We start from the raw sequence: 69,956 nt of genomic DNA on the forward strand, positions 1-69,956 counted from the left end.
CGCAGGTCTTACACCCTTATTGTTGTTTTGAGATAGGATCTCATTATGTAGCCCAAGCTGACCTCAAACGTACGATCCTTCCGCCTCTGCCTGCTAAGTGCTGGGATTACAGACATGCACCCCTTGGCTGGCTGGTCTCGCACTTTTGTAGGTCAGGAGAACCTCATTTCACAGCTCACTGGTCAATAATCTTCCAGACCTGTGAGGACGTGAGTCCTGCACTTGCCCACTTCTGTTCTATGCAGGCTCTAGGGATCTGGAGACATTCTAGAATCTTCTTCACACAGGAGCCTAAAAGAACTCAGTTTGTGAGTTTGCAGGTGACTCACCCGGGGTTTGCAAGTGACTCACAGCCTGTGGCCCCACTCTGCTGTACCAGGCCCCGCTGCCTTTGCATACTGGGGTCCATCACTGCCCAACGGGCAATCGCAGACCAGTGGGCCTGTGCTAGCCTGCGCCCAGCGCCTCCCACCACCCAGGATGCCAGCATGACTCCTGGCTGGGTTCCTGCAAGTGGCAGCCATGTGAAGCCCTAGCAGCAAAGGCAGAGGGGGGAGATTGGGCAATAAAAGTCAGGAGAAAACCCAATAAATCAGAAGTATTAAACATTATGAAAATGGATTTCAGGCAGCCACAAACAAATGGATGTCTGATGTGAATGTTTTTCCGTTCTGCTGAAAAAATGAAGCACATTATGTTTTCCAGTTGAAAGTGGCCGCAGGCCTTGGGAGTCTGCACTGGTGAATTCTGGGTCCAGCTTGGGCCTCACCCGCTCCCACGTGCCAGAGGAGACCCAGCAGGTGACATCTTGGGCACCCTATTGCTGAATATCTGTACTGGGAAAGCAAAATTCGAAATCCAAAAGCCAGGGGTGTGGTGCTCTTAAGACACTGGACTCCTCTGTTTGGCTAGAGATGAGATGGAGGATGGGGACATGAGTGTCTTCTGGGGACCCTGGAGAGGGGGCCTTCTCTTTCTCAGGGTGCATGAGGGCTCCCTGGTTCTCCTCCCCGGCTCCCTGGCTTCCCTCTCAGTCACCTCAGGGCCAGATGCCATGCTGGGAAATGTTGTCATCGCTGAGCCCTGACTGGCAGTCTGGCTCCTGTGCCTCCAGCAAATGTCCCCACATGTCCCTTGCGCCTGCTGGCCACAGCCACGGCCACAGTGTGGTCTTCCTTCTCCCCCTGAGTCTCTCCCCCACTTGTAGCTGACTCTTTTTTTTCTTTTCTCTTCTTTTCTTTTTCTGGGTTGGTCCTAGAGCTTGAACTCAATGTGTGGGCTCTGTCCTTGAGCTTTATTGCTCAAGGCTGGTGCTCTACCACTTAAGCCATAGCTCTACCTCTGGCTTTTTGGTATTTAACTAGAGATAAGGGTCTCATAGACATTCCTACCCAGGCTGGCTTCAAACCGAGATCCTCAGATCTCAGCCTCCTGAACAGGTAGGATTACAGGTATGAGCCACAGGAAAACAAAACAAAACCCCACACATTAGTTTGTGTGTCTGCCTCGTCTCCTCTAGGATGTTTCTGAGAATGGCCAATGGGTCCAGGGCACACCTGAGGACTCTCGGCAGGGGGTGCTTCTGAGCCCCTCCCCACTCTGTGTGAGTGACTGCCTCTATGGTTCAGGTCCATTACCACCACCCTGACCAGCTGGGCCAAGTTCCATCCAGCTTTTGCCCATTGCCATCCACCTCTGCCTTCCCCGTCTAACTGCCTGGGTTCAGCAGTCCAGCTGGTGGGTCCCACTAGAAGGAGGCAGCTTGGGAAGGGAGGATTGGGGTCTACTGCTACCCTCCTTCAAGCCTCGAGTGTCCCAGGCTTTGGGGCCTGTGATCCTCCCTGGAGCACCTCGTTGTCGCTGGGTGGGGATGCGACTGGCCTGGGTGTCACCCACATCTGAAGGCCTGATGCTGTCTGGAGGAGTCCTTGGGCCTGCATCCTCGCCTCCCACCCCGAGGAGTGAGGTGTGTGATCTACACAGCCCCACTAGCTCCTCCTCAGACGCCTTGAGACTTGGTGGTGTGTCACAGCAAGCTGATCCCAGCACTGTGATCTTGGATATGATAATTGAGCACAAAGTGAAACTTGGAAATGCATCAGAGAGGAGGCAGCCAGGCTGCCCGTGATCTCTGCCCTTGTTCCCTGGAACGCCAATACAAAGGACCCTTGTCTGCTACCCCTACCCATACCTAGCCTCCTGGGCAACTTGGATGGCATCCAGGGAGGGAGAGGTCTCCTGGGAAAACAACCTTTCAGGGGAGGAGGGACAGCTCTAAGGGAGGGTCTAGAACTTAGAGTCTAGTCCTTGGGTCCTCAGGACCCACAGCAGCCCTGTATCTTGGTCACCATGACGGCAGGCTGGGCTCTGAGTAGGCCAATTCAGGCACCTCCTACTTGTCTTCCTTCCAGCATGGCGGTAGCTTCTGCTGTATGTGCCAAACAATGATTAAACACTGTGTGTGTGCACATTATTTAACTTAATCCTCATACAGCCCTGAGACAGGGATTTAAAAAAAGTAAACAAGAAACCTAGCTTACCAAGTAGCAGGAGGAGGATTCGAAGCAGGTTCATTCATCTCCAGGAGTTAGGAGGCCAGGCTGTGTCCCAGGAGGGACTGCATCGAAGGCAGCCTTTCTCCCCTCCCCTCCTGCCAGGAGGGGTGGGGTGGGGGCGGAGCAGGTGCAAGGTGTGCATTAGCAGGGTTCTGGCAGTAAAGAGAAGGTGCACAGCCAGGGTTAAAGGAAACCAGTGAGGGTGGACAGAACCCCTACAGGGGGGTATAGAGCAGAGCCAGGCTTTTTAAGGCCCAGGAAGGGACTCTGGCCAGGATGCAGGCTCTGGCCTTCTGGCCTTGGAGAAGGAAGCCCACTGAGCAAGTCCAGGCCCAGAATGTAGAGGGGAGAAGCCTCCATAGCTCTGGCCCCAGTCAGATATCCATCACTAACTGCCCCACTCTCCTCCTCACACCCCAGAGGTTGGGGGAACCTGGCCCAGCCCTCCATGCAAGCCCAGGAGTTGGTGGTCCAGGTATGGGGCACAGAGCAGGAAGGGATGAGGTGGCGGGACAGAGACTGGAAGGACAAGCAGGTGGGCATTTTTTCTGGAGCCCTCCGGGGGACAGATGTGGCCAGGATGCTTAGCCAAATGCTCTGGGGTCCCTGAGAAAGGGGGAGGGTATCTGGGAAAGGGGACAGGGCTATTCTGCCTGTATCTAGGGTGGCTGTTATCCTCTGGCCTCTCTGACCACTACCAGATGTCCAGAGTCTCACTAGGGATCCCTGCTCTTCCCTCTAGGGACTTGGATGACTTCTTGGACTTGAATAGAATCTCTCCCCCCGCCCTGCCCCAAATCTGGGGTCCTGAGGGAAGCTAGTTGGAGGTGGGAGGGGTCAGGGTTAAGCAACAGCCCATGAAAGGGAGAAGAGAAGAGCAAAGGCCAGGTGCCTGGGGGAGCAATCCTTCTGCTTCTTCTCACCGGCAGAAACACTTCCTGACAACCTCTGATGCTTTCTATACATTCCTGTTCCGCTGTGACCTTGTACTAGGCCTCTCTGCCGTGCAGGCACCTGCACAAGCAACGGTCTGTGTGGGCTGGCCCTCCACAGGGCACTTGGCCCTGGAGAGCTGGCTCCCTAAGTGGGTAAGGGAGGACCTGGGCTAGGACCTCTTCTGCCTATTCCATTGGGCCTTCCAGCCCACGCTGTCCCTGGCAGCCTCTCCACACCATGTTAAATAATGTTATTGCTATTACCCCAGCTCTAAGCGTGTTTGATTCATCAATATGACTTCCATGCCTAGAAGTTAGGAGACCACTGGGATTGGAGTTCTCCATCTCTGAGATGCTCTGTAATCTTAACTATTCCATGTTCATGACCAGAAAGAGACCCCTTCAAACCCAACCAATGGATGCAGTCAGTTCTGTCTGTCAGGCAGAGATGCCAGTAATGCCAGCTGCCCCCAACCCCAGTGTCCCCCTCCCAGGGCCTCCTGTGTCTGTGCTTTCCCATCCCCAGCAGCTATGGGGAGAGAGTGGGAACACAATATTCACCCACCAGCTTTCTTGCTGTGCTCAGGGAAGGTGGAGACGCAGGGACTGCACTGGGGAAGAGTAGGAAGAGACCTTTCCCCCTTCACACCTACAGAATGCCAGGCCTGCCAGGAAGCCTGAATTGCAGGCTTTGGTTCTTGGTCCTTGGGATGGTGTCCTGATTGGACTGAATCCCAGGAAATGGCCTTGTGCCTCCGCTAGCTGCTGGCCCAGCCTCAGTGTCCTATGCCTGAGAGCTGGGTTGGATGGGAGCCTGTGTCTGCTTCAAGAGAGCTCAGGGCTGGGCTTGTTTCTGGGGCACTGGGGCACTGGGACAGGGAACAGTACTGACCAAGGGTGAGTCGCTCCTCAGTGTACCCCACGAGCTTTCCAAAACCAGGGTGCTGAAGAGAGGGAAGATGACCCCTAAGCCTTGATCTTTCCCCTTCCCTCAGCCTTGCTGTGTTATTCCTGTCATAACTGAGTGCCTGGATGGAAAGAGAGGCAGGGGAATGAATGGAGTCTCTCGTTTCTGAATTGTTTTGTTGCTGTATTTCTCTCCCTGCTTGGCCTACTGGCTTCAGCTGGCCCAGCAACTCTTGTCTGCCCATCCATCATGGTGGCCACGGGGCACTGGAGTTCATCTCATGGGAAATCCTTCCGCCCTGGGCCTCCATGGAGAAGGGCTCAGCTGTCAGAGAAGAGACTGATTTCCAGAGGGTCAGAGCATCTGGCCCGCCAAGACTGATGGGCTGTGAATCACAGATGTTGTATCCTGATCAGTCTTAGAGCCACTGTGGTGCCCCTGCCTGTCCTTTCCAGTACCTCTATCTCCAGCCTTTCTACCACAACCTCACTGCAGCCTGGAAGCATTCCTGAGTTGGTGTTATTTCTTGGCTTCTGTTTTAATGGGTGGGAATTTGTGTGCGTGCATGAGTGCGTGTGTTTGTGTGTGAAAGCGCGTGTGCACACACTGGTACTGGAACTTAAATGCAGGACTTTCATGCTGTCCCTTAGCTTTTTTGCTCCAGGCTACATTCTACCACTTGTGCCACAGCTTCATTTCTGGCTTTTTGGTGATTAATTGGAGATAAGAGTCCAGCCTGGGCTGGCTTTGAACCTCAAGCCTCAGATCTCAGCCTCCTGAGTGGTGAGGATTACAGGTGAGCCATTGGCAATGCGTGGGGACTTTGAGCACACCTTTCAGCTTGGATTGGGAGTCCCCTGAGGATGGGGGCTATGTGTGTTCCGTGGGCAAGAGCCGGCTGGAGGATGGATGGCCAGCCACGCCTAGCAGGCACGCATTATAGCATGGTCACCAGGCTTGTGATGGATGGCAGAAGAAAGAGCCAGGAGGTGAGGGAGGGAGAGATGGAGAGAGGGAGGGAAGAAGGGAGGGAGAGAGTGAAGCTGTTCTCAGTCTACAAAGGCAGCAGCAAGCTCAGGTTGTACACGAAGTTGTCACCAGGAGCCAGGTCCTTCCCACATCAACGGCAGTGGCAAGGCTATGTTCTGAACTGGGGTTGCCCCCACTCCCCTCCCTCCCCCTCCACCCACTTCCTTCCGTGTGGGTGGCCTCTCTCCTGCTGGCCTCTGGCCTCTGGTTTCTCTTCTGCTTGCGTGCACCCCAGGCCAGGTGCTCTTCCTGAGCAGAATCTGCTCCCGCCCAGCCTTCGCAGCCCTATCCACTTGGAGTCAGTTGGCTCCTTTGTGGATGAGACCCCCATCTTTGAAACTTACCTCCATGGTTCTTGGGGTACGTCCTACTCCATCTCCTAACCATGGTCCTCACTCAAGATCAGTGTCCTAATTCATCCATCCTCTTACAACCTTCCAAATGCCCCCCCCACCTTTCTGACCCTAACCCCCACCCCAGGAAAGCCAGCAGGGGCTCTGTCCCTGTTTCTGCCTGTCCCTGCTCACCCCTCCCCCCAGCCACCCCTGTCCCTGCTCCTTGGTGCTGAGTCACTTGATTCCTCAGCCCTGAGCTGCAAGTGCCCTCCTCCCTCGGAACTCCACTAGGCTCTGGGTTTCCCACTCAGCACTCCCCACCCCCCCAAGATGCCGTCCAATCCATCCTCTGCACCCACATGCAGGGCTGTCCTCTCTTGGAGCCGCCATAGCTCTGCGTGAGCACCTCTGTGGCCTGGCTGACTGCTTTGTATTTGAATGCTTATGCCTGTATCTGAGCCCCTCCCCTCTCCAAGTGTCTCCCAGCCCAGCACCTGGAGTTCCTGCATATGACAGGAATGACGAAATCCCTGAATGAGCCAAAGTAAGGGAATGAAGACAGGACGAGGGGTGGACAGGGGTGGACAGGTCCACTGAGCCAAGGCTCATGGGTAAGAGTTAGGAGGGGACAGGTGGGTGACAGAGAGACAGGCCAGAAGAGCAGCTTGGAGGTCACCTAGAAGACAGTGCCAGCTTCAGCCACAGGAAGAAAAGGCTTTGATTACACATAACACCCTTTCTGCTACTCCTGTCAGCCCCTTCTCAAAGGGAGGAGAAGAACGGGTTCTCCTTATGACAAAGCCTGATGTTGATGTCAACTGCTCCCAGCTTCCCAGGGGGTGGCAGTGACTAGGATGGAGGGAGGGGGAGGGGAGGAATGGTGGCAGGGAGGGTGGGAACAGAGAGGAGATGAGGGAGGAGAGGAAGAGGAAGAGAAAGCTCCCCCTGCGCCCCCCTGCTGCCTGCTTGTTCTGTGTGCTGATTACCGATGTGGGGAAAGAGCTCAGCAGGTTCTGTGGGAAGCATTTATTGCATGAGAAAGCAGGCTCCAGGCTCACAGCCAAGCTGGAGGGAAGGAGGGGGCCTGGCAGGGTTTGGGGACTATTCTGTCCAGGAGCCACTGGGGTGGGGATGGATGAGGGTGGTGGTGGACGGGACCCTCTCCTCTTTCAAGGGCCACAGTGACCAGATATGGGAAGGGGCTCATTCATGATTTAGAAGGGCTATTTGACCCATAAACGCTTTCCTTGGAAAGGTGCTTTCATGGTCACTAGGCCCTTTCTCTGCCTTCCTGGGGGGTACATCAGCCCTGTCCTGACATAGCCATGCAGCTGACAGAGGTGGCAGGAGTCCCGGAGGGTGTGTGTGTGGTGGGGGAGGGGCTGGGGAGCGACTCCTTTGAGATGGCTGGGCCTGAGCAGCAGATGAGAGGAGCAGTGAGCACTTCCTATGGCTTTACTCCCTTACTGCTGGGACACAGAGGTGTCTGCCCCTGTAATGGCCACACAGCCCTGTGCCCGTGGAGGTGGCCATGATGATTGGTGGTTTCCTTCTAAATATTATTCCCTCCCTCCCTCCCTCCCTTCCTCCTTCCCTCCCTCTTCCTCCCCTGCTCTGTCTTCCTTTCCCTCTCCCTTTCTTCAGTGATAGGGATCAATTTCAGGGTCTTGCACCTGCTAAGTAAGTGCTCTACCACCGAGTGATATCCCTGGGCCCTGCAGCTAATCTTGATTGCCAACTTTTGGGTTGAGAGACACCTAGGAGATTGGTAAAGCAAACTTCTGCGTATGTCTGCCTGTAAAGATGATTCCAGAGTCAGATCAGGAAGGCTCCCACCTAATCAGGTTAATCCACTGCCAGATTCAGACTTTTGAACAGATGATTGGGAGATGGTAGAACTTTGGAAAGTGGGTCCTTGTTGGGGAAGATGGGTCGCTGGGTGTGTGTGTGGGGAGGTACCTTTGAAAGGCATCCCATGTCCCTGCCCCCATCTTGGTACTTTCTCTCTGCTTCCTGGCTGCCATGAACTGAGCAGCTTCTTCTTCCCCATACTCCCAACGGCCATAGTTTACTGCCTCTACTCAGGACCTCAGTGATGGGTACAGTTGATCTTGAACTGAAGCCTCTGAAACAGTGAGACAAACACATCCTAAATTGTTTACGTCAGGTATTTTGTCGCAGCACTGCCTGGCTCACAGCTGCCTCTTGGCCTGCTCTGGGGGTCAGTAGCTGGCCAGCAGCCCATCCTCTCATATCTTTGAATGTCTTCCTGTTCAGGGAGAGAAGCACATACACGCTTGTGGAGTTGCACGTGGTCTGATCTGCACCTTCAGATGCTGGACTCCAATGTCATCTTCTCCTGACCAGAGGCCAAAAAGAGGAAAAGGGACTTACCTGAGGCCGCAGAGCAGGTCAGTGTGGAGGGGAAGCAATGATATCTTCCACTAAATTCTAGACTTAGAGGGCACTTCCAGGGCCCTCTCCTTCTCCCATGGCCCTTGTCAGACAAAGCCTTATTTCCTACCCACACCTGTCCAACAGGAGCCACACTGGGCTCTAGCGGAGCTCCTGACTGCACCCCTTGAGCAAGTCAAATCTTAAACTCCTTTTTTTTTTTTGTCTGTCATGGGGGCTGAATTGTGGACCTGGGCTTGGTCCCTCAGCTCTTCAGCTCTTCAGCTCAAGGCTAGCGCCCTACCACTTGAGCCACAGCACCACTTCTGGCTTTTTTCTGCTTATGTGGCACTGAGGAATCAAACCCAGGGCCTCATGCATGCGTGGCAAGCGCTCTATCACTGAGCCACCTTCCCAGCCCTTAAACTCCCTTAAGTGTACTTGGCTATCCCCTCTTCAAAGTTCACACCTGGAAGCTGCTAGCTGCCCACTCTCCCTCCCTTCTTCCCTCCTTCCCTTCTTCTCTCCCTCTTCAAGCTCTGTCAGAGGACTTCCTGTCCCAGCCACCCCCCACCTCCAGCCTCTTGGATCTCCCCCCTTCCACATCAGTTCCTCATTTCCACCCATTATCCTACTCAGGCCTGGTAGCCAAGCAACAGATCTTTCTTCCTTAAAAGGTTATGTTTGCTCTGGTCACCATCAACCTCTGCTTTGTGATTCACGATCTCTTCCCTCCTGCCTTGTGTTTTTAATGTGACTAAGAAGGAGGGAAGGGGCCCTGGGCATGAGTTTCCCAGAGAAAGATCCATTGCACTTATACCACAGTGTTACCAGAGCTCCCCATTCAGGACCCCGCGGCCTCTCAGACTCCCTGGCCAGCCCAGCTGGAGCTGCCCACCTGGACCTTGTCTATCCTCAACCCTGCCATGCTTGCATCCAATTCAAGGCCCCTGCACCCTTTTCCCCTGTCCCTGGAGGACGATCCCTTCATGTTTTGCTGCCTTCTGCTTTCTTATGAAGAGCTCAGTTCATAGTCACCCTGGGTCAAGGAGAGGTCTTCCTTGACTTCCTTTACTAATGTACCAGCCTCTACCCATTTCTGTCACATCCCCTCTGGCATGTCATCCTGCCCGAACTATAGTCATCACTAGTGAAATAGAGCTGCTCTGTCTTTGAATGTGTGTGCTGATATGGAGGCATCAATTCATGGCCCTGTGTTTTTGCTCAGCTTTTTTCCTCAAGCCTGGTGCTCTATTATTTGAGCCACACCTCCATTTCCAGCGTTTTGCTGAGAAATTGGAGGTAAGAATCTCTTGTATTTATCTGCCCAGGCTGACTTTAAACTTGGATCCTCTGTCATATTTTGATGATGCGTCTAGTGCTAGATCCTTCAGGGAGAGCTGCTTCAGGCATTAAGGAGACTCTTAAGGCCAGGGTCCAGCCTGGATCTATGGAAATCTCTTTGTTAATGAGGCCTGGGGTAGACTCAGAATTTTCTTCTCTGTCTACCCTGCTCAAAATAAAACTAGGGACTCGGGATCCTGGGGAGCAGGCAGGTCCCTGGCCAAGAATTAGCAGAGGGAGGCTCCTGCTCTGTGGGGATGTGTGCTCTTGTTCCTGGGGTGTTGGAACCATCCCCTTTTGCATGTCCGTGTCTTCAAAGGCTGTCATACCCACCCACCAGACCCCACCCAGGAGCAGGATGGAGGACCTTCCTTGGTGATGGCGACAAATGCCTTTCCCTTTCCCGTCCTCTATCAGTATTCTACTCAGGAGATGAGTGGGCAGCATCCTGATGCCATGGAAGGAAAGAGCAAATGTGCAGGTGTATCCATCTATGCCTCTTGTGGTGGTGCAGGAGGGCAGGTGGCAGGGCTGGCCAGCTCTCGAGGGAGATCAGGTCCCTGCTAGCAGATTGCAGGGAGAAAGCCTTCACTGGGAGCCCAAACCTGCCTGGGAATGGCCCTTCTGGGCCTCCTTGTCATCTGTTTACCAACAAGCAGGAAAAGAGCCTATTGTGCTAAGCATTAAAGAATTGGAAAGAAATTGTGGGATAGGAGACCAGGAGCCAAGAAGTTGGGCTGGGAGACAATAGATAGGAAGGGAGGGGTTTGGGAGAGGCTTAGAGGAGAAATCCAGGTGGGGGGTCCATCAGTTGAGGATCTTAGGGAGAGAGGGGTGGAGAAGGGACCATTTATGGTCAGATTTCACCCCACCCCACCCCCATGCCCTGGAGTTGGCCCGGCTCCATGTTTGTTATGTGTCTTCTGAGCAAGGTTCCCATGGGAGATGTGAGGTAAGACACCCAGCTTCAGTCTAGGGGGCTGTAAGGATTTTATAGACACAGGTCAAGTTGCAATTTCCATCCTGTTTCTTATTCACTGTGTGATTTGGGGCCAGGAACTTAACATCTCTGAGTTCTTCTAGAACTGAGGCAGTGGCCGCCCTACTGAGCTTCTTTGGCAATTGAAGGTGAAGGGCAGGGCATCTTACAGATGGAGTGACTGGGTAGCTCTGGGCAGCTAGGGTTGGTACGCATCACAGGTCCTTTGGAATGTTGAATTTCTGCCAGCTTCCTGTCTTTTTCTGGCTCCTGTAATCTCAGCAGGGCCTGGGTCTCACTCTGTTGACTGAGAAGGATCCTTTTGTCACACTGACCTGCAGCATTGGTGTTGGCAAGGTGATTTCATCTCAAAAACTCAGCTATCTGGAAGACTGGAGTCCAGGAAGGCCTTTATGCTGCTGCTGTTGTTTTATTCTTCCTCTGCAGGTGCCTTTAGCTTTTTGGCTTGAAGCATCTGGATAGTCAGTTACCACTTTCCTATTTTGTAAGACACCCCTGGCATAGTGCTGTCTCTACCTTTCTGGGCTGGCCTTCTGCAGGCTATCCAGAGCTAAAGGACCTCATGTTGGCCCTTCTTCATTCCTCATGGCTCCCCAACTCCCCTGTTCCCCTAAGGCCAGAGGCTCATTTTCAACATGTGTTACCAGCCCTGTGTCAATCATCATCACCTCTGTGTTGGGAGGGGTCAGGATGGCAAGGAAAGCTGGTGAATGGTCTCTCTTCTGTATGGACCAGAGAAGGAGCCAGAAAGCCTGTGGCTGAGCCGCTGGAGCTCAGCCTTGCAGTTTTCTTACCATCAGAACCTGGACTTGGGGACTGGACTCATCTGTGCAGCCGCTGGTTTCTACATTTCCTTCCTTTTGTTCTTCTCATCCATCAGACACCTCTGGGATGGGGCTACAGGGGACATAGAGAGGGGCTGGCTTTTCTTCTCAGATTCTGGCAGGGCAGGGAGAGGCGTGGCCCCTGGGGCTGGGCCATAAGCAGCAGACTGGGTCTGTGGAATTCCCCCTACTCCAGGTGGAGGATGGGAGAAGTTGCCATCTATGACATGTCCCAGGAGAAGGTATAGGTGTAAACTCAGGCCTGGGGACTGTATCTCAGCACTCAGTGCCTTGTTTACTAGGGCCTTTGCGGGAAGCCACAGCCTGAAGCTCTTCTCCTCCCTCCCGGATCACAACTGTGACTCTAGCAGGAGGGTAAGAGTCTGCAAATGAGGCTGGACTGGTGGTGCCAGGAGGAGGCTAAAAGCTGTATGTTCCCATGCCCGAGCAGCAGAGAGAGCAGAGGCAGGTGTGTGTGTGTGTGTGTGTGCCCGCACCATGCAGGGTCATGGATGTGGCCACATGTGGAAGGGCTGCAGTGTGGAGGAGGCCTGAGTGTGAGGCAGAAAGGAGGCTTCTTTGTTGCTCAGGGGATGGTGGAGAAGAGGAATAGGCAGGCATCCTCTCTGTGTGGAGATCGTCGCAGGAGACAGGCCTGGGGGAGACAGGCAAGGTAGCTGGCCAGGCTGGGAGATGACCTTGACAGAGGAGAAGCGGTGTAGAGCTGGTGTCTGGGGTGGGAGCAGGCAGGAGGAAGGAGACTGCGGAGAGCATGCAGACAGGAGGGGGCGGGGCCGAGCCGGGCACCTCGTCTGGCTGCTTCTGGCTAGGAGGATGCAGACACAGGCTTGTCCTGGTGGGATGGCATAGGGCCGCTTGTCTTTGGACCTCAGGGTCCTCTGGAGCCCAGATTCCTCATTATCATGCATGCTCCCTGAGGACACTCCTGAAGACTGAGAAGTAACAGCTGCTGGCTGCAAAGTTGATCTCCAGCCCCTTCCTTGCAGAGGGAGGATGCTTCCCCCACAATTCCCACTGTTCTTTTTGTTTCACTTTGGGGTTTTGGAGACCGTTCTTGCTAGGTAGTCCAAGTGGCCTTAGAACTCGCAATCCTCCTGCTTCAGTCTCCCAGTTGCTGAGATTAAAGGCATGTACCATCATGTCAAGCTTCCTATTTGTTGTTATATGCCGTTTGTCATCTTTCTCTGGGACAACGAATTTAACCTCCCATTTTTTTAATCTATAAAATGGGGATAATTCCTCTACTCTGGGATAATTATGCACTCACAGTTATTGGATTACATAAAAAAGATCGTTGTAAAGTGTACATTTGCAAGATAATGAAAAAAGATTCCTGTGTTGGGGGGTAACTAGAGGAAAGCAGGAAGGAAGTTCAGGCCAGGTCAGGGGGAGGGAATCTCCTGGCTCCTCTCATGGATTTGTCTCCAGCCCCTCACAGCCATTCCCTTCTCTCCTCTGCCCTGGGACTGGCTTCCAGGAAATCGAAGACTATGTGCTGAGGACCAGGGACGCAGGTGCAGGCCCCCGAGCTCTACCTCTGAGAAGTGGGGCCGGGTCTCTTCTCTCTCCCTCAGATATTCCGAGACAGAGGGGAGGTGGCTTTCATGGTGGTGAGGGGGTCTCCAAAAGGAGGTCTCCTGAGGAGGGAGCTGCTGCCCTCCTTCCAGGCCTAGGCCATAACTACCTTCCCAGGTGCCAAGGCCCGTAAGGAGCTGCAGGGGTGAGGTGAGGGGCATTCAGCCCCTAGAAGAGGTGGGTCTTAATCGAAGAGTAGTGGCTCCCTGATTTGAGCTCAGAGATGGCCTGAAGGGACGCCCTCATCCCCTCCTCAGACTCAGGGATGGCTGGCATACTCCCTCTGGACCATTCGCAATAGCTTTCCATTCTTCAGCTGGGGTGGGGGGGCTCACTCTGCTGCTCCCCTCCCCCTCCCCACCGCAGCCCAACCTAACTCCTGCCCATCCACCAGCATCGCCAGCCTTCCTCCTTTAGAGAAGACTGAGAAGTAACAGCTGCTGGGTACACAAGTTGATCTCCAACCCTTTCCTTGCAGCCGAGGGACAGATGCTCCGTTTAGAATTTCTTTAGGGAGCCAGCCAACAAGGGCATTCTTTCTGTGTGCCTGGGCTTCCCTAGCCAAAAATGGGGTTTTCCTCAGGAGACAGCTGCAGAGGCGGGACCCTGGGGAAATCCCGCCGGTGGGTGCAGGTTGGCCTGCCGCGCAGGCGCGGAGCCTGCCTCCTGATTGCCCTTGACTGCTATGGCCCCACGCACGTGTGCTGGAAAAGCAGGACCTTGGATCCTGGGTCTGTTTGAGTCTCAGCTCTGCCGCCTTGAATATGGGCCATTTCCTTCCAAAACTTACTTCCTCTTCTCTATAGCAGGGAGCTGGACAAGAATGTCCCTTACTGTCCAGGGTTGTCCTTGGGCCTGAATGAGGCAAAGCACACCATGACAGCATGTCAAAAACTCCAAGAGCCCAGGAATGACCCAGCCCCTCCGCCCACAACAGAACAGGGCCCTGGGGACATTTTGGAGGAATGCAGTCACCATGGGCATGTGTGGTGTTCTGTACCCAGAAACCCCAGTTGTGGAAAAAATCTCATATGTAGAGATCCTTCAATGTAGGGTCTCTGCAGTGAGAGATCTTAAAACTTCCAGCTGTTGCATACATTGTCTTCCCACCATGTAATAAAACGGGATTATGGTAGGGGATATGGAGTATGGACAGGAATGAGATGTCTCTCCTCCACTGATGAGAGACAGAGAGATGCACATGCTTGTGTATGCTTGTAGGCGTGCACGTGTTCACGCACACACGTGCATGTGCGCACACGCGCGTGCGCACACACACACACACACACACACACACACACACAGACCTGCAGATTCTGCTGTCACAAACTCTTTGGGAACCAGAGTGCTACTGGTCCCTTGCCTTCTCTGGTCTTCCCTGGGTGAGGTGCACTGGAATTCTTGGGTCTCAGGAGAGAAGCAGGCACCCAGCCAGGTACCTCACAGCACCTCTAAGACCTCCTAAGCCTTGGTCCACGCTTCAGTCAGCCTTGTGAGCTGGGTGAGTGGCTTTTCTACAGGACTTTTTTTTATAGGACTGTGTGAGAATCTAAAGTGCTTGGTGAGGTGCTAGATTGGGGTGGAGGGAGGCAGGGAAATGGGGCCACAAGAAACACCTGTCCCTTCCAACTCTAGGATCACCTGGGATCCTGAGTGGTTGCCTAGGCAACCCATGGCGTGGCTTAGTTGTACTCCATCTTTGGTTTTGGCTTCAATGTCAGTTCTACAGGGAGGTCTTCCAGACCCCGATGCTTGGTTACCCCCCTGCACACTCCTGTGGCTGTCTGTGTATTCATTCCCTTTATACACAGAATGTTATGGTTATTTCTGTGGTGATTTGTCAACACTTGTCTTCTACACTGGGTTCTGAACTCCTCAAGGACAAAGTATGTATTCATTGCATACCATATTATTACAGCAACACAGTGCCTGGCATATGGCAGGGCAAGTGCTCCACAAAATCCCTGCTGGATGAGCAGAGGCATCGTCTGCCTTGTGTCTCATCCATGCGTTGCTATTTCCTAACCATTCACAGATCAAGTCAGCCGAACAATAGTAGTTCTTCTTACCATCCTCCCAACACAGCAGGCCCCGCCCAGTATCCAAAGACTGCAGGTGGGTAAAGGCAATATTTATTTATTTATCTTTGCACAAGGCTGCCCTCTGCTGGCTGAACATGTAAGAAAGAATGGGAAGAAAACCTAGGGAACCAGAATCAGGGACTATGATAGACCCATGCAAGAACCAGGAAAGAGTTCAGCCCTACTCAGAAGGAGACTAGGTAAGGATTCAGAACTATTCTTCCTCCTTCTGCATGGCTCCCTGAAAATGAATGGGAGGTCCAGGCCAAGGAAAAGCAAAGAATTTGTTAACACCCTATGGAAACCCTACTTTCCTTCAGGAGGTATCCAAGGCGTGAAGGAGGGCTAGTTTATATAGCTAGCTTTTCTCCTCATTGGTATGCTGGCAAGATTTTAACGACCAACTCTCCAGAAAAACCAATTTATAGAATTTGTGGATTCCCATGGTATAAATCTCCCACCAGGGCCGATTTCAAACTACCAGTGGGATGCCACAGAAGGAGGGGCTGAGAAGAGGTAACTAGTAGCACATGCCACTTGGATATAATACCTTCAAAAACCCCGTCACCAGTGTTGGCCTGTAATACCAGTTTCTCAGGAGGCTGAGATACGAGGATTGTATTTTTAAGCCAGCCTAGGCAGGAAAATCCTTGAGACTCTTATTTCCAGTTAATCACCAAAAGCCAGAAGTGGAGCTATGGCTCAAGTGGTATCATACCAGCCTTGAGCAGAAACACTAAGGGACAGCTCCCAGACCCTGAGTTCAAGCCCCCGTACTGGTACCAAACAAAATGGAAGAACCTGATTAATAACAAAATACAGTAAAATGATTGAGAACTGATACATTTGGAGTGTTTATTACATTTGTTTTCAACACAATACATTTAATTGCGAGGATATATCCTTTGATTTTTTTTTCATAATGGCTATATTTAACAATAGACAATTCCAGAAAATGTGATGATCAGCTCTTGCTAGTGCCAGGGCTGATTCCCTCCTTTCCCCTGCCCCTCCAGCCCTGCTTCTTCCCCAGCCTCCTTGTCCTTCCTCTCTCCCTTCCCCCTCCTCATGCTCAGCTTTCCTGGCATTCTGTGCCCTTAGGAGAGATGGGAATGTGGGAAAGAGCTCTGCTGCTACTTCTGTTCTCAGAGCCAGGAGCCAGAGGTGTTAAGGGAAGAGGAGGAGGAAATGCATCTTGAGTGTGTGTGTGTATGTGTGTGTGTGTATGTGAGTGTGTGTGATGACTAGATCACAAGCCTATCTACTAGTGCTTGAGCTGAAGACTGCTATTGAGACGCTGGTTCCCTGGGCTCTGCCTGGACAAGAGGGCGGTGGCAGCTAGGTAACGTTAGCCACTCTAGGTGAAGCGGCCGACGGGGAGCCGTGGCAGGCAGAAGTAGGCGTCTGGGAAGAGGCTCAGGTTGATGGGGTTGCGGTCCAGGCGGATGTCCTCCAGAAGCCTGCGGGTGTGTCTGTGCTCCGCAGGATCACAGAAGGCGTCTCTCTGCATGGTCTCTATCTTGTTATTCTGGAAGGAACGTGAGCAGGTGAGGCCCAATGCAAGGCTGTGCCCTGGGGCAGCACCCACGGCACATAGTCATTGCCACCAGCCCTGCCTTTCCTGGGAAGCTGGAGGAAACAGGGAAGTGCACAGAGCCCCAGACACCCAGGGACCAGAAGACAATGCCACGGAGGATGGGGAACAGAAAGGGAAGAGATTAGGAGGGATGGAGGGAAGAAGGGGAGAGAGGAAGAGATGGAGGCCCTGCTGGGGAGAGAGACACAAAGGAGGAAAGAGGGGAGCACAAGAGAGAACGGGTGTGGGGAGAGGAAGCTGGTGAGTGTGCAGAAATACAATGCAGAGGGAGAAGAAGGGTTTGAAAAACAGAACTGGAGAAAATGGAACTGGAGCCACGGAGAGCCATCTGGACAGGTCTCAACTCCTATACACCCCAGCTACCAGGAAGGGCTGCCCCTCCCCACCTGCTTTCCTCCCCTGCTCTAGCCTGGGCACCTCACCTGCAGGTGCAGAGAGCGCAGGCTCAGAGGCAGAGGCCCCGGGATGGCATCCAGGAGGTTGTCTGCCAGGTAGAGGAACTGCAGCCGCTCCAGCGCCTTTGGAGACAGGGAGAGGATAGGGGGGTGAGTAGATCCTGGAGGACTCTTGCACTGAGGAGGTGCCCATGAGGACAATGCTAAAGGTGGCACCATTCGTTCATTCAGGGTGCTCTACCCTGTGCTGGTGCTGTGGAGGATACTGATGTATTTATTTATTGAGACAGGGTCTTGCCATACACAGCTGGCCTGAAATTGTCTATGTAACCCAGGCTGGCCTTGAACTTGTGATCCTCATACCTCCACCACTTGAGTGCTGAAATTATGGACATGCACCTCAGTGCCTGGCTCAGGATGCTATTATTTAAGGAGCTTACATACACTGACTCCAATTAGATGCCAAAGGAAAGTCGCTGCCACTGAGTGCAAACATGTGGGGTAGGTTGGCTGGGAGGGGCAGAGGAGAGCATGATAATGGCTGGGGTAGACGGGAGGAACAGGGGACGTTGCAGCTCAGCCTCAACTTCTCTGCCGTTAGAAATCTTCCAGTGCTAAGCTTGAGCATTCACAGAGCTCACCTAGGAAATATTAGACCAACAGAATGAGGTCCAAATCACTCAGAGACAGACTGAGCAGGCCAGTGTGATAGCACTACTCGAATCTGGTAAAGGTTAAAAAAAAATCAAGCCAGGTGCTGGTGGCTCACACCTGTAATCCTAGCTACTTAGGAGGCTGAGATCTGAGGATCGTAGCTCAAAACCAGCCAGGGCAGGAAAGAGATTCTTATCTCCAACTACCTCTGGAAGTGGCACTGTGGCTCAAAGTGGTAGAGCACTAGCCTTGAGTGAAAAAGCTCAGGGACGGTGCCTAGGCCCTGACCAACAAAGAAAATAGAGAATGACCATTCATAGAGTGTCTGCTTCTAGGGCATGTCCCAGCACTGTTTAATCTTGCAGCAACTGTGTCAAGTAGGCATTACCTCTCTTGCTTTACAGAAGAGGAAACAAGATCAGATCTGTGACTCTGCCTCCAGCCCAGCAGCCTCTGTCTCCAAAGCCCCTGCCTTATCTGGGCTGAGGAAAAACACCCTGAGTCCAGACATAGACACACATCCTAATATGGAAAGGGCCAGGGTGTCTCTGGGGCTGAGCCGCTGGGAGATCAGCTATCTGGTAATCCTAGCTCTTCACCTCAAGGTGGGAAGGCTGAGGCCAGAGAGCCCACAGCCAGGCTTGGGCGTCCACCTCCACAGTGCTACGGACACTACACTGGGTTCCCCAACTCAGGACCACTGCACACACACCTGAGAGAGTGGTGGGCACTGGTGGCTCACGCCTGTAATCCTAAGGCTAATATCTGAGGATTGAGGTCCAAAGTTAGCCTGGGCAGAAAAGTCTGTGAGACTCTCATTTCCACACCCACCTCTTCTGGCTTTTTGCTGGTTAAATTGAAAATAAGAGTCTATTGAGCGTGGTGCCGGACATTGTAGTTCAAAGCCAGTCTGGGCAGGAAAGTTCTGTGAGACTTTTATCTCCCATTAACCACCCAGAAAACTGGAAGTGACACTATGGCTCAAGTGGTAGAGCACTTGCCTTGGGCTGAAGAGCTGAGGGATGGCGCCCAGGCCCAGAGTTCAAGCCCCATAACCAAAAAAACCCTCCCCCCCCAAAAAAAAACAAAAAAGAAAGAAAGAAAATAAAAGTCTATTGAATTTGTCTGTCTATTGAATTTGGGCTGTCTTCACACCATGATCCTCAGATCTCAGCCTCCTGAGTAGCTAGGATTATAGGCGTGAGATGACACCCAGCTTGCGACACTGTACTGTGACTGAACCTGGCAGTGACACTAACTGGAGATGCTGAGGCTAGAGGGCAAGCTGGCTTGGGAAGGCCGATCTTAACACTTGGGCGCGCATGCTGGGGTCAGGAGGACTACCCTGTGCGTCTTAGCTTGGTTGAACGGGCAGCCCCATGGGACCATACTTGTGTCATTCAACCTTGCCATCAAAACTGGCCCGTCAACAACCCGTCAGACTGAGAGAACTTAATCATAGACAGACAAGGATGAGTCACTCCGGCATGGATTTCGGAAGGAAAAGAATATGTTGAGGGTAGTCAAAGCTCTGGGTAAGCCAATGTTTTTGGGGAGAATGGGCAGGCGTGCTGAGGACAAGCCCCAGGTATCTACAGAGGGAGAGAGAGAGAGAGAGGTGGGAGGGAGAGGAGGAGGAGGAGGGGAAGGAAATGGAAGAAGAAGAGGGAGGGAAGGGGGAGGGAAGGGGGAGAAGAATTGCTCCCTCACCCCTGATTCCCAGAAACGGGCCTGACTGCTTTTCCCCTTTAAGAAGGGTGTGGAGACCACATGCTGTAAAACACCAGCATCGTCTAGAAAAGAATGAAAAAATGGGCATTGATCTTTGAGCCCCAGAACACAGGTAGAGCAGGGATACCCAGAGGACCCGGTGTGGGGGAGCAGGTAGTCCATGGTGGATGGAAGACCCAGCTCACCCCAAATGCCTCAGGCTGTATCCCCGAGCTCCGGAGCCTGTTCCTACGCGCATCCAGGAGCTCGATGCCCCTGGGTAGCCGAGGCAGGGCTGCCAGCTGGTTCTCGGACAGAATCAGGTCCTGCAGCGTGGGCATCAGGTGGAGGGCGTCGGCGTCGATGGAGGAGATGAGGTTGCTGGAGAGATCAATCCTTTTCAGTTTCGCTGAGAAACGTGGGGGAAGAGCAGAGAGCTGGCATGGACTGGCATGCACTGCTTGCTTGCCCCTGTTGGACCTGCCTGTGTGCCCTGCTCCACTGTCCCAAGATGGGGGGTGGGGTTCTGAGCAGCCCCACCTTAGGTCCAACAAGAAGAAATAGCAGCCTGAACCCAGATTCCTTGAAACAACCCTTGGACTCCTTAGCACCTTCCCTAGGCATTCTGGCTGGGCCGTGACTTTCCAATTAGAAGAAGCTTCTCCAGGGCAAGAACCAGCAAACCCAGGTGTCTCTGGATCCCCCGGCTTCCCCACCCCATACAGCCCCGGGCATTGAGGCCCAGAAAGGCTGTGGGCAACTAGTGCTGGATGATGGAGGAGAACCAGGTCTTGCACTTCAGCAGAGCATGAGGCATGAAGCAGCAATCAAACAGCTCTGTATGGCGGAGGGCAGATTAAGGATGCTCTCACTTTTGCCCAGTAGCCCAAGAGCTATAGTTTCTGGGACAACCCCAGATGTTGGCTGGATTGTATCCGACTTCCTTAGAATAAACAAGAACCAGCTATGATAGTGGTCAACTCTTCAAGGAGAGAGTTTGGAAAGATCTAGACTTATGCTCCTCTGACAGGTAGAGAGCCTCCACGCTAATAGCTGAATCCCCATGCAGGTAGCCGGTCTGACCACTGTTTGTGTGGTCAGGGGCAAAGGAGAGGAGCCAGCGCACCCTCCCCCCCACCTCTGCCCCTTTGCTCAGGGCAATACGCACTCAGCCCTTTGAAGTCTCCAGCCCTGACGCGTGTGATGTGGTTGAAGCGGGCGTACAGGTAGACAGTGGTCCGGGGAAGAGGAGGGAGGTCCTCCAGATCGGCATCGTCACAGTACACGGAGGACCCGAGGCACACACAGACCAGGCAGGTGGGCAGGCCTGGCCCAGGTGGAAGACAGAATAGAGGGAGACCCCCCTGGTCAGAGTCCCATCAGCCTCTGTGGCCTGTGGACTTCTCCTCAGGGAAGGTCTGAACCAGGGCTGTCTATGCCTCTGTGTATGTGTGTGTGTGCACATGCGCGTGCACGCGCCTACACTGTGGCCTGAACTCAGGGCTTGAAATGCTGTCCTTTAGCTTTTTTGATCAAGGCTGATGCCCTTCCATTTAAGCCACACCTGCATTTCCAGCTTTTTGGTGATTAACTAGAGGTAAGAGTCTCACAGATTTTGCTGCTGCCAGGATGGCTTTGAACCATGATCCTTAGATCTCAGCCTCCTGAGTAGCTAGGATTACCAGTGTGAGCCATTAGCACCCGATTGTCTGGGCCTCTGAATGGCTTATGGGTTGCTGCCCAGAATGGGCTGGCATGACACACCCAGCAGGGCCACTGCACATACATCGGCCTTGGAGAATCGGGTTCCCAAGTCATCGCTCAGTACAAGCCCCTCTGTGCTTCCATCAGACTCCTAGCCTTTGTAGGTTTTCCCGGGTCTGCGTGGCTGTTTCTAGGGCCTCTTTTCAGTCTTTTCTCCAGGGCTCCTGTCTGGTTCCCAGCCAGGGGGATGCAGATGAAATAAAAGCCAGAATTTAGTGGAATAGCCAGTTCACCCCTTGGCCAGCTGCTGTCGGAGAGAGGAGTTGGACATGTTTTGTGCTGCTCCAAGGGACATTACAGAGCTGGCGGGGGGGGGGGGGGGGGGGGCGGGAAGGGGGCGGTGCCTGCCCAGCACTCACTTACCTCCACTGGCATCCATATCGAGATTTCCCCCCTGGGAAAGAGCCCTCTCCTATTCCCAGTCCATCCTGTGGTCATGAAACCAAGGCCAGACCATCCAGCTCAGGCCAGCTACAAGAAGTCAAGAGGAAGGACTGGAAGGGAAGCTCTGTGACAGAGCCCTTGCTTAGCCAGACTTGGTGGTGCATGCCTGTAATCACAGCACTTGAGGAGGCTGCGGCAGGAGGAGTGGGAGTTCAAGGCCAGCCTGGACTACAGATTGAAATGCTGTCTAAAAACAAAAACCCAGAAAACAAAAACCTAAGAAGTGGAGAGGACTTCACCAGCTCATGCAACCGAAAGGGGCACGGAGTTTCTATCCCGGCCGTCCCAAAGCACAGGGATTACTGGAGACCAGTATCAGCACCACTCAGGAGGTACTCGGTCAGCGGGGACGGCAGGAGTAGGTCTTGGGGGCCCTCAAGCCTTTCTTACTCCGAGGTCTTGGAAGACAAGTCCAGAGGAGCCCTTCATAATCGCTTTAGGCCTGATGGCTCTGAAAGGCCCTTGGTCCCCTGACGATGAGCTGGCCCATGTTCCTGTGCCCCAGGCCCACTCTGGTGAACATCCCAGAGGAGCACAGGAGTGCTGAGTGCCAGCAAGCCCGGGGTAATCTGCGTCTCTCCTCTGCCCCAGTTTCTGATGCCAGTGTCCCAGGGCCCCAGCAGGCACGAGAGAAGGAAAGACCGCCGGGAAGGAGTCGATTTGAAGCTGAAGGTGGTGAGATCGCTCCATGTTCCCTCATGCCAAGTGACAGCCACAAAGTTATTTATTCTTCTCTACAGGCTTTTAATTGTCTCTAATCTAATTACCACTCCACCTGCTCCTGGGGTGATGTTCTTAATTAAGGCAGGGTGGCTTTGCTAGGGCCCAGGGAGTTCTGGCATTGCTTTGATTCCTATACAATTTGTGCAATCAATCACACAAAAGTATTGGGGACAGCCAGCCTTGAACTTTGCTTCCCCCCCCCCCGCCCCACTCATGTTTACTGTGGCATTCTCCTTTCCTGGCACAGCTGGGAAGGGCCGGCATGGATTCAAGGCTCCATAGCTCTTACCATGCTCCACTGTATCACTGCCTCCAGTGCTGGTCATGGCTGCTTGGCCTGAGGCCTATGGCTATGGGGTTCCGTTGACTTTACACTTACCAACGCTGGTCAGGGAGTGCCGCAGGCCTGGCTCGGTGGGCCTGGTCACCGGGAGGCTTGGCGAGGGTATCCTTGCAGACATAGAGCTCTGTGGGGGGCTGGTCCTGGCTGGAGGAGCCATACTGCTCCGCTCAACCTGCAAGCACATAGCAGAGTCAGGGGCCTGGTCCCCAGAAGGACGTGACTTCAGCCACTGGGAATCTAAGAGACTAGTTTGAACATGCAGAGAATGAGAAGGAGCAGGGTGGCAGGAAAAGTTTAAGAGCAGCCAGTGGAGCATCTTTACTGCACATATGAGGAAACTGAGGCCCAGAGAAGAGAGAGAGGAGGATCAGGCAGTCAGCTGGGGTCAAGCAGAGGTGGAACCTGGGCCTCCAGCTTTCCCAGGCCCACAGGTAGCTGGAGACTTCTAGGCTAGTGGACCCTACCAGGCCCACTATGAAGCCAGAAGTGCTGGGAAAACTTCAGACTGTGCAAAAGGCTGAGAAAAGTCAGAGATGTGTCCTTTTAGAGAATCCAAGGGCCCTGCTCACCCCACCCCAGTGAGACCCAGGGCACGTGGGAGGGGATGTGGGACTCCTAAGGAAGGGGTCCCACCAAACTTCCCCCTCCTACCCTCCCTCCCTTCCTCCCCCTTCCCCCTTCCCCTCTCCCTCCCTCTTTCCCTTCCTCCCTCTCTTTCTCTGCCTGCCTGCCTTCCCTTCCTTCCTTCCTTCCTTCCTTCCTTCCTTCCTTCCTTCCTTCTTGCTGGCACTGGGGTTTGAACTCAAGGCCTTCCTGTTGCTCTGTAGGCACTCTGCCACTTGAGCTGCACTCAGCCTGTTCCTTCTTCAGTTATTTTTCAGATGAGGTCTTGCATTCAACCCTGCATAGCTGGAATTATTGAGTAGGACCACCATGCCTGCCATTTTTGTTGAGAAAGGATCTTGATAACTTCTTGTCTGAGCTGCAGTCTTTCTGATCTCCACCTCCTGAGTCCTTGGAATTAGAGGCATGTGCTACCATGGCCGGCCCTCCTAAAACCCTGTTTCTTGCAGGGAATGCAATGGGTTTGCAGTATTCCTCACCTCAGGGAGCTGCCCGCCGTAGTCTGTGAGCTCCTCGTAGCTGCTCAGGTCAATGATCTCATGGTAGTCATCCAGGCTCAGGACATTGGTCCCCACATGAGGAAGTGTGTACGTCTCGCTTTCTCTAGGGCTCTGCTCTTCCCTCCTCTTCCTCTCCTTCTTCAAGAGAGAAGCTGGCCCTGCTTCCTGGAGCAGCAGGGCCAGCAGAATCGGCAAAGCCCAGAACTTCATGGGATCCTGGCGGTGAGAACCGGGGTGTGGGGGCGGGGCAGAAGGAGAGCAGCTGAAGCTTCCTGAGAACGACCCACAGGCACGTCCCCCTCCCCGCTCCCACGCTTGCGCACACTCTGAGTTCATCACATGTGTCCACTTGGCATCGTTACCCTGTGCTGAAGCTCCAGGCTGGCTGCGGCCAGGGCCATCTCCAGCCGTGTCCCTGTGTTGTTGGTACTACCTCACACAGGCACCTGAAACACACCTAGCATAGGCTAGATCACTGGTCACAGACAAGCTCGGCAAATGCACATAGATCAATGTGCATTTAAGCAAACTTCCTGTCATCAACAGCCACGCACCCAGAACACGGCTGTTCCTCAGTAAACTAGACTTAGAGAAAACCCACCATCAAGGAGGCTCGTGGGGGTTTTCCTAAAGACCTCTTCCTTACCCATTTGCTCACAGACACTGTAGGGAGGTCTATTACGTTCCAGGCATAGGATTTGCCTCAAAAGGTACAAGAAAGAATAAAAAGTTACAACCCTTCTCAGCAACACCCAGCCTGCTGGAGAGACAGCTCACAATCTGACATGCAATGGTTTAAAAGAAAAAAAGGGGAAAAAACTACTTCCTGAGCTAGACTGGGAGATCAGCTTCTTAGACACAGACGAGGAGAGACTGGAGTTCTTTGCGCTTGGTTGTGAGTGTGAAGGAATGCTGGGGGAGGAGTGCTGAGGTGCCCCTGGGTATGTGTGTACCCCACCACAGCCCTCCCCAAAGCCAGATCACTCCCTTTGTGGCTTCATCTGGGCCAAGGTGCCAGCTCCCAGGAGTCACCAGAGGCGTTTCTTCACCAATCACCCATATCACTCCAAACTCAACTACATAGCCTTCAAAACAGTTCCCAAGGCAGGAGTCACTGCCCATCCCCCAAGCCTCCTGCAACATCCCTGGACAGGGTCTGAGGCTCTCCCTGTCCTCCCTCCTGCCCCTCCCTGGCCCCTCATGTGCATACCCACGAGCCTGAGGCCTCCAACCTTGAGCCTTACCCTTCTGGATGCTTTGGGCTCCTGAATGGAGTTCGCTTCCAGAGAGACTTGGACTCTGAGGGAAAGACTGGCAGCTCTGGGGGCAGAGGAGGGCGTGCCCACCAGCTGTGGGGTGGGGCCTGTGCAGAGCTGTCCACTTAGACTTTTCCTCCTGATGTCCTCAGGGGGTCCCCAACCCTAATCCTTTGTGCCCTGAACAGGAATTCTTTCTCTCCCTCTACCTGCTCTGCCACCAGTATATTCTCTCTCTCTCTCTCTCTCTCTCTCTCTCTCTCTCTCTCTCTCTCTCTCTCTCTCTCTCCCCTCCCTCCCCCCTTCTCTGATGAGGCTGGGTTGCCTTTCTGGTCTTTTTCTTCTGGGCCAGGAGTAATGGGATGGCTTCACAGATGGAATCCAAAGAGGAAAAGGTGCTGACAGGAGGCAAGCCAGCCAGGCCATCACCACAGCCCCCAAGGAGCCACATTGAACAATATCACCAGGAAGGGCTGAAGGCCTGAGGGGTGTAAAGTGCTCAGGGGGGGTCGGAAGATCTGAGGGCATCTTCAGGTTCACGGGTGCTGGTCCTGAGCCGGGTGCAGGAAGCTCTCTAAAGATCCCCTCCAGATCAGTCATCAGAACTCCTTGCTGGACAGAGGAGAAAACGAAGCCCAGAGAGAACAGGAGACTAGCCCAAGGCCACACAGAGCCAAATTGAGCCCTTAAAATCCCAGAGCTTGCCCTGGCTCCTGTGGCTCTCCTTTTGTCAACCTGGTCCCAGGGAGCTCCGAGACCCAGTGTCTCTGGACCCAGAACAGATGACTCTGGCATGCCTGCCATCCCTACTGCCACCACAGTCCTCCCAGCCCTGCAGAGGGTCCCTCCCTCCACCAGGGGGATCCCTGCCGGGAACCACCTGATGCAGGCCTGCACCCTAGACTTTCTCCCAACTTCTAGTCTCACCGTCTCAAGCTCGCTGATTTCCACACATGAACCTCAGGGCGGGCGCTCGGACATGCCACGCTGCTGTTCCCCTGCTGGCTGGGGGGAGGAGGGCAGGTGGGAGGCGGCCTAATCCCAGAGTCTCATTAGCAGAGGCACAGGCATGGTGATGGAAAGGAGATGGCAGGTGCTGTACACAGAAGTCTGGCCAGCCAATCCTACTGCTGCCCCCGAGGTGGGCAGGGGGAGGGGCCAGATGGAAGTGTGGGAGCCTTCCTGCATTTTGCACGACAGGGGTGTATTCCCTGCTGAGCTGAGGGCTCGTAGCCAGGTCACTCTGGATGGGAACTGGAAACTTGGCTCTTCCTCAAACATCTATCCCATACCTTCCTTTCCTTGTGCTGTTTCCCCTTCCACGTGTGTGATTTTTTTTTTTCTTTTTCCCACCTGGAAAAAAATGTGCTTCATCCCTAAGAGCCTGCTCAGATGTCGGGTGCCTTTGGAGTTCTCCCCAGCCGCCGTGGAGGCGGCTCCACGCTGTTGGAGCTTAGATTACCAACACTAAAGGCAGAAATGTCAGTTCACCACAGATTCCTCTTTTGGGGATGTCCTCGGGCGCAGGGTGTATAGTGCTCATTTATGAGTTCTTAGCTTGGAGCCTGCACTCCCTCGATGCCCACTGAACCACGGCTGAATTGAACTGGTGTTGAGCAGGTGTTGGTCAGGCCATGTGGGCTCGGGGGACAGACAGCCTGGCAGGCATCATCCTATAAGTCATGGCCTAGGCTTGCAAGGTCATGGATTCCCCTTGGGAGCCACGTTCCCTGAAAAGAAAAGGCCCAGGACCCCTGAGACACATCCCCAGGGCCCCGGGACACATGCCCCTTGGGTGTGGACACTCTCCTTGCTCTACTGAGTACTGGGAGAGTCTCCATCATTTGCTCCCCGTAGGTTGAAAGAACCTGGGCTTTGGGGCCACAAATGTAGCTGTTTGGTTTCCAAACTGACTTCCTGCACTAACTTTTCATGAGGGTTATGTATTTTGGGGGAAATTTGGAAAAGGCACTGGGTTAGGTTTCCTAGGAATTTTCTCCCTTCCTTCCTCCCTCCCTCCTTCCTTCCTCCCTCCCTCCTTCCCTCCTTCCTTCCTTTCTTCCTTCCTTCTTCCCTCCCTCCCTCCCTCTCTCCCTCCCTCCCGCCCTCCCTCCCTGTCCCGCCTCTTGTGCTATCCTGGGACTTGAATGCAGGGTCTCACGTTCTAGGCTTAGTTTTTTTTCACTCAAGGCTGGCACTCAACCACTTGAGCTACACCTCCACTTCCGGCTTTTTGGTGGTTAACTGGAGATATGAGTCTTACAGATTTGTCTTCCCCAGTGAGCTTTGAATCATGACCCTCAGATCTCAGCCTTCTGAATAGCTAGGATTGCAAGTGTGAGTCCCCAGCACCTGGCTTTTAAGGTATTCTTTTTGACCAGGTCACACTGCCAAACTCAAGCAGGGTGTTTTTCATTTGATTTTATTTCCTCTTCTATGAAGCGTGTTGAAGTGTGAAAGTTGTTTCACAAAGTTAACATGGTCTTCCAGAGAGAACAGATATATGTACAGATACGTGTACATACGCACTTCCTACACATCTGCACACACGGAGGCCCATAGCACTGAGAGAGTGAACTTGTGGAAAGCGGGGGTGGGGGGGGGACTTTCTAAACCCAGGAGAGCACACTGCGTGTGTGTGAGGTGGGGGAGTGGGGACTACAAGGCTAACTTAACGCTATGCTTCTGGTAGCAGAGGCCCAAGGATGAGCCTATAGAATGATGGGATGGTGTAGCTACTAAAAACTGAACAATTTAGGTTTACAAGACCAGGATCCCCAGGGGAGCAGTGTTCCCCCTTGTCCTGGCCTCACCAAAGGGGCTGAGGGGGGAAGGAGGGAATAGGGTGCAGAGGGGCTTATCCAGGCCATAGCACCAGGTTGCTTACAGCCATGTAGGTGAATGGACTTTAAGCGGGAGCCTTGGAGAAACCAGCTGCAACTAGGGAGAGAGGGGAAGTGGTGTGGAGCCGGAGAGGCTGTGAGGAAGTGGGTCCTGCACAGACCAGCCTGTGTGTAAAGGGGATTTGTGTCTGTCAGTGCTGTTAGCATTTCAGTTTTTATTTTTTACCTTTTCATTTTAATTTTTAGTTCTTTCGCTTTTTCACTCAAAGCTGGTGCTTTCCCTCTTGAGCCATGCTGCTGCTTCCCTCTTTTTGCTGCTTCACTGGAGATAAGAATCTCATGGATTTTCCTGCTTAGACTGGCTTTGAATCTCTATCCTCAGATCTCAGTCCTCTGAGTAGCTAGATTACAGGCATGAGCCACTGGCTCCTGGCTAACTCAATTTCTTGTAAAACACTCAGCTTACCTTTTTAGGGTGCATATTATGTCTTGCTTCTAGATCCTTAAATTCTTCACCAAAACCCATACTCTGGGGACAGTAGGGGGTCAGCATCCTCTGGAGAAAGTTAAGGGGGATGCTGAAGGCAAGGAGACCTGCCAAGCGACTACTACCTGGACCAGGTAAGGAGGATGGGGACACCTCTGGGTTAGGAATAGAGAATAAATTATTGCAAGGGAAGGGTAGTAGTAGTTAGGATGCATCCTGCATTAGGATTCGCTTTACAGTGTGGGACCGCTTGGGAGGGGGGTGGGGCTTGCCTGGGTTTCCATATGTGGTAAGTAAGAGCAGAAGAGATCTGGCAAGGTCACTGGGCTCCCAAAAGTTTCCCAGTGGTGGTCCCTCACCATGGGAATGAGCCCCACTAGAGGAGGGGGGGCCCCAAGCATGCCACCCCTGGCTCTCCCAAGCTGGAACCTGCCAGCTCTGTGACCTTGGAATACCAGATGCCAGGAAGAGGCGAGAAGACTGGAGCCAGCTGCCACCGTCAGCTGCCACCAGGTGTCACTCATGGGTCTGTCTCCGAGATGGAGGCAGCGTTCCAATGCCGCAGAGGCTCCTGGGAGATTTCCAGGTGCCCCGCCCCTTCTTCCCAGTGTCTCAGAACCCTCCACTCCCTCAGGGGTGGAAATGACTGGGCCTTCTGCCCTAATAGAGAACAGATGGGGCAAGGGGAGGGGAGAGTGGCTCCTCTTGACCTTCCCCTGTGAACTCTGTTCCCCAGGGCCTCGGGCCACTTATCGGGGTTGGGCAGGAGTGGCCACAGGATTCATTGACACCCCCGTGGGGCTCATCCTGGGGCTCTGACCCCCAGCCCTCTCCTTCTAGCTGAAGTCTAGATCCTCAAGAAGCTCTCCTCGGTGGCTCCTCTGAGGCCCAGCTAGGAGGGTGTGTGCTATATTCATCCTGGAGGCAGAGGAGGGGCTTCTAACTCATTTCTGGGCACAGATGGCCAGTGGCTAGCGCTTGCCGGCACCCTGGCCCTCTGCCCTGCCTCAGTCATTCCCTTATTTCCTGCCCAGAGAACCTGGGTGGGCAGAGAGCAGTGCCTGGTAGCCAGGGAAGAGGGTGGTAGAGTAGCAGTTTTGAAGAAGGGATCTTTGGTTGGGTTTCTCAGCCTTTTTTTTGAGGCAGAGTTGCCCAAGATAGCAGAATCTCCAGTGGGACTTTCCAAAGCTCACCTCCAGGCTGCCAGAACCATCTTTGCTTCTCACTTGGCCCAACCAAGATCAGATGTCAGTCTGTGGTCCAGCCTTACTCAGGAGTGATGGATGGAAGAGGGGAGGGGAAGGGACATGGAGTCTGGTTTCTGGAGTGAAAGGAGACCACAAAAGACCAGTGGTTTGGGTGTGCAGGGTTCGGGGAGGAGTTTGAATTGGGTGGAGCCAAATGAAGCCTTGAGAAGTCTTGCCCCAGAGCTGCAGCAGAGCACATGACATTTCCAATCCTCAGAAATAGGAGAGAAAAGAAGCAAAGCTGAGGGCAAGAGGAGGAGGCAGAGGAAAATGGTGGGCACTGTGCCTGGGCCACCAGCCTTCAAGCGTGGTCAGAGGAGGTCCAGCCCACGGCAAGGCCTAGATGACCACGGATTGCAGGAGGCGGAAACACATCATGAGGTCCAGCGGGATGGGGGGCTTCAGGAAGTTCCCATCCAGCCGTAGGTAGCGCAGGTGGGGCACGTTCTCCAGATCCGAGGAGAAGTCATGGAAGGCCACAAGGTTGTTGGGGCAAATCTGTGTCCCATTGATTTCTGTGGAGAAAGACAGGAAGAAGTCAGTAGTAGAATGGGAGGCCCTGATGAGGAATGGTGGGGGTGGGGGGACATGAGGAGTGAGGCCTCTAGAGCTCTCCTCTCCAGACTGGCTGGCTTTGGGAATGTGTGACCCTATACAGGTCTCCCTAATCTCCAGGTACAATGCACTCATTTGGAGCATGACTTACATTGGGAATAATCAATATGGTTGATTTGATCAAATGATCAGAATGATCTAGAGAATCAGATGTTAAGAGATCTACGCTATAGCATCCTGGGGTTAAATCTGGAAGGCCCTTCCTGGTCCTCATGTTCAGGCTGACACTCTAGGAAGATAACTCTAGCTAGAAGTGGAGAAGCCACAGAGGGAGGTGAGAGGGGAGGCCAGTGGGTGGATGGGGACAGTTCCTGGAGATGTGTCTGTTGATTGGATCTAAGGCATGAGGCTGGACGGAAGAGGATTATGTTTATGGGGGTGGTGAGATTGGAGGAGGGAAGTGGCTGGGAAGATAATGAGCCTATGGATTCTGAAGTGTCCTTGACCCGAGGTTCCATTTTCTCCATTATTAGTTTTCAGGTGGTATGAGAGGGCTTCATTCTCCTTGAGCTTCAGCTTGATTATCATCTATGGGAGATGGGTAAGGAAGAAGTCATATTTGTTGTCGACGACTTCCTCCTCTTCTCCTGATTTTCCTGTACCGTGGGGGATGGAAGAGCCCTGGCACAATCAGAGTTTTCTCCCATGGGCTTTGTGGCTTTGGGCTTTACCACCCTGACACTTGTTCTGTGAAATGCTGAGCATGTGGTCAGCCCTGGACATGAGAATGTGAGCGAAGGCATTTTTCAAACTCTACAGGGCAGTATAGGTGACGGCACTGAGATCATTGCTAGAACTGTAACTGTCACACTGGCCTGGTCTGTGTCTCACTTATCCATCCTGTCCGTTAGTGTCACAGGATGGGGCTGGGGTAGTCACGTGGAGCAGGGCATGACTAAGCCTCAGAAAGCTGAGCTATCCTCCACAGTCTGGCAGGGGCCTGTCAGCCAGCTATTAATGCAAATACCCTCTCTGTCTGTGTTCAGCCTACACAGCTTCCTAGGGGCAGTGTGTTCCATTTTATTGTGGAATTTAATCTACCTGCAGGGTAAAATTCGTTTTTCCATTTAGGGTTCTTCTGTCCTCCTTGGCCCCCTTTCCCCTCAATTGCTTCATACCTTGTATGATTGTAGTTCAGGACTGAATTAAACTCTTTTGTTTCCAAAACTTTCTGCTAATATTCCACTCAGAGATGACTTTGGGGCTTGGGTGTTTTGTGTTTGTTTTATTGCATAGTCTTACTATGTAATCTTGAACCTGAGATTCTCCTGTCTGAGCCTCTGAAGCAGCTGGATTGCAGATATGTACCACCATGCCTGGCTATCTTTTTTTTTTTTTTTTTTAAAGCAAACAAAACAAGTTTAACTGAAAGTGAGAGGAGAGTAGTGAAAGACTCTTCCAAGACAGGGGCCCCATAGAGGAGTACCCTGGCTGACGTTTTTGACTGAAGCAAAAATCAAGACTCCCAGCCTCCCGTTCTGGTCTGTAACTGATTCCACATGCCCAGTAACTTGTTGATGTTGCTTAGGCAAATTCTCCCTTAACTACAGTATCTTGTGCAACCGAATGCTGCAACCTTCTAGATAGATTGAGGAAGCACCTGCACACAGACATTGTTTCCAGCTGCTTTACTTTTCCAGTTTCCTCAGTTTTGGGGAGGAAACTCCCTTCCTGCCTGCAGCAGACAGGCCCAGACATGCCAGGACGAACATTTGGATATCTCTGTCCCACTTGTAAGAGAATGTGCAGGAGTATTTCTTATGTCGTCCTATCTATACATCTGGAGGCCAAAGAAGCTGGTGTTGATAAGCTGGGATGGAGGAAGAAAAGCCACTGCCCTCCAAGCATGGTATTCTGCACATTTCATTCATGTTAAACGATCCTAGCAACCTTGTCTTAAAAGATATTATTACTATTTTCAGTTTACCTATGAGAAGACTTCCCAGAGGAGTGACCTTTCCAAGGTCACTGTCAATTTGGTAAGGTGAAGATCTGAGGCAAAGTGGATTTGGGGGTGTGTAGGATGCTGGAGCTGGAAGCAAAGTGCTGTGCATGCTAGGCAGGGCTCTATCACCCAGATACACCCCCCCCTAGTTCAGTCAGCTGCTATAGCCCACACCGGGAGGCTCCTGAAAAAGGGTGGTGACATTGAGGTCCCACCCACCCCGGTTGTGACCACGCCCCCTCAGCTGTGGCCCCGCCCCCACTCACTCTCAATGCTGTTGTTGTTGAGGTACAGGTGCTCTAGCTTGTTGTTGATGGCAGGCACATTGCTGATCTTGTTGTGGGACAGGTGAAGCACCAGCAGGTTGGAGATGTTGAAGGAGTTTTTGGGGAGCCCCCTGTCTGACAGCTTGTTGTAGTTCATCCGGATGAAAGCAAGGTTGGGGAAGCCCTTGAAGTATCCATTAGGGATGGTCTCGATCTTGTTGCTGTCCAGATAGAGCTGGTGAATGGCCGAGGGGACCTTGGGTGGCATCTTTCTCAGGATGTTGTGGGCCAGGTTGAGCTGCATGAGGTTCTTGAGGCCCTGGAAGGTGTCTGACTTGAAGACGCCATCACTCAGCTTGTTGTGCTGTAGATCCAGGAGCAGCAGGTTTTCCAGCTTGCTGAAGACACCGGGTGGGATCCTGGAGATGTGGTTCTGACTCAGCCTCAGCTGCTCCAGGTTCCGGGGCAGGGCCGAGGGCACCTCTTCCAGCTGGTTCTTCTCCATGTAGAGGAACACCAGGCCAGGGAGCTTCTCCAGCACCCTCTGGTCCACCTTGCGGATTCGGTTATTGTCCAGGTTGATCCACCTCAGGCCTGTGGCGTTCCTGAAGGACTCCACGGGGAGCTCAGAGATGAAGTTGTTCTGGAGGTAGAGGTAATGGATGCGGGGTGGGATGACGGGGACTTTGCGCAGGTTACGGCTATCGCAGTAAAGGGCCGATGGGAAGTCAGGGGGGCAGTAGCATTCCCGAGGACAGTCAGGGAAGACAGACGGAGGCCCAGGAGGCAGTGGGGGAGGCAGGTCTGTAGGCTCTGCTGGCTCATCGGGCTGAGGAAAGCTGGGTGTGGGCCTGGGCCTGGGCTTGCGCCTGATCCCGGGTTTTTGTCTCGTTAGCTGACCTTGGACCACTGAGGCCAAGATGAGGAGCAGTGGGAGGAGCCAGCAGAGGGATGACCTCATGATCCACCTAGAGGGAGGAAACCCAGGAGGTTACCAGCCTGCTGAGCCTCAGGAATCAATGTTAGGTCTCTGTGGCTAGGTCAAGCTCTGGAGAAGAGGGGCAGAGTGCGGGGTCTGCAGAGCAGGGACAGAGTAGCAAGGGCTGGATGCCCAGCCATGCCACGTGTTCAGCCTCTCTGGGGGAAGGCCAGTGTCCTAGAAGCAGCAGGCTGGGAGTCAGGGTCCCAAGGCTTGTTGGATAAAGCCCTTCATCTCTAAGGCCCCAAGTCTCTCCTTTGTGACTCAAGAAAACAAACCATCCCTGCTTTCGTCTAGAGATGCTGGGGTATGTGAAGCAGACAGTTCTGGATGGCACATCTAGAAGGGCCCTTGCAATCCCACAATGCAGTGGTCTTCAAACTGTGTCTGTAGGTCTGTGGAGCCCCTTGAGAGGGGAGGCTGAGGAGGGGGCTCTGGGACACCCCAGCTTCCTCCTGGACCACCTTAGGCAGCTTAAAAAAATCTGCTATCCACCTATGTACCATCTACCTATCTATCTTGAGATTTAGCCAAGACATTCATTGGAGGTGGGGAGAGAGAAAAGTTTCATTGCTATAAATGGTTTGAAATCCACCCACCAAGTCTGCACACCCCATTGTTTACAAAAACTGAGACTAGAGGCGGAAGTGGCTGTGAGGTCCAGGAAGCCACTGAACAGCAGACCCGGGACACAGGCCCAGGACTCCTCCCTTTTAGAGGCAAGCTGCTGGGAGAAGGGAAGTGCTCAGAGACCCTGCACCCATCCCTGCTCACCAGCCCCTGCGCCAGGCCTCCCCTCTGCGCTTGGCTCAGAGAGTGCTGGCTTTTGCCAGTACAAGCCATGCCAAGAATTCCTCCCAGATGGGAAAGCTCCTGGGAAAATAAACAGGAAAGGAAGGGAAAGATGGGTGGGGGGGACACTTTCCTTTGACCTGGTATTGCTATTGCTGTTCTCCAGATCGTTTGGAATTGGTGGCATGAGGTAGGATATCAAGAAGAACTTCCTGGCAGACTCAGTGCCATTGGACCATGGAGCTGAATGGTCTTTATGGGTTGGCTCTAATGACTTGCATAGATAGAGCCATGTGGTTGGAGTTGAAGTGAAAATGGACAAATATTAATAGACCCAGGCCTGCAGATGGAGAGTGTGGACTGTCACAGGCTTCCTGCTCTAACCCAGGCTTGGAAGGGTCTAAGGAAAAGTGCCTGTGGCTGTCCCTTCCCAGAGTTGCCATCCTGTGGTGGTGCCCCACTCTGAGCCCCCTTCCCACATGGCCTCCCTGGCTCTCCTCGCATCTTATTTCCCACCTTGGGCTTTGAGACACATTGGAGGTGCACGCTTGGTTCTCTGAGCCAGAGTGGGCTGGAGTATGTCCCTGGTCTACCTCAGGACCTTGCCGCCAATCCAGACCCCTTCCCATTAGGCCCATATCAGCTCAGACTCCTCCCTTGCTTGTCCAGCACCCATCTTTGGCTGGCTTTGATCAAAGGAAGGCACAGAAGCCCCTTGCCAGCTGCAGGAGCTGAGCCAGATATGCAGGAGGCACTGAATGTGACAAGACACAAGAAAGAAAGCAGAGCTGAGTCCTGGACAGGGGCAGGAGCTTCATCCTCATGTGCACACACGTATGTGCACACACCTTTGTCCCTGGCCTGCACACTCTTGCATAGAGACACCAACAGTCCTCCTCTATGCACATAAAGAAGCTCCTATTTGCACATCTTCTCAGTGCAGGGGTGAGAGCCTTGGCACAATCCATTGGTCTGGAAAAGAAGGAGGAAAGAAGGAGGGAGAAGAAGGGTGTAGAGGAGGGGGAAAGAGGCCATCTAGCTACCTCTGATGATTCGCCGCTTCCCTCTGAAGGGATCTCTTCCAATAAAACATTCTCCAAAGGCATTGAGAAAGTCATTTCTCTGGGATTCCTTCTGGCTCTATCTCTATTATAGACTGAGGACTCAAAGACAAGCTACCCATCATAGAACTTAAATTTGAGCTGTATTACTCAGCTTCATTCACTTATACTTAAGAATTACAAATGAACATTTCTATAAAGCTTGTGATCTTGAAAATAGCACAATCAGACACAAATAAAGAGGGAAAGCATTAATAGTCTAAAATGAACATTTTTTTTAGAGCCCCAATTTTTGCAACCATGATTTCTTTTCTCTTGTTTTCTAATTGTTCTTGTTTCGCAGAAGCCTGGAAACCACAGGAAATCTCTCCTGCTGTGAGAAACCTTGCCCCAAGTCTGAGATGTTCTTATTTCCTTCCTTTCTTTTGTCACCAAAAGCTCACAGAAGGCAGTGGATGGCAAATTAAGCAAGTAAGCACCCCACAAAGCCTGCTCTGTGAGGCACAGTAGCGTGGATGGTTGTCTGTGCTGGGGTGTCTGCCTCAGTGTCTCAAGGCTGGGCAGCCCTGGTCTCTACCGTCAGAGCCCCTCACTTTCTCAGGCCTAAGACATGGGCTTTAGTCCTATCCCTGCCTCCTGTGCCAGACCCTTTGGGCACTTGTACAATCTGCTCATTTGTTCATTTAATCTGGTTACATTCTAGTCCTCCCAGAGCCTGCAGGAGGACCCTAAGGAATGCTCCCTGGATTAGGTGTTTTGGATCTGTCCGACTCCACTTCTCTCAGCCCTCAGGGCTGAATTGGAGCTGCTCTGTGCACTGAGAAAGCACAAGGAGTGAGTGTTCATTTCTAAGGGCTTTCCCACAGGCCACACCCCTTCCTACAGAGCATGTCTGTTCCTGGCTAGCGGGAAGTTCTGTCCACACAGCCTTTCTCTGCCAATGCTCTGCGCTAGCTAGCCTAGCCTCTACAACCAGATCTCAGAGATAGACTGGCAGCTGATCAACTCCAATGGCTCATGCTCCCTCCCACAAAGCCACAGCAGTGGTTCTATGCTCCTGCCTTCCAGAATATAAACTGTGTCCAATTAGAAACTCCCTTTAGGTGGGTCATAAATGTGTTTACATTTTCTTATGCCTCTGCAAGCACAACTCACCACCCATCCCTCCCTGCTCAACAATCATCTGTTGACTACCTATGACCAAGAACTTCGCAGAGTCCTGTACTGTGTGAAGAACTCAGAGCTTCAGCTTCCAGGAGAGAATGAGCAGTTGCTTTACCCGACCCCATATTCCCTCTCTACATTTTGGAATATTTTTCCTAAGAGAATTGAAAATTCAAATTTCAGTTCCAACTTTGTTGATCTGGGCTTGATTCCTGTGCCTGCCTCTCCTCCCGGTCCCCAGGCTCCTTGCCTGAGGATCAGATGAAATCACACAGCAGAAGGCTGGTTCTAGAGAGGAAAATCTCTGAGAATCACAGGCACTGGCTCAAAGAGGCCTTGATTTTGAAAGTGAATCAGTTCTTTGTCCTATATCCCGTTCATGTAAGGTTGTAACTCAGGGCTGAGGCCATGGACCATTTGGAACATGGGTTTGAAAACAACTAGAGAGACGGAGGGAGTTGTGCCTGGTCCAGGTGGGCTTGTCTAATGCCTGGCAACAGGTTTAAGGACCCGTAGCTTTGTGGGGAGTTGGGCTGGGTGTGAGTTGGGGTTTGTCTCCCAGCGCTAGGCAGGGTTATTCAGCACTGTGGATGGACAATCTCCTTGTCAGATTTCTCGTCTAGTTGGCCACCCCTAGTCTCAATAACCCAGACAGCCATACTGCCCTGGAGTCAGAGCCAGGTATGCAGGGTGACCTTCACTCTTCCTTCTCTTGTTCCTGATCTAGAGAACTAGAGCCCATCCTGCTCACTTTATCCTTGTGGCTTAGGGGTATATTGGAAGCAGAGAGATCAGAGGTCCCTCTGCTTTGTTAGCAGAAGGTTGAACCCAGTGACTCCAGTCTGTCTTGAACCCTTTCAGGACCCAGCTAGGGCTGGTATGGCCCTGGCTGAATCTTTCCTTATCTAGAAAGCAGGGAGAACAGAGCCTTTCTTATCCCTGTATTTCTCATACAGTTGTCAGAACCAAGTGTGATAAGCAAATTTAAAATGCGTTGCAGATCAAAAAAATTCTAAAAATAAGGCTAACACGATTATGAAGACACCATCTGCCGTCCCCGTGTCTACCACAAGGCAAAAGTAAACAGAAGGAAGCTTGGATGGCCTTAGGTGACAGGTTTAGAAGAGCAAGTTGTCCATGCTGAGCAATGAAGAAGAAAGACTATGTTCCTATGACAGCCTCTGGTCCCTCAGGTCCTCTCTGTCCCCTTCCCATGCCTAACTCCAGAGAAAGCCAGGAAGGACCAGTCTGATTCCTGCATCCCTGCAACTGTGCAGCTGGTGCCCCTGGACAAGGCTTCAGTTTCTTCTTCTATAAAATGGGCATGCAAGTGTGTGTGTGTGTGTGTGTGTGTGTGTGTGTGTGTGTGTGTTTCTGGGGATTTGCTGAACTCAGGGCTTTGTGCAGGCTAAGCAAGAACCAGGCCATGAATTCCATCCCTAGCCAACAACTTCTTCATATCTGATTCTTTTAAAAGCTAAATGAGTTAATAAGTGTGCCATTGGTGACCAAGTGACTCCTAAGGGACTTTTGGCGCCATTTCAAATTAATGAGGGTCTTTTTTTCTCACTGAGTGGGCAGAGGGATAAAGAAAACAGGGATCTTTCTTAATGTGAGTTCTGGCTTTTCCACTTCTTTCCTTCTGTGGTTTGAGAGACTACACTTAGGACCCCAAACTTGGGACCCAGAACTAACTAGTGAGAGATCCTAGGAGGGCATCTCCCCCTCTCCCCGCCCTGCCCCCAGCCACATGGGGATATCTCCTTCTGTCTCTCTAGTTCCTTGTTTTCTAACCTAGCCCTGAATTTAGTGCAACAGCTGGAGAGATTTACTGGCCAGCCATGGGACATCTCTCCCTTTCCTTTACTGACTTCAAGACCCACAGCAACCCAGACTTACAACCATTTGTGATTGACTTAAAAAACCACAACTCCTTCTGGCCTTCAGATACTTCACTTAAATACCCACTAAATGGAGCTTCCCCCAGAGAGGTGGATGATGGTGGTGAGGTATTTACTATTCAGCCCATCTTCTGAGAAAGCCCATCAGGACATAGCAGTCAGCTGGGGGAGAAGGATCTAGAATGGACAGGGGTGGGACCCAGCACCAATCCTTGGTGTCTAGGGCAAGCAGCTTAGCAGGGAAGAAGGAACACGAATTCTTTGGAGTTCTCGGGGGAACTTTCTGGAATGTTCCTCTGGGATATGCCTAAGTTGGCTTGCAAGAAGGAAAGGGGTTGACAGATGTTTCCTATTTCCTCCAGTGCTCACCCTGACTCCTCAAAGAAGAGATGACCGGTGGGGACACTGTGCCTCCCTCCCCTTCTGTTCAGCAGGAACTGGGGGCGTGCTGGGCTTGCACCCTGCAGCAACGTCAGAGGCCCCTAACTCAGGTTGACAGGCCAGTAGAATCCCCCGATGTCCAAAAGCATCAATAGACCCCTGGGCCTTGGCACTGCTGCATGTGTCAGTAGCACCCCCTCCCACACACTCCCTGCCACCCTGTAGGTGATTCTGCAGGTCCTCAGTGCCAGTGCCTGAGAACCCTGCGCCAGCCCTCCAGTGCCAGCCGCGGTTGCTCCTCTACCACAGGGTTGCTGACCTGAGTGCTTGAGATAATTTCAGAATGACTTCAAAGAGAATTTTTTTTTCCTGGCTGTTTACAAGAGAGAGGAAAGGGGAAGAAAAAGTTGATTCCCCAGGGCTGGAATTCCAACCTCCAAGATTTGTAAGCTGGGTTGCCTGTGTTTTTGTTTTTTTTTTTTTAATTTATTTTTCTTTCTTTCTAAAAGTCAAGTGGTTTGGAGCAGGGAGACAGGAATTCAGGCTGTGGAGAAGATAGCGTGCAGGTTGGACAGCCACTTTTTTCTCCCTCCTACTCAGTTAAGCGTGAAAGAATGAAGAAATCCTTCCAGTGCCTGCTCTTGCTCATCTCCTCTCTCTCAGCCTCCACTCAGAGCACATGATCTTCCTCTGACTTGTCATCTTAGGGAAAAGACACACTCTGCCTTTGCGCTTGCAGCTGGCGAGGCCTGGGAGAGGGTGAGACACCAGATGCGGTGCGTGCGTGTGTCTCTGACAACGTGCGATGGTACATGAGAGGTGCAGAGAAATGGGTTTTAGGGCCTGGTTTCTATGGCAACACCTGAGCTTTCTGCTGAAATTCTGTGTGCGACATAGCTTCTCAGCACTATCCCAAACATCTGTACTAAGAAAGTTTCACTTTAGCAGCAAATCAATATAAGGGTGGTGCAGAGAGGAGAAGGGAGTAGGCAAGAAATGAGGAAAATTAAAATTGAGCTCTTTGGGAAAGAGAGGTAGAGGAAGGAGGGGAAGGAGAAAGGAGGAAGCAAGGAAGGAAGGAAAGAAAAAAAGGAGGAAGGAAGGGAGGGAGACAGGAAGGGAAGGAAGGGAAAGAAGGAAAGGAAAGGAGGAAGGAAGAAAGGAGATGAAGGGAAAAAGGGAAGGGAAGGAAGGAAAGAAGGAAGGAAAAAGAGGCAAGAAGAAGGCAGACTATATCAGTAAGCAAGGTTGGACAGGACTGGAGGAAACCCTGGAGAAAAGGGGTCTTTGCCATCTCCCTGTCGTCTCCCCACGCCTGGGCTTACCTGTGCACACCTGCCCGTCCTGGAGCTCTGGGGCAGCTCTCTTCCTCCCCACCGAGAGTTCTCTTCCTCAGAGCCGAGAGCCAGCTCTGAGTTCTGATCTCCCAGTGGTGCGTGCGTGCTGTTTGCCTGACTTTTCTTCCAGCAGATCCTATTGGGTTGGAGAGGTTAGGTTAGGGGAGGGAGGGGCAGATGGCAAGGGAGGGAGAAGAAGAGAAGGAGGAGGGAGGAGAGGAGAGAGGGAGGGAGCTTGGGAAAGAAGGAATGACAACAATAAAGTCTTTATTTGGCAGCCAAAACTCCAAAGACCTCATCCACACGCCATACCCACGAACGCACTCACTTTTAATAGCGTTTCCTTCTGCTGCTGTTTCTGGAGAGAGACTGTGTGATCCATGTTTGGGACGCAAGCCAAATTAAGGGAAGAACAGGCGTGGAAAGCAGCCGCTGTGCGGGCCAGGGTGGGACGCTGGGCCCAGGACTGGTTGAATTCCTCCAAACAAATGTCTTGCTCTGATGCCCGTTACTTGTTACTCATTGGAGTTAAATTCCCAACACAGTGCGGGGTTCGGGTTGTTCCTCTGAGCAGAGGCAAAGTCAGCTCTTCCTGGCTGAGGGAGTGGAGTCTCACTGTACTGTGAGCTGCCCTGAGAGATAACTGTTTTGGTGGCCAGAAGGCCGCTCTGAAGACTGGGAAGAGAAAAGTGTGGCCTGAGGTCACTCAGCTAAGTTAAAGCAGAATTGAGATGGAATGCAAGATCTAAAGTCACTGTCTATAGGTCATGTGGACAATGTCGGATCTTCTTCCAGCTTCTTTGTATCAGGTGGGATTTGGGACTGTATGGTGCTCACACAAACTGATGGTGAATCCAGATTCCTCAGTGCATGCCAGTTCCCAGAAAACTCATCTGAGTGTCACCATGGCCTTGGTCATGAAGCCATCATGCGCTAGGGGTTAGGCTGCAGCCTAACAAAACTTCCTGACTACTTAGACCCTCAGTGAAATTCTCTGTGATTAGGTTCACAGAGAGTTGCAGAACCCAATGATGGGAAGAAGGAAGAGCATAGAAGTGGGGAGGGGGGGAGGCGTAGCGGCCCTCTGCCTGTCTCTGCTGCTCATAGCTATGCAATCTTGGTGTGGATCTCACAGAAAAATGCAGGACATCACGAATACAATGTCATTACAACCAGACAGCATGATGCCTACACCTGCGATCTGAGCTATGTGGTCAGCCTGAGTATAGGAGGATCACAGTCCAGGCTGACATTAGCAACCCAAGACCCTATTAGAAAAATAACTAAAGCAAAAAGGACTGGGGGCCTGGCTCAAGTTGTAGAGCAACTGCCCAAGCAAGTTGCTTGTGAAGCCTTGCATTCAAACCCAAGTACTATCAAAGTAAGAGTGAGCCAGGTGTTGACGGCTCATGATTGTAATCCTAGTTAGTCAGGAGGCTGAGATCTGAGGGGATTCTGATTCAAAGCCAATCTAGACCGAGAAGTTTGTGGGACTTTTATCTTCAATTAACTAATAAAAAGTTGGAAGGGGCTGGGCACCGGTGGCTCACTCCTTAATCCTCGCTTCTCAGAAGACTGAGCTCTGAATACTGCAGTTCAATGCCAGATGAGGCAGAAAAGTCCCCATGAAACTCATTGCCAATTAACCCCCAGAAAACCAGAAGTGGTGCAGTGGCTCAAAGTGGTAGAGCACTAGCCTTGAACAAAAGAGCCTAGAGGCCACGCCCAGGCCCTGAGTTCAAGCCCCCACAACTGGCCAAAATAAAGTTAGAAGTGGAGGTATGGCTTAAGAAGTAGACCACTGGCTTTGAGTGAAAACAAACAAGCAAGCACGTGAGAGTACAAGGCCTTGAGTTCAAGCCCCAGTACTTACACACACACAAAAAACAAGGTAAGGATGAATGAATGAATGAATGAATGAACTGGGAGGACACATGATTTAGGAAAGGGATTGTGGCCAGTTCCTTAGGTAATCAACTCAAGGAAAGGAAAAGGGGAAATAGAAGCCGTGCTTTTATTCCCCATATTGAGTACCCCACATTTTGTGCAAAAGAAGTGAGCACAGTTCAGTGAGGGACAGGCAGCCTGTGTCTCCTACATCCCTTTACAGGAGCCTATGCCCCTGGGCATGATGGGAAAGCACTTCCCAGCCTTTCCCGGCCGGCTCCTCTCCTCCCACCAGACACAGTTGGGTTGGAATAGCCATTGGCTATTCAGGAAGTCTAGAGTACAGCCTGCTAATTGGTGGCCTGTGGATGTGACATGGCTTGAGCACCCAAGAATTTTTGATGGCACACTAATCCAAAATTATTTAAAAGCACGTACACATTCTGGGCTTGCCTGCCTGCCTGCCCTCCTTCCTTCCTTCCTTCCATGCTGGGAATTAAACCTAGGGCCTTCCACGTGCTCAGTAGGAGCTCTGCCACTGAGCTGTGTGCTCTAGTCTTATTACCTGACACCCAGCTTTAACAGTCACTATTGCAGGGCCAGTTTTCTTTCTTCTGTGCTTATTCCCATCCACGTTACTGTATTTTTAAAGCATTTTTTTGGTTATGTTTAAAGTAAGTAGTTATACAGAGGAGTTTCAGGTCCACAGGTCAGATTATGAATATAAAGCATCCGTCATGGCACCTTTTCATTTCTTCTCCCTATCTTTCCCCCTCCCACCCCTATTCTCATATTATGTAATTCCATTTTTATACAATGTACGTTGAATGTAGTGACTGCATTTATCCACCCTTCCTCCCTCCATTCATGTGCCCGCTGTCATAGCTGCCCCCTTCCCCCTCCAAAAAAAATGTTTCCATTTCCTGGCACTCATTTGTACTTTGTATTGGTCTAGAATGCCTTTGGGCAGGGCTCATGCTTTCCCCTTCAACACTGGCTACTCCCCAAGTCAGGGCCTAGAGTCAGGGCCTAGACCCTACTCCACTACGTACCTGCTGGCCCTTTAAGACATTTGAGTTCACAGCCACTGGTTCAGGCAACTGCTCAGAGTGGAGGTTGTGTGCATGTGAGGGTACACTGTGCAGGAGCAGGCCCGGTCACATCAGTGACGCTGTCTTCTCCTCCCCGTACCGATGATACAGCCCCTCCAGAGCGGGACAGAGGCCCAGCTCTTGAGACCTGACTTTGCCTCTTACTTGCGTGTGACTTTGGAGATGTTTCTCTCCCTCTCTGACACCTCAGTTTATCATTTGTACAAAACAAGTTTATTCTAAGCATCCTCTAAGATGTTTTACAACAGTGTTGTGAATAGTGTGGGAGCTCTGGGAATCAGAATTCCAGGGTTAAAATGGTCAACCCTGCTACTTGCTAGCTACCTGGCAAGCAAGTCTGAGCCTCAGTTTCTCTCTTTGTATTTGGAAGGCATCTCCCTCCCAGCAGACCCTTGGAGTCAGCTGAGGGATCACTGGGGGGAGTTATTCATTTCTTCTTGGTTTGATACACACAGACATGCTCTGTGAATGCCGTGCAGAATCCAGCCCATGCAAGAGGCCTGGGCAGTGTGGTTGGGGACAGATGCAAGGGGCCAGGCCAGGGAGGGGAGCGACCTCAGCTCAGTGGGTTTCAGCTGTGTTTCCAGAGTCTGGAGCTGCCCACCCAGACTGCCATGCATCTAGGGGCTCAGTGTTCCTTTGCCCCTCCCAGGGGTGGCTGCCATAGTTACAAGCAGTGAGCACCACTGCCAGAAGAAAGGGCAGATTGTGGCTTTTCTCTCCAGGCTTCCTGCCCCTCCTGAGCACGGGAGGGTGAACCTGAGGGGTTTAGGCTCAGACCTCCCAGCGAGGCTGGCCCTGGATGGACCTCGTCCCTCACCAGTGGAGGCTCCTCCCACTGGGGGTAGCTTAATGGGGAGAGGCTGTGGGAGTCCTGTGGCTACCCACCCCACCTTCCCTCTGGGGGAGCTGGGGGCCTGGGGTGAAAGGGCTCCATTGAGCAGAACCGTTGGCACCCACCAAGGGCCCGGCCCCCCTGGGTCCTCAGAAAGCGGCTGCTTCATCACAGTCAAATGGGCTGAACAGCGAGAGTCTCTGTCACACTCTTCTTTGAAACCCTATTATTTTTTGACTAGGCAATGATGCTGCTGATTTGAAGTCCAACAGTATGGAAGGTTCCATGGGAAATGTCTTTTTTCCCTGGTTCTGCCCAGTTTTCTCTGCACTGGTTTCTCAGGTCCCCCCAGAAACAATAAATAAACACCTTCACATTTAATTGTGCTCAGCATTATCTTGGACATTACTTCATATTGATGCAAACAGCTCACGCACGCTCTCTCTCTGTCTCTCTTTCTGTCTCTCTCTGTTTTTCCATCATCCATATTTATTTGACAAATCCCTTCCCTTTTTTTCCTACAGTTTTGAGAGCATTTTCCCCCTACAGTTTTGTGTCCTAGGCTGTACTTGAACGTGTGATGCTCCTGCCTCAGTCTCCTAAGAGTTGGGATTACATGTGTGCACCACCATGCTTGGCTTTGGCCAGCTTCCCTTGACGGACGTTCAGGCTCCTGGTTTTGAAGGTAGGCAGTGCTGGGCATGGTGGATCACACACTGGTCCTGGCCCAGCCTCCTCACCACACTATCCAGGCAGCAGGGGGCTGCTCTTGTTCCTTCTGATTCTCAGTGTTCTCGTTTGTATCTGTGAGGTATTCCTGTAGCCCATCCGTTTAGCAGTGAGAGAAACCCAAGTGTAGCCTATCTTTAACTTTCTTCTATGGAAAACACCACCTCCATCCTTCTTGATGTCCCACCAGCAGCTTGTACCACGGCTGGGCGCAGGCGTATTGAGTTCTAGGGCGGAGGGTGTGTGGGGTGGGTGGGCATACAGGTTCAGGATGCTGAGGACCTGCCCTCCATCTCAGGAGCCTGCTTCTGCCCCAGCAGCTCTCTGCCCTTATAGAAGAGTCAGTCTCCCACCATGCTGCTGCTTCCTCTCTGGGGACATGTTGGCTGCCTCCCACTGCCAGGGGCAGGCTACGGTTCCTCTATCAGGACCACAGAGCCCCCACATTCTCTCCCAACCCAAACCCAGCCAGGCTGCTGCTTTTCTGGGGGACGAAGTTACCTTGTCCTTCTCTAGGTCTCGTGAAGACACTGTGGCTCTGCCCAGAAACCCGCCAGGGCTCAGATGTGTAGGAAATGCGTTCAAAGGCACAGGAAGGAAGGCTGCTTGCCTTTTCTGCCTCCACACAGCTTGCTCTGTCTAGTCAACAAGAGGAAGGGAAGGCAGAGGCAGGCAGGGAAGAAATGCAGCTGGTGTGTCAGCCACCCGGAAAGAAGCCTAAATCCCTTTGTACCTGTTGTCCATGACCCTGCCTAGCCTGGTCAGCTTGTGGGCTCCTGCTGAAGATGGCTGCACTGACGCAGCAATCCTATAGATGGTGATGGCCTGTCTTTCCCCTTCCCTCCCTCCCTCCCTCCCTCCCTCCCTCCCTCCCTCTCTCCCTCCCTTCCTTCCTTCCTTCCTTCCTTCCTTCCTTCCTTCCTTCCTTCCTTCTTTCCTTTCCCCTCCTACTTTCTTCTCTTCTGATATAGGGTCTTGCTATGTGGCTCAGGTTGGCCTCACATTCTCAATCCTTCTTTCTCAGTCTCCCAGTATTGGGATTATAGTCATGAGCCACCATGCTCAGCTTTGGTAATGTCATCTGCAGTCTAAAGTTGAAGTCCTCAAACACACTGTCCCTAAACTCCAGCCTACCTTATATTTATGCTGCAACATTTACACATCACAAGCACTGAATGCAGCCCGCAGGCCCCAGGCGTGGAGCTGAGCGGGGCTCCCTTGCGGGCCTGCTCCAGGCGGGGGGCAGGGGAGTGACACTGCCTCACTCAGACACAGTTGTGTGGTAGCCACGGGACCGGTGGCTTTGTGTGGACATGTGGTCAGTTGCCCCTCATAACAGGGCGGAAGCAAGGCGGTCCTCTGGGGACCACCACACGCGACTCTGTGGGTCTCACCCCCACCAAGCACTCCCTGTAACTGAGCTGGGGGCCGGCCTCCTGTGGCTCCTTCTGGGCCTCTGAAGGCTCCAGCCCTAGTCCTTCCTCTCACTTTACCAGGGTCAGACACCATGGCCACACCCACCACACTCTGGCTCCCAAGTTCAAGGTCGCATCTAGTAAAGATCTGAACCCAGGCCACCTGCTACAATGTTCTTGTTTGCATACGCCCCTGACAGCCTCATGAATAAAATAGTAATTGTGCTCTTGATCACCTGGTACTCTACTACTTGAGCCATGCCTCCAGTCTGGCATTTTGCTGGGTAATTGGAGATGAAGTCTCAAGGACTTTCCTGCCTGGGCTAGCTTTGAACCTCCAAGTCTCAGCTTTCTGAGTAGCTAGGATTATAGGTGTGGGCCACCAGTGCCAGGCCCCAGATTTGTTTCTTTCTATTGGCTGCCATCATGTGTGGTTCTGATTCCCCCCTGGGCTGTGAATTATAGGTGGGCAGTAGACAGTCCAGGCTGCACCGTGACCCCTGCCCATCTTTCCAGCCCATTTCTCAAACTCCAGACTCCTGACACGTGACTGTCTCGCACGTGCCTCACCCCGCCCTGTCTGGAAGGCCCTTCTCCCACCAGGTGTGCCTCTCCAACCCCTGCGCAGCAAGGGCCTTCCCCTTTCTCTGCGCATGCTCCAGCCGCCCCCAGGGGGCGGGGCCACCTCCGTGCTGCCCAACTTCCCTGCCCTCCTCCGGTCCCCTCTGCCTGTGCGCGCAGGCCTGTGCCAGGCCTGACTCCTAGCTGGGACTGGCAGCAGAGGCCCAGGCCTAACACACAGTAGGTGCTGATAGTCTCGCAGTCTGTCCAGTGGTGGTCTGGCAGTGAGTCTTCGATAACTGGAATAACCTCCCATCTCGTGTGCTGGTTGCCTGCAGTTGCGAAAGCCCATTTCTCTTCTGCTGTGGAGTTACTGTCTCATCTCGCCCATGACCCAACATGTATGCTGTTTCCCAAACCCAATCCTGGTCATGTGGTCCCTTGGCTTCACGTTCTACACTCTCTCTCCATGACTGGGTTTTCATGACTTTAGGCTTTGCTCGGTCTGAGTTCACACGTCCTTACTATCCATTCCCTGTTTGGGGGAACTCCTATTAATCTGGCAAAGCCCAGTTCAAATGCTGCCTTCTGCGGGGCGCTCTCCAGGCTCTCACAGGCAGGGTGAGGTTGCTCTTGCCGGCCCCATTAGGTCCACAGCCCTGCCCCACACTTACTGTGCATGCAGTTTCTCTCTCCACCCGCCCCCTGCCTGACAGAGGCACAAACTCAGGTTTGGTGAGTGGACAATAATGGTGAGGGTCGCCTATACTCAAGGAATGGTTAGAACATGCTAGGTCTTTGCTTTGCAGCTCACTAACCCATTTAATTTTCCCAACACCAGAGCACTCACTATTATTTTTACTCCTGTTTTACAGATCAGGAAACTAAGACACAGAGTAGTATGCAGTCAGCAAGCGTGGAGGTATGCAGAAAGGGGGAATCTGAACCCAGGTGGCCTGGCTTGAGTCCCTGCTGTCTGAGCTATCCTGATAAATGCTTGCAGAATGAATGGTAATAGGTTCTGAACTAGTGTGTGTGTGTGTGTGTGTGTGTGTGTGTGTATGTGTGTACATTCATGTGTATACACATGTGAGAGAGGGAATTAATTAGATCTGCTATGATTTCGTTTCCGCCCACGCCATCCCTGGTGCCAAGCTGGGTTGAAAGCCTGTCTCTTGAGGCCCGCTCTCTGCCTTCCATGGAATTCATACAACTGTCAGCCTCCAGCAGGTGTCACCAACCCTCGCCCACTCCTCCCATTACTCCACAGCCCCAGCTCCTTCTTTTATTCCGCCCTGCTTGCCCCAAAATGGCTGGTTAGCCTGTAGTTCTGGGAGGGGTGCCTGGGCTCCTGTTGGGCCTCCATGGGCTGCTCCTCCTGACTCCAAGGGGCAGCCTGACCCTGTTCAGAGCCAGATCGCAGGTCTCAAGGGCTGGGCCATGAGGCTGCCCACTCTGGCTCCGCCTGAGCCTGCCAGCCTCCCACCGCTGCTTTGCCAGGCTGTAGGGTGTGTGGTGTGTGTGTGTGTGTGTGTGTGTGTGTATGTATGTGTTCAGGCTGCAGCCTCCAGGCTCAGAATTGCTACTGTGCGATGTCAGCCATGCTGTGGCCTGCCTGGAAGAGGCATGAACTACCATCCAGTGCCAGGGGCTCTGACACTTCCAAGAGCTGGTGACACCAGGCACTGGGCTGAGGCACAGTGAGAGTGAGAGAGAGAGAGAGAGAGAGAGAGAGACAGACAGACAGACAGACAGACAGACAGACAACAGACAGACAGACAACAGACAGACAGACTGACAGACAACAGACAGACAGACTGACAGACAACAGACAGACAGACAGACAGAGGGGGAGGGCATGCAGTTATTTTATAGCTGGTGTGGGTGATGCTTGGGCCACCATGCTACCTGGACCAGTGTCTCTGTTCTGACGCTCATTCCCTTGCTATGGCTGCTTCTGGACTTTGCCTTCAGACCCCGAGACTCCTATCTAGCAATCTCCTCTATGGATGGACATTTCTGTATGGCAGTGAGGGAAGGAAAGCTCTTGTCCCCAGGGAGAGAGGTCCTCTCACCTACCCCCCCCTCCCCCCCCCCCCCCGCCCTAGTGATCAGGAAGTATGGTGAGGGTCTAGGCCACGAGATGCCCAGACCGCTCTACAGAGCAAACAGGCCTTGGAGAATCCACCCACAGACAGCAGCAGAGACACAGCAGGACAATCCAAGGGCACCCAGACCCCTGGCAGCTGTCTGGCCTTCGGGTTCACAGAAAAGGATAAATGCTTTTGATGGCGGTGGCTCATACAATCCTGCGTGGAAGGTTCCAGAGCATTGTTAGGCGATGTCCTTGCCAAGAGACACGGTGTTTTCTTTGTAGTGTTTATACTGGCCTTGGCGTTCAGCACCAGGGACTTCAGCCAGGACAGCTCTGGGCTGTGAGCTGGACAAGCAATTTACGGGACATAGGTCTGCCCCTTCCAGCCAGTCACCTCTCAGCAGTGAGCAAGTGCGTCACCCCCAGCTGGTGCCAGCCTGCAAGACTGGCCTGGGTGCTCTTTCCTGGAAGCCATTTTGGAATGGGAATTGTGGGTATGTGGCAAGATCAAGACACCTCCCCCGCCCCCCCCCACACCCTGGTGCCCTCCATGTCCCCTTGCTCATCTGGGGACTTGGGCCTGGTGTTACCATCCCTTGAGGCTTTCCAGGGCTTTCAGGATGGAAATCATGACACCAGTGACCAAACGCCCCATGTTGGCCCACCTCAGGTGTGGGGAATTTTTAGGCCGCCTTGAGCCAAGCCACAGAATGAAGACAGAAAGCACAACATGTTTTGGAAGGTGGCTGGCAGCCCTGACTGTCTGCTCTAGGGGCCAGGGCTTGACGAAAGGCTGTGGAGTTACAAAGTGGAGTGGGGCACAGGGGAACCGTGGGCTGGAGCGAAGGGCTATGCCTTCACGGTGCCCGCACACCCCACTCCCCCATCCCCGTCAGCACAACACAGGACCTGGCAGGAAGTCCTTCCTTCCATCTACCTGGCCCGTCTTAGGCTGGAGGCTAGACTTGTTTGTTTGTTTTGGAGTATCCTTCTTCTTTTTCTTTTGGAAGGAGGTGCTAATACTGGGACTGGAGCTCGGGACCTCATGGTCTCCCTTGGCTTCTGCCACTCAAGGTTGGTGGTCTTCTACTTGAGCCACATCTCTTGGATTTGAAGGGAGCGTTGAACTCCTGGGAGACAGGCGTGGGGTGAACGACAGGTTGCTGGCATGGGGGCTGCGTGGCATTGGCATGACTCATCTGTGGCTCTTTTTAAAGGCAGTAGCTCTCTGGGCAGGCAGCCAACCTCTCTCCTGTTTGTTCTGGACAAAGGAAACAAGAGGGAAGGTGGGAGGAGTGGGTAGAAGGTGGAAAGAGACCTGGGAACAGCATGGGAACCAGCTATCTCCAAGCTCAGGATCATGGTGGCCTAGGCTGGCTGTCTCTGCAGCGAGCTGGTGAGTGAAGGGACTTGGTTGGCAAGCTGCCACACCCTGCAGGCTGCCCACAGGAGGGCCTTTCCCTCTCCCTCACTCTCGTGAGCGCCACCTCCCGTTCTCTTCCCCTTTCTACCTTTTCATCTCTCCTTGTCTCTCCTTTCCCTCCATTCCCCCTTCCTTCCTGTCTGCATCTTCCTTGCTCCTCCAGCCTTAGGTTGCTCTTATGGCTGAGCTCACCCTCTCCCACCTCTATTTTACCCAGAGATGGGACCCATCCTTTATCCCCTGGAGCCTGTTTAGGCAGCTCAAAGCGCCCTGGCTATTCAGCTTCCCCTGGGACTGCCCTCCCAGCCTCTAAGCCCTATACTTCTGGACCAAGGAGTTCTCTTATTCCCTTTACCTTCACCCCAAGTCTGCATCCATCTTCCAGTAACCCTGCTGTACCTGGACTAGCCCAGCCTGCCTCAGCCCTCTCCTCCATCATCACCCCTGGCTCTTGCCTGGTACCTTCTGATCTCATAGAGATCTTAGAATTTCCCTCAGAGGAATGATTACCCCCGCCCCCCCCCCCATACGCACACACACATACACTTTAGACTAAAAACTCCGTGGAGAGTCTGCACAGATCTAGCACTCAGGGGACAAATATTTATTGAGCACCTACTATGCTAGGTTCTAGGTCCCAGTCCAAACAAAAAAGATGTGGTGCCAGGCAACAGTGGCTCACCTGTAATCCTAGCTAGTCAAGTGTCTGAGAGCTGAAGATCACAGTTCAAAGCCAGCCCGGGCAGAAAAACCCATGAGATACTTACCTTCAATTAGCCAGAAGTGGAAGTGTGGCTCAAATGATGGTGTACCAGCCTTGAGGGCAAAAGCTAAGGACACTGCTCAAGCTCTGAGTTCAAGGAGCCCCCCTCCCCCTCCCACAGCCATTCCCTTCCCCCTGAGTCCTGGGTCTTGTGGGAGATGCAGAGATAACAAACACACTTAAAGCTAAGTTTATGCAAACGCTGGTGATACTCTGAGCAGGGGGAGAATCAATATTACACCCAAATCACATTCCATAAAACACGAGTGACCAATCAGCTCCATTTCCCCCTACTCCCTTTCCTACTCTGCTTATTTGATCCATGCCACTAAATAGCATCTTTAATTATTGCTGTCACGCGTGGCTGACAGCTATAATTCTAGCCTCTTGGGAGGCTGAGATCTGAGGATTGCAGTTCAACACCAGCCCAGGCAAGAAAGTTAATAATAGTTTTATCTCCAAGTAATTAGCCAAAAGCCAGAAGGGAAGCTGTGGCACAAGTGGTAGGGTGCCAGCCTTGAGCTAAAAAAGCTAAAGGACAGTGTCCAGGCCCTGAGTTTAAGCTCTAGTATCAACATAATGCTGACAAACAAAACAACCAAAAACCCCTTTAATTATAGCATGTTCTAAGCTATTTCTTTTGTTCCTCTTGTATTGCCTTGTCTACCTGGTAAATAACAAACTTCCATTCACTAAACATCTACCACGTCCCACACATTAAGAACTTTAACCTATCACCTTATTTTAGTTTTCATTCCTGATTTAGGCGTAAAGATAACGAGACTCAGTTAAATGGCATGTCACAAGCCACACAGCCCACACCCAGAGAGGACCCAGGTCTTACACTTCCGCGTGGTGCTATGAATCCTCTAAGACCCATAAACAGCTGGAAGCCCAAGCTGGTGGCCAATGAGGGACCTGGAGATGTGGCCCTTACTGGTCCAGCAAGAGCGGAATTGACACGCTTCCTGCCCTGAGCTCTCACACATGCTCTCTGGATCCACTCTGATTTCCAGGTTGAGCTGATTAGCTGCTAGAAACCTACCTACTATCTTCACTTCTGGGTCTCCCTCCCTCCTTTTATTCCTCCCTCCCTCCCTCTTTCCCTCCTTCCCTCCCCCCTACCTTCCTTCCAACAAGGTCTACTCATGACAGCAGCTAGGGCCTGGCAGGCGCTGACTCCTCACCCCAGGGCTTGTCCCTTCCACCTCCTGCAATGCTGATTCTCCACATCCTCTTTATTGAGCCCTGGCTTTGTTCTGATGGACAACTCGTCCATTCCACGTGCTGTCTGTTGGCCTTCTGAATGATTACACTGCTCATCATCTATATACAGCCATCTTCCTTGGCCTGCAGCCAGCCGCTGGACGCCCCGGATTGCTGTCCACCCCTCTCACATCTTTTCTTCACAGCTGTGTTCATCGTTTCTAAATCAACATTTTTTGAGTTATAATTTGCATTCAATAACAGGTACTCATTTGAAGTGCACAGTTGGATAAACTTTTTTTTCTTTTTTGTTGGTCGTGGGGCCTGAACTCTGGGCCTGGGCGCTGTCCCTCAGCTCTTCAGCTCAAGGCTAGCGCTCTACCACTTGAGCCACAGCGCCACTTCTGGCCTTTTCTGTTTATGTGGTGCTGAGGAATGGAACCCAGGGCCTCATGCATGCAAGGCAAACACTCTACCACTGAGCCACCTTCCCAGCCCTCAGTTGGATAAAGTTTGACAAATTTATACACCCATGTTACCACCACTCCAAGCAGATACTTTGAAAAAAATTTTGACAAGTAAAAATCGTAAATATTTGTGATGTATAACATGATATGTTGATATATGTATACATTGTGAATCTGTTAAATTGAGCTAATAAATGATTTCCTTACATTTTTTTATGGTGAGAACACTCAAAATCTATGGTTTTCAAATATATTAGTATTAGCTATGCGTTGTACACCATGCAAATAGATCTCTTGAATTTACTCTTCCTGTCTGACTGAAAGTTTGAATCCTTTGACCAAAATCTCTACTCTCCAAATAATCCAGCCTTCCATGACTAGAAATTGGGAATCTCAGTGAACAGACTGACATGCTCTGAACATTTTTGTGGAGATAGAAATATTTTACATTTGACCAAAAAATGCTCAGCATCACAAACCAGCAGAGAATACTAATTAAAATTACAATGGGATGTTATTCATGGGTATCAGAACAGCTATTACTAAAAAGATGAAAGGTGAAAGATAGGACGTGGCATCAATGACCAGGAGAAAAGGAGAATTCTGCACATTCTGCGAATGAACTACTTCAATCTCATTTACTTTTCTTTGTGGAGAAGACTAAGAGATAGCATACAGGCCTGAGCTCAAGCTCCAGCAGAGAGAGAGAGAGAAAGAGAGAGAGGGGGAGAGGAAGAGAGAGAAAGAGACAGAGACAGAGACAGAGACAGACAGAGAGACAGAGAGAGAGACTGAGACAGAGAGACAGACAGAGAGAGACAGAGAGAGAGACAGAGAGAGACCAACAGGCAGAGAGAAGAGAAGAGAAGAGAAGAGAAGAGAAGAGAAGAGAAGAGAAGAGAAGAGGAGGGGTGGAGAGGGGAGGGGAAGAGAGGGGAGGGGAGGGGAGGGAGAGAATAGAAGAAAAGAAAAGAGCTGGAAATTTAGCCCAAGTAGTAGAGTGCTTTCTTAGCAAGCACCATACCTTGGATTGAGCCCCCAATACATTATTTAAAGAGTTTGCGGCCAGCTTATTATCACTAAAGGGAATTTTAGTCTTCAGAGGGGAAATAAATCAGAGAGTCAAATACACCCATGTATCTAAGTCTGCGCACCGTACAAATGTATGTGTGGTAATAATGTCTTTGAAGGCTGAGGAAGGCATGACCTATCGCTGGGATCCTAATGTTTGCCCAACTTGATTCCATCATGTTCTTCCTCACCCAAATACACAGCAGCGCCATCTTCCCATTTGCCCAAGTCTTGACCACTCCTTGTCCCTCCCTCTCTCAGATCTTCCCAGGTCTCCCTACCAAACAGGCCCAGAATCAGATCACTTCTCTTGATAGTCGTCGTTTCTGCTCCCACCATTTCTTCACCCAAATTATTGCAAGAGTCTCTTAAAGGTCTCCCGACTCCCTCCCTTGACTCTCTTTAGTCTTTTGTTGTTGTTGGATGTGGGGCCTGAACTCTGGGCTTGGGTGCTGTCCCCCAGCTCTTCAACTCAAGACTAGTGCTCTACCACTTGAGCCACAGCGCCACTTCCGGTTTTCTGGTGGTTTATTGGAGATAAAAGTCTCACAGTTTTTCCTGCTTGGGCTGGCTTTGAACCATGATCCTCAGATCTCAGCCTCCTGAGTTGCTAGGATTATAGGCGTGAGCCACTGACTGGCACCTGGCTCTTTAGTGTATTTTTAACAGGACAAGAAGGAGGATCCAGTTATTTTAATGGCTTCCAATCTCATTCAGGCCTACGCACCAACTTTTCTCACCCTTCTTCTCTGACCTCTAATCCTGCTACTCACTCCATCATTCCATCCAGCTGTTCTTATCCTGGTTTTCAATCACTCCAGCTCTTTCCTTTGGGCCTCGGGGTCTTTGCACAGCTGTTTTCACTCTCCACAGGTATCTACAGAATTCATTCCCTTCCTCTTTAGGACTTTGTTCATTTCACCTTCTCCACGAGGCTGTCTCTGATACCCTATCTGAAACTACGATATTTGCACAATTTCTTTTGGTTTGGGGTTTGTTTGTTTGCTTGTTTTTGAGATAGGGTCTTACCATATGAACCAAGCTGATCTCAAACATGCTGAGGTCCAGCCTGGTCTCCAAACCACATTTTTTTCTGGCCTCAGCCTCTTAAGTGCTGGGATTCTAGGAATGAACTCCCGTGCCTTACTTAACACAAAACTTTTCATCCCCATCTTCCTCAGTTACTGTTAATAGACTACAGATGTTAGAGAGTTGTCTTGCTATGTCTCATCAACTAGCCTATCTGCTCTAGGAGGGTGGGATTTTGTCTATTTTTATGGAGTTAGTTATACCCAGTATTCTCAACTCGAAGTCACATCTGATGTGTGAGCATTCAAGGAGAATTCCTTTGTGTTGACTTTTATTTGATCTGCCTCTGGGGCACTGGGAGGTTTTGCTTCAGCTGGGGAGGGGAGGGCTCATCCCAGCCTTAATCACACATCGGAGCCAACGAGTGTAGGGACCCACGTCTGCGGAGTGGCAGTGCGGAGTCGAGTCCAGCCCAAGAATGTATTGTGTTTGGTTCCCTAGACATTTTAATAGAAATCAAATTAGTTGTCAACATTTTAAAAAATGGGTGGTTTCACATCTTAAAAATCCAGATTCTCTGGAAAAATCTGAAGATCTCGCAATCCTTGGGCTGCATACCCACCTGGTAACAATCAGAGGCTCCGAGGAGCCCTGCCCTCCCCACCTCATGTCAGTCTCCCCTCCTGCTCTCTGCCAGCTTCATTCATCCACGTTTATGTTTCCGAGACCTGCCCGCTGTTCTTGGCTTTGCTCTGGGTCTGTCCAGTGGGGAGGTCGGTAACAGGACCCTGGAAGTGGAGTGGGGACCCCTGTGCTTCCATTCCTCATCTGGAATGACAGCTATGTGGGAGGGTAGGGCAGAGCCCATGAGAACATCTGGGGGCTGTAAGGGCTGCAGTCCAGAACACCCTGAAGGGCTCCTCGATCCCTCAAGACCTTCGCACCACCTCTGTACGGGTGGCAGGCTGGCCCCTCCTGACATCCCACCCAATACCCCACGAAAGCTCTCAGATGACATCTGGCTTCCAGGTCAGCGTAGCACCGCTCTGTGCTCAGCCAAGGACACCAGCCTCTGTCCTGCCACATCCGGGCATCAGCTGTCTAGGTGCCATAGCTCTGAGGCGTCCTCTCCTGGTAAGGCTCCACGGTGCTGGTCCTGAGCAGCTGTGCCAGGGAAGCCCTGAAGGCTGATGCCAAGGGAGACGCTGAGGCATCCATGCAGAGGACCCTTGAGAGGCGCAGGAAGACCCCTGACATGCCCAGCCCCATGGTACCCACCAGCCCTGCCACCAGAGCCAGTGTGGGTCCCTCCAGGCCAGGCATGTGGGGTGGAGCCTCTGCCCTGCCCTGGTGGGCGTGAGGTGGGAGCAAAGGCCACTCCTGGGAGGGTGGGGAATGTGTGGGGAAGCCACAGGAACGCCCGGCGGGAGATGCATGTAGGGGATGCCAGAATTCAGGGCTGCCACGATGCCATGCTGGAGGGGCTCATAATCCCGGCTTTGAGTAACCCTGTGGTAAGTCACTGGCTGTAGTGCCTGAGGACAGTTGCCTAACCTCTCTTGACATGGCTGTTAATTGCACAAACGAGACAGAAAGTCATTCTATCTTGGCTCTGCTACTCAAAATGGAGTCACAGATGTAAAAATGGCTGCTTTATAACATGCAGTAACTCAAGGCTAAGCAACACCTCAAAATTGTCTGCTCTACACAATATACAGCAACCCAAAGCACAAAAGCAGCCTGGACTGTGCCTGCAGCTCCACAGGACCAGGTATGTGATTCCCACTTGCTCTGATACCAGTTCATGTGCTCTAATAGAAGCCTCTCTCTTTCTCTCTCCTTTCTCTTCCTCCTTTCTTTTCCTTCCCTCCCTCCCTTCCTTTCTTCCATTTTTTTTTCTTGATCAGGATGGCTGAGATTTATTTTGGTGCTATGAATTCCAGGCTGGGGCCTCACTGATCAGACAACCCCATGCCTTTTCTTTCTCTATCATCACAGAAGTTTTTTTGACCTTTGAACTGGAAATCAAGTTGATCAGCCGTGAAGGATGTCATAGTTTTGTTTCCAAACATTTTTTTTATAATATTCCATGCAGTAATAACACCCTTTGGACTTTTTCCCATCTAGAGCCACTTCTGGAAATCAAGAATGCATTTCTGACTCTATAAGACACATGTCCCTGAAGTTCCATTGCTTCTTGTGCCAACTTCCCCACTCTAATCTGAACTGCCACTTCCACTTAGAAGTGTTCTGAAGCCATGTGATCTGTCTACTTTCCACCAGACATCAGTGCACAGCAGAAAGCTTTTGGTCCACTGGCTGCTAGTGGCTTGCATCTGTAATCCTAGCTACTCAGAAGACTGAGATCTGAGGATCTCGGTTCAAAACCAGCTTGGGCAAGAAAGCACATGAGACTCTTCGCTCCAATTAACCACCTAAAAACTGGAAATGGAGCTGGTACTCAAAGTGGTAGAGTGATAGCTTTGAGCGCCAAAGCTCAGGGACGGTGCCCAGGCCCTGAGTTCAAGCCCCATGCCTACAAAAAGAAAAAAAAAAAGAAAAATGGAAAAGAAAGAAAGAAAGCTTTTGCTATTTGCGTCTAACTAGGCAAGCATCCTGTATTGCAACACAGACTGGATTCCATTTAATCCATACACCACTTGTCACAATGAGGGCAGGGGTCAGAACTGAATGTCGTCCTCAGCTGTCTGATTATGAGCTCGCCCAAATTGGGCAAATCACCCTGGGAGGTCAGCACCCACTTCATCCATCTCCAGAAGAGCAGGGCACAGCTCTGGGTTGAACAGACTTCGCCTGGCATGGTGGCATGGCAGATTCCTCAGCTTGGACATGGAGATGCGGTTCCACAGAGTCTGAACATGGTGAGCTGGAACCAGGGACTCAGGGCAGGCAGGAGAGCATTGAGCTAGGAGTCACTAACCCTACAGCAAGGGCATCGGGGTGTCTGTAACCTTCAATAGCAGAACTTGATGGAGTCAGAGTGTAAATGGCTCAAATTCAGATGGTTTAGTTGATGGACACTCAGGTACTCAGCCAGACTCTTCAAGTCCAGTTCTGAAAGCTGGCAGTGAATTACTGAGAGGGACTCCATGGGGTCTTCAGACACCTGAGCACAAGCATGGATCCAGGTGGCCCTCTAGGAACATAGAGAGGCATTCCAGCTTGGGAAACTGCAAGGTGTGGTAAAGTGGGTGATAATCAGCTCCTTCCCTGGGGAGATAGGCAGTCATGTGGATGTGGGAGAGAAGGAGTTTGGCATCTGGCCTAGTTAAGGAGCAAAGCTAGCCAGGCTGGATGGATTATAGGTGCAGTTTGCACCCACTTCCTGGACACAATCCAGGTCACACATTTCCAAGATTTGTCTGATATTGTGGCTTGGCAGATCTGCATCTTCTTACAGCACAGCTTCTCATGAGGGGGATAATGAAGGAATGTACTCAAGTTCAATGCTAAAGAGACAGACTTAAGAGAAGAGCCTCTCGTTATTAACAGTCTAGCTGGTATAAATCAGTGCTGAGCCTGTGGTGGCATGGCAGAGGGGGAGAGTACCAGAAAGGGAAACAGGGACAGGTGTCATGGGAAAAACTGGCACCGAAACAGATGCAGAGGAGAAAGGTACTCTGACCTTAGCTGATCTGTTGCTGCCCACCATGAAAGAGACTGAGAAGTACCCTGCATTTCTCAACATGGAAAGCATGGTGCTGAACAGCATGCCATCTTAAGAAGGTCATATCCAAGCTTGGGGCTTTGGGAAACCTAAGTCTCTATGCCAATTCTGACCAGCAGATTCCTGGGCAATGGATAAAGAGATGCCCATGCTATAATATCTCAGAATATTCTTGATTAAATGATTAATATTCCAATGACCACCATGGGGCTAGGAATGAGTTTAACTGACAGATATGTGAGGCTGAAGTTCTCTCCTCAACCTCCACTACTATAGGTGCAAATTAGCCCAGGGCAAACTTAAGGGGACTACAAGAAAATTGACAAAAGGACACATTCCAAGAGGAAGATGCAAAAATCAGGAAGCACTTAAGTAGTTTTAGTAAGTGATCCAGGAACTTCTTCACTAAGTACATTAAGGGAACTTCTGTCTTTTGATAGGAATTAATGACAAAGGTCAGACACTCATAATTCTGTGTCTTTAGACATAGGGTAAACAACCACAGAACCAGGGTTTTCCAGTGGTATCATTCACACTTCAAGTAAACTGTGCCTACATTATGGGTCTTATGAAAAGATCACAGGAATAATCTCATAGGGTTTACTGCATGTGCTCTACGGTCTACAATGCAACTGCTTGTAGAAGGATGCACTCCTGTAAAACCTAGAGAAAGCAGGACCCTCACACCATAGTTCTGATCCTGTCAAAATTCACCACTCACTACCAAAGAAGGAGCAGGGAAACTAGTACAAAATCTAATTGGAAATATACCTAACACATAACAACAATCTGGTATTTCAGGACACATCATCCACAGAAGGCTGTTCTGTAAAATGCTTATCACCTAAAAATGGAAGACTTGTCCATCTCAACAGATGTGCAGACCTCAACACAGAAATACCAGGAACATGAAGGAAATATGACTTCCCCAGAGCTCCTAGTTCTCTACCAAATTACTGCAGAGATATTGGAATGGGTGAAATGCTAAATAAAGAACTCAAAAGATAGCAAGTTGTAGGCCAGCATAATTTATACAGTGAAATCTTCTCAAAAAGAAAAAAAGCAAGCAAGCAAGAAGTCAAACAATGCTTTGAAAAAGATTGATAAATTACAACAAAATACAGAGAAACAACTAGACAAATTAAGGAAAACAATACTGGTTATAGATGAGGATTTCAACAAACAGAGATTTTTTTTAAAGGATCAAATAGAAATAGTGGCAATAAAAAACTCAGTAAGTCAATATTAAAAATTAGTAGAAAGCCTCATCAACAGGCTAGACCAAAAAGGAAGATGAGACTAATGAAACGGAGAATTCAGATAGCAATAAGGAAAAAAGTAAGACATTATGAACAGAGCTTGCAAGCTCTCTGAAACATGACTAAAAGACAAAACTTGCATATATTTAGTGTGGAAATCACAAGGGATGAGGAGGAAGAAGACACTGGGGCACAGAGTATTTGGTAAAATAATAGCCAAAATGTCCTGTGGACATTCAGGTCAGTGCCTATTGACATTTAGAATGCCAGCCAAGAAAAGAACTTTCTCATGATTAAAATGTCAAGAAGGTGGAACACAGAAAGATCAGCTCCCTTATACAGCAGTCCTAGAGGCGTAGCATGTTCTACTTATTCATCCTTTCTTTCTTGTTTTTTTTCCTCATAGGAAAATGGGTAACACTAGCAATCACTGCATTCAGTGAAACAAACCAGACTCATCAAGACAACTACATGTTGTCTTGTAAAATCTCGTTTGTGGAATCTAGAAAAAGAAAACACATGAACATCAAAAGGGTATGTTAGGAAAGAGAAGAGAGACCAGGAGGAAAGAAGCCCAGAGAGTGGGACTGGGAAATGAATGTGTTCAAATACATTATATGTGCACACGGAAATGTCAAACGAAACTCATTACTCTAGAGGATTAATATCTGCTAACTGAAGCCATTATTTAGTTCACAACTACAACCTGTATCCTACCCACTAGCTGAAAAAAGTCTGAATTTATTAAAAAATAATAAAGATGTGTTATGGAAATGAATCATTCAGATCTCCCTAGACTAATCAGCCCTGTAGAAGTTTTGAGTCACTCATCAAACATTTCCTGTTCTGTAACGGGGAGTGATGGATGTCTCCTGGGGGAGTGATGAGGACACCGGATGAGCTCAGACCCGGACAGCCCTGGGGATAGCGCCTGGCACATGGGGCGCTCTAACTGTCATTCCTTGGCACTGACCTCAGTTCTTGAAGATGAGACTGGATACCAAAGAGATCATAACGCCTTAAAGCAATGTGAACACCAAGAAGCCACTCCCACTGTGGTTTTCCACAGCCTCAGACACCCCCACCCACACACTAGGTCCTCCTCCCTCACAGTTTGATTCACTGGGTGGAGGAAAAGCGGGAACATTGTGGTCTGTTCAAAGGTGCCCAGGAGATTCTGAACTATGCCCATGTGCAAGAGGCTGCCCTCAACTGCAGTGGGTGCCATGTGGATGTAAGAGACTTGGGGAGGGCCTGGGTGTCTGTTTGTGGCAGTCAGGGAAGACTTCCCAGAGGAGGTGCTGTCTGAAGGTTGCAGAAAAGGAGCATGAGCAACACCCTTTAGCCAGGAAGATAGACACACATTAGACAGTTAAAATGGGGGTTCAAAGTTACACTTGCTCATGGGTAGAGCTCTGGCCTACCATGTATAGGGCCCGAGTTTACTCTCATAAGGAAACATTTCCAGAACTTGTCAGCGTCACTCTGCCATAACACATTGGTTCAGGTGTGTGTGTGGACAGCTGGAGGATGAGGAAGACTCCAAGAGACAACCCAGAGAAGTGGGCCTCACACTTGATCTCAGCAGCCATTTTGCTTTTCAGTAAGAATCAAAAAAAAAAATTCCCATCGCATTCTCTCTTAATTTTAATTTTTATTGTAAAGATGGTCTACAGAGGGCTTACAGTTACATTAGTCAGGGAGTGAGTATATTTCTTTTTGAACAGTATCGCCCTCTTCTTCATTTCCCCCCACTCCCATTGCATTCTGCAGGACAAAAATGCACGTGTGTACACACACACACACACACAATCCTCCCAACCACTGACATGCACAGGCTGAAAACCAGTGCCGAGTGTGACACAAAGGTGGTGCATACAATGAATGCCTGGTGTGAAGCTGAGGAAGTGCAGGCTGGAGACCAGGGTGGGTGGTGTGAGGTCTGGTGTGGTAGCAGTGGTGTTGGGAGTCGCAGGACTGGGCTGGGCTGGGCTGGGGGGCAGGATGTAGGGTGAGAGGTAGAGAAGGACCAGGCTGCACTGTGATTTATGCATAAACCTTACCTTTACTGCCTTAAGAACACCTTGCAGTACTAGGCAAAGCCTGAATACAAACTATTCACATGAGAGGACAGTCGGGGTCGCTAGGAAAGTGGAGGGCAGAGCAAGGACACAATGAAGAGGCAGGAACACAGCTGCATGGCTCCGCATTAGCATGAGCTCCACAATTATACATTATTACTATTATAGTTGTTGTTGTTAGTGCTGGTCCTGGGGCTTAAACTCAGGGCCTGGGTGCTATACCTGAGCTTTTTGCTCAAAGCTAGTACTTTAGCACTTGAGCCATACCTCCACTTCCAACTTTTTGGTGGCTCATTGGAGATAATTGTCTCACAGACTTTCCTTCCCCGACCTGAGTTTGAACAGTAGTCCTCACTCAGATCTCTACCTCCTGAGTAGCTGGGATTACAGGCGTGCGCTATGGGTGTCCAGCTCCACCTGCACGTTTACTGTCTCTATAACAATAGGCCCTGTAAAAGGACACAGTTCAAAAACATGTTTAGCTACAGATTGAAGAGAAATTCTCTTTTTTAGCTAATATCATATGAGTTGGGGACTGTCAGAGAAAACACCAGACATACAGTCACCATATTAAAAAGCTATGAGTATTTAGGTGAGGCAGGAAAGCATTCTACTAGTTCCCTTCTAGTATTTCCTTCTCATGAGCCTTCCTCCCCAAAGGCTCAGGGAGTGCTAACTGAGCAAAGCAAAACCTCTCTGTGCCCAGCCTTCTTCCTCTTCACTAGATCAAAGTTTAGTAGCTGACAGCTCTTAAGCCTCCAGTGCGTGGAGATGGGGGTGGGGGGGGGGGGGGAGGAGGAGATGGTAGAACACAGAGGTGAGGTCTGCACCCATTTCTCCACCCAGAGACCAACCAGGCTGAGCCCCAGAGAGATGACAGGGATCCAGGGCCAGGGAGGCTGTGACCTCTGTACCCACAGGGCAGCAGGGGACCAGGAAACCCCCTGGGACCTGTGCTGTCTTGAATGTCCTGGCACCCCAGGGGAAAAGCAAGTTCTCAGTCAATCTTCTCCTGCTGATTCCAGCCCACAACGAGCCCCAGGCTCATCGTCCAGAGGCAGAGAAGTAACAAAGATGCCAACCTAAAGGGACCAAAGAGTGAGCAAGAGGCAACCCCCCCCCCACACACACACACACATGGGAAAGCCCACTCAGCAGGGCAAGGTGGGGAGATGGTCTCAGATGATGTTTCTGGTCCCCACACATCAGACACAATCTTAGGGAAAGGGAAGTGGCTCATTCTTGAATTGACTAACATTCTGCCTGCCCAACGAACTGAAAAGAGTAAATAACAATTTATTTTTCTCTTTCTTTCTTTCTTTTTTTTTTTTTTTTACAGTGGGAGGGGTGGTTAGGATTTGAACTCAGATTCTTCTTGCAAAGTGGAGATTATAGGCATGCATTACCACGCGCAGCCCTAAAAATTTAAGTTCCTAAAATAGATCACATGAACCAAGTTTCATACATTTAAAGCATGTATTAGTATAGATTTTAAAAGTTAACTTTTTTAAAAAAAAGAGCCTTTTTTTGAAAAGCAAGACAGGTGACCACTGTGTTGCAAACCTGAGTCTTTAGGTAGTTTTTCAAGAGAAATAAACGTTATTCCAACTCCACTCCCTGGAAAGTCCAAGCCACAAACAACCCAAAAGAAAGAGGGTCATTGTAGTGCTAGCAGTCATTTTCCAAACATTTCAGTAAAATAATAATAATAATAATAAATTCCCTTGAATCTAGTCACTCATTCATTCAGCTCTAGTAACTACGGGAATGAGCAATGGAGGGAGAAGTTACCAGAACTGAGGCCAGGATGGAAAATGTTCTCTAACTCACAGCCTCGCCCTTCTGTTGCTGCCATGGGTCACACACAGCGGTGTGTTTTGGTGCTGCTGCTAAGGAGAGGCAGGCAGACTCCAGACGCTGGCTCCTTTCCCCTTGGTGTCTTTGTACAGCTTTGCCACCTGGATGTCTGCAATAGCTCTCTCACCTCTCCGGTGAGAGGGCCCTCCTCCTCAGGGTGCCCTGGCCAGACCTGAACCCCCTCCCCACCCACCCACCTGCCTCCTCGGCAAGTGTAGACAGCATGTGAGTTGGAGCCATCAGAGGTACCTTCTAGATGAGACGGCACACGCAAGCCGTGGAAAGCACCCTGGCTCACGCAGAGGGCACATGGCTGCCTGAACACTTCGAAGGCTGTGGGACTTATGCCCCCTGCTCAGGTGGAGGGCTGGGCCTGGCTCCCACAGGCATGGGTGACAAGCTTGGTTAGTGCTCCCCCCCCCATTTGGCAGCACCATCGATGCCCACATGGGCATGCATTTTCCTCCTTCGCCTCTCCAGAGGGTGCCCAGGACCTCCCGAGCCCACTTCAAGGCTTTCCCTTGAGGGGTCTTCCTCAGCCCCCACAAGTGAGGGACAGAGGCTGGAAGGTCTGTCGCCACAGCAGAGGAATCAACAGAATCGAGAGGGTGACAACCGCGTCCAGTCTCTGAGCTGGGTTTTGTTGTCGTTGGTTTGTTGCAGTGTTAGAATTGAACTCGGGGTCACAGCCCTAGGACTTTTTTCCTTTAATTATTTTTCAGATAGGGTCTTGTGTTTTTGCTCAGGATTATGATTATTCCACCACTGCCTCCTCTGTAGCTAAGGTCACAGGCATATGCCGCCATTCCTGGCTTCTCTGTTGAAGTGGAGTCCTGATCTCTAACTCCCAAAGAGCTGGAATTACAATTATGGGCCACCACTGTTTGCTAGTGTCAGGGTTTCTTGTCAAATGCAGGCATACTTCTCAACACACGAGCCCACCTTTCTCTGACTTTAGGAATAAGAACAGTCGTGTTTAGGATCATGGCCGTTCACCCTGTCTCTGCCTCCACAGCTTCTTGTCTTCTGCATAAGGAAATAGAGGAATTGGTGTGCAATGCCCAGAACTAACCAAGTATGAAGGAGTACATAGCAATGTCAAACACTTCCCAGCACTTTCTCTGTGCCAGGCCCTTGATGTGGTCTCTTACTTAATTCCCCAGCAGCCCAGTGAAAGAGGAACATGATCAGCAACACGTTTCAGGACGAAGGCCAGTGTCCCCAAGGCCACGTCATCCGCCAAACACTGCACAGATGTGAGAGGCAGAATGAAGTTCAAGCGGGGCCCACCTGAAGTCCTGTACCCCCACTCCCTAGCGAGATGCACAGCCATCTGCACATCTGTGGGGAGGAGCAGGCGTTGGTGGCTCACACCTATAATACTAGCTACTCAGGAGGCTGTGATCTGAGGATCACAGTTCAAAGCCAGCCCAGGCAGGAAAGTCCATGAGATTGTTATCTCCAATTAACCAGCAAAAAGACATAAGTGACGTGTGGTTCAAGCGATAGAGCACTATCTTTGAATGAAAAAGCAAAAAGACAGCCCAGGCTCTGAGTTCAAGCCCTAGTACTGGTACAAAAGGAAGTGTAGATGGTATCTTGGGGTTAGGAGAAGTTGAAAGATTCATTATAACTCCTGATTGGCAAGCTCAGACTGCACATGGCTGCACAACTACTGAAAAAGGTCACATTAATGAGCTGGAAGACTGGAGCTACACTGGCTTCCTCTAGTTAATGGAAGGCGATGGCACCCTTTCTTTGTCCCAGGCCGAATCCCATTCTAGACTCTGGACTTCCCAGGCCCTGTGTTGAACCATACACTCCACCCTGTCCAATGTACCAGACTCCCACAGAACCCAGACAACCAGACAAAAGGTGGGTGGGACAGAGCCTGGATGACAAGATCTGGGGAAACTGCCAAGGCTACCCTGGTCTCCAGAAGCCGATGGAAGGAATGACATGGAGAAGAGCTGTTAGCCGGGTGGAAAGCTGGGCTCTGTCCGGTCCATGTGTGACACTTACGTTTTCCTCCTGGAACCTCCCTGAGGGGACAGAAGGGACGGAGAAGGTTTGGTGCCTCAGGGGGTCCATGTTCAGAGCACATCCCTCCAGCATCTGCTTCTGTCTGGCTTGTGATTACATTAACTCTGCCCAGTTGGCTCAGGACAACTTTGCCATCTCAGCATCCTGAGCCTTGTGATTTCTGTAAAGTCCCTTTTGCCATGAAGCTAATAGAGTCATGGGTTCTGGAAATTAGGACATGGACATTGTTGGGGAAGGTAAGAACTAGAGCCCAAGTCCTGGCTCCCAGTTCCATAAAGATCTATCGTTGAAAAAGCACAGGATAGCTGGGTGCCACTGGCTCATGCCTGTAATCCTAGCTACTCAGAAGGCTGAGAGCTGAGGATCCCCAGCTGGTTTGAAGCCAGCTGGGGCAGGAAAGTCCATGAGCATTTTATCTCCAATTTAACCACTTAAAGCCAGAAGTGGAACTGTGACTCAAGCGATAGAGCTCCAGTTTTGAGCAAAAAACTCAAGGACAAGTGCCCAGGCCCTGAGTATACATGCACACGTGTATACACACACAGAGCTCAGCACAACTGACCCCAAACATGCAGGGCCTTAAAACTAAGCATGTATTTGGACCCCAAGCCTTCAAGTTGCTATGTGGTTCTCCTCATCTACACCGGCCTTACTCATATTCTGTGGGTCAGTTGGTTTTGGCAAGTTGGCTCCTTCCCTCATACTCCACAATGGATAGTCAAGATTCATTCCCAGGGTAATGGAAGAAGTATAAGAGTCCAGAGGAAAGCATTGTAGTGCTTTTGCAAGAGCTTATCCAATTCATATCTGCTGGCAGCCCATTGGTCAAGGCAAGTCCTGTGGTGGGACCAGAGTCAGCATAGGAAGGTGCTAGAGAGTCTCATGGCAAAGTGTGGATACAGGGAGAAATTGGGACACTGTATAATTGTCCTCTGATTCTCGGGCCCACAGTGACATGACTGCTGATTCCTAGGTGTCAGTAAATACTAAGTTCACCTTTGGCATCCGTTACAAGCTCAAAAGAAAGAGTGACACTCTATGGCCACACTTGTATGTTTATTCCATCGACTGCCTCTTCTTCCATGTGATTGACGCTCCTGCCACAGAGAGGCGGGATTTACATTCTTTCTCCTTTAAATTGTTGGGGGCCAGTGTTGCTTTGACCAATGGAACAGAGCAGAAGTGATACTATGTGACTCCTAAAGATTAGGTCTTAAAAATGGTTCAACTTCACCTGGCTTTCTCTGTACCAGTGTCTGTGGGCTTTGGCACCCAGCCATCATGGCAAGAGGAAGCCCGTGCCACAGGAAAGAGACTACTTGAAGATGCCCAAGGCCTCCTCCATGGCCAGCACTTCTTGGCAGCCTGTGAGTTGACCACCTTAGGAGTAAATTCTTCAACCCACTCAAGCCTTCGGACACTGCAGCGCTAGCGACATTTTTGTTTCTTTGTTTTCAGTGCCAGGGATTGAAACTAGGGTCACATGCATACTAGGCAACCACTCTACCCCTGAGCCACACCCTCAGCCACTCTACCCCTGAGCCACACCCTCAGCCACTCTACCCCTGAGCCACACCCTCAGCCACTCTACCCCTGAGCCACACCCTCAGCCACTCTACCCCTGAGCCACACCCTCAGCCCCTCGAGGTGGGTTGTAACCTCAGGAGACAGCCTGATCTAGAATTCTCCAGATAATCTTCCCTTCCCATTCCTGATCCAAAAAAATAATGATAATGAGAGATAATAGTCATTTTTTAAATCACTATATTTAAGGTAATTTGTTATGCAGCAGTAGCTAACTCATACAGACCTATTCATGAGTCTTAGAAGAAAAATAAGAAAGAATACAACTTGGAACCTACAATCACCAGGTATCCCAGCAGACACTAAGGGGACCAACAGCAACGTAGCATGTATTTAATAGGGGCAGAACACACAGGAGATGCTAAGAGGAAAGGTGTGGCAGGAATATGCTGGCCATATTTCTCAACTCAATACTGAGATAGTGACTAATGACAGACCCTTGTAGCTTGCATTTGGAACAAAACTTTTGGAACTGGAACTGACCAAAATAATTTAGGAGGTACGGTCATTTTATCCAGAGGGAAGGGCTCCCTGGAGTGACAGCTATTGTAGTGAGGAAAAGGTTATTACTCTACGATTACATCTCCATGCTAGGGCATGGGATACTGGCTTTCTCTGGTCACCTTTCTCTCCTCTCTCCAAAGAGGTCTTGCTGGACCAAACTGCAATTGGAGCTTTTGTGTTGCAAAATCAGGAGAAAAGGAGAGAGAAGGAGGAGTATGTAATGTGAGGGGACTTGGGGACAGAGTGGTTCATGATCAGAGGTAGTATATAGAGAAAGCAGTGGAACCGGGTATATAGAGGGGATGGATGGGGTTGGGAGAGAGGGGAAGTGTGAGGAAAGGGGTGAGATGATGAACTGTAACCCCATCACACACTACTTAAAAATAATAAATAAAAAAAATAAGCCAGCAAGCAATGGAGAGGAAAGCCAGGCAGCCTGTTTGAGGTTGGGCCACGTAGATGCTGTCTCTCAGTGCTTCTCTGACCCACGATGTGTCCAGAGACGCCTGAGTGTGGCTGGTTCCAGGCAGATCAGACACACAGGTCAGTGGATGTGAAGAGGAGAAGCTAGAAGCCAAGAAACGATTGATTTGTTGCAGAATGGGAAGACAGTGTGGCTGATGACCTGGAGACTTTGGGCTGCTCTGGGCCCAGCTGCATCCAGATGTGAAGCCCATGGGCTCCGGCTTGCCGAGGCCTGCTTGTTCAAGGCTCACTGCTCACTCTGGTGCAGTCCCTGGGGCAGCTCCAGGAATCTTGACCTTCTGTCTGTCAGAGACAGAGGGAGCTGGGGGTGGAAGATGAGAGGAGTTTGCTGGCCCTGACAATGAATTTAGGAATACAGACATAAACACAAGACAGTGGAGGGTCTATAAAGAGCTGCAACTGTTTTCTAGAACTTTCCAAGGAATTGTGAATACTTAGGGGAAGAGACTGGCTCATGAACATGTTTGTTCTTGAGGCTTAACACCATTCCTGACAGGTTGTAATTGCTCCACGAATCATTTAAGAGGAGCGAAGTAGAGAGGCAGGCAGGGACGGCAGGAAGGAGGGAGGCAGGAGGTGATAGAGGCTGGTTGGTCCCCCAACTTCTCTCAGAATGAAGTGGCTATTTAGCTGTGATGCAATATTATTCTGGCTGAAATCTAACTTCTCTTGGAGGTGGAGTCGGTGTTGTGCAGTCCTAAATTTGTGGAATTCTGAGCCTCAAGCCCTAACGTCTCTACAGGGCCACCTCCCCACTCTCTGATCAAATGAGAGGTTTGAGAACCATCTGGACTCTGAACAATAGACCTGGGTTCAAATCTTGGTGCCACCACATTAGCCGTGGTACTGCAAGCAGTTCCTGAAACTCAGGGTCTTTGTGCATGTCTCTCCAGCTCCAGCTCCAGCTCCTGCGCTCTAGGAGGTAAGGGGCCAGTGAAAGCCGAGAACCAGCCATAGGGACATAACTGTTCACCCAGAAGATTCTAGGCAACGAATACCTACCTCCTTCCCTCCACTGCATGCAGCTATTTGAAGGGAAAAAAATAAAAATAAAACAAAAAGAAGTGGATGCTCCTAAGTTCTGACAGCATGCCAGGACCCCGATCCTCCGCCAGCCTCCTGCCTTGTTCTGCTCCCAGGCCTCAGTGGCTTGTGTTGGGCACAATGCTTGAGTTGGGGTGGGGGGAAGACAGAGGAGCCAGGGCTGGCCTGGCACAGGGTGGGCCGATCCTAACAAGAGTCGGCTAAGACCGCGGAGCCCACGTAAGGGCTCTCAGGTCACTCACATGCTAGAGAGAGGGTTCTGGTGCCCAGGGCTCACATGCAGGGGAGCAAGGCAAGAGCTTCTGAGCCCTCCCCTTCCATGGAGACATGAGCCGTACGTCCAGGGCCAGCTTTTTGTCCACCGTGAGGCACCCGTGCACCGTGAGGAAGGTCTGGCGGGAGCTGCCAGCGTGGCTCTGTCCAGGCTGAGGAGTGACAGGGAGGAGCTGCTCTGAGAGGCCCTGGCACGGCCCTGGCACATTCCAGAGCACAGAGGACCACGAGCCCCAGCTTGGCCCAAGGCTTCCGGGGCTGGCACCCAGCCCAGGCGTTTCCTCTCTTCCCAAGCCTAAATTTCTCTTCGCTTGAGCCAAAGCTTCCTTTGGAGCGTCTGTCTCCTTGTCTGCAAGGGGCTGGACTGGAAATGGAAAGGATGGAACTTTCCACTTCGATGAAGGCGCACTTCTCTGAAGGCAGAGCACCCACAAGGGTCCGGCACTGTGCCAGGCACCCAGACACAACAGCGAAGAAGCCCACGTGTGCCTAGGAAGAGCGCGCTTCCAGCCCCGC

At 51.3% G+C, this 69,956-nt stretch overlaps 2 protein-coding genes across 2 annotated transcripts; both read right to left on the minus strand.

Moving 5' to 3' along the window:
• Window positions 1-16,332: 16,332 nt before the first annotated feature.
• Window positions 16,333-23,964, minus strand: Optc (opticin). The gene is made up of 6 exons (XM_042682292.1): window positions 23,734-23,964; window positions 22,667-22,802; window positions 20,525-20,683; window positions 19,563-19,765; window positions 17,020-17,115; window positions 16,333-16,528 (listed from the first exon to the last, which is right to left on the minus strand). The coding sequence occupies exons 1-6, from the start codon at window positions 23,962-23,964 to the stop codon at window positions 16,358-16,360; spliced, it is 996 nt and encodes a 331-aa protein (XP_042538226.1). The 3' UTR covers window positions 16,333-16,357.
• Window positions 23,965-27,415: 3,451 nt separating this feature from the next.
• LOC122109660 (proline and arginine rich end leucine rich repeat protein) lies at window positions 27,416-40,151 on the minus strand. The gene is made up of 3 exons (XM_042682190.1): window positions 40,017-40,151; window positions 32,414-33,381; window positions 27,416-30,102 (listed from the first exon to the last, which is right to left on the minus strand). The coding sequence occupies exons 2-3, from the start codon at window positions 33,372-33,374 to the stop codon at window positions 29,927-29,929; spliced, it is 1,137 nt and encodes a 378-aa protein (XP_042538124.1). The 5' UTR covers window positions 33,375-33,381; window positions 40,017-40,151; the 3' UTR covers window positions 27,416-29,926.
• Between the last annotated feature and the right edge of the window lie 29,805 nt (window positions 40,152-69,956).

The sequence above is a fragment of the Dipodomys spectabilis genome, unplaced genomic scaffold (assembly GCF_019054845.1).
Source record: "Dipodomys spectabilis isolate Male_0828 unplaced genomic scaffold, ASM1905484v1 ptg000069l, whole genome shotgun sequence".
Lineage (NCBI taxonomy): Eukaryota > Metazoa > Chordata > Mammalia > Rodentia > Heteromyidae > Dipodomys > Dipodomys spectabilis.

What these genes read in the sequence shown, in the direction of transcription:
- Optc (XM_042682292.1), bottom strand. Translation starts at nt 23,964, where the DNA reads ATGAAGTTCTGGGCTTTGCCGATTCTGCTGGCCCTGCTGCTCCAGGAA. An exon ending in ACGGCGGGCAGCTCCCTGAG is followed by an intron (nt 22,803 to 23,733) that starts GTGAGGAATACT and finishes ATGTGCTTGCAG; the next exon opens with GTTGAGCGGAGCAGTATGGC. An exon ending in TGCGCTCTCTGCACCTGCAG is followed by an intron (nt 16,529 to 17,019) that starts GTGAGGTGCCCA and finishes CGTTCCTTCCAG; the next exon opens with AATAACAAGATAGAGACCAT.
- LOC122109660 (XM_042682190.1), bottom strand. Translation starts at nt 33,374, where the DNA reads ATGAGGTCATCCCTCTGCTGGCTCCTCCCACTGCTCCTCATCTTGGCC. An exon ending in CAACAACAACAGCATTGAGA is followed by an intron (nt 30,103 to 32,413) that starts GTGAGTGGGGGC and finishes CTTTCTCCACAG; the next exon opens with AAATCAATGGGACACAGATT.